At 36.7% G+C, this 69,301-nt stretch overlaps 3 protein-coding genes and 1 long non-coding RNA gene across 4 annotated transcripts; all 4 read left to right on the top strand.

The window, feature by feature from the left end:
- Window positions 1–13,465: 13,465 nt before the first annotated feature.
- On the top strand, window positions 13,466–20,248 carry LOC110455193 (collagen alpha-1(XII) chain-like). The gene is made up of 5 exons (XM_021505175.1): window positions 13,466–13,511; window positions 16,630–16,680; window positions 17,963–18,526; window positions 19,846–19,859; window positions 20,120–20,248. The coding sequence occupies exons 1-5, from the start codon at window positions 13,466–13,468 to the stop codon at window positions 20,246–20,248; spliced, it is 804 nt and encodes a 267-aa protein (XP_021360850.1).
- Window positions 20,249–22,912: 2,664 nt separating this feature from the next.
- LOC110455192 (matrilin-4-like) lies at window positions 22,913–27,022 on the top strand. The gene is made up of 3 exons (XM_021505174.1): window positions 22,913–22,991; window positions 24,742–25,305; window positions 26,904–27,022. Exons 1-3 carry the CDS (start codon window positions 22,913–22,915, stop codon window positions 27,020–27,022), a joined length of 762 nt encoding a protein of 253 aa, XP_021360849.1.
- A 23,826-nt stretch (window positions 27,023–50,848) lies between these two features.
- LOC110455189 lies at window positions 50,849–52,322 on the top strand. Its single transcript, XR_002463428.1, has 3 exons — window positions 50,849–51,017; window positions 51,686–51,795; window positions 52,242–52,322. It is a non-coding gene; the product is annotated as an uncharacterized LOC110455189 (long non-coding RNA).
- A 2,247-nt stretch (window positions 52,323–54,569) lies between these two features.
- Window positions 54,570–58,138, top strand: LOC110455190. Its single transcript, XM_021505173.1, has 3 exons — window positions 54,570–54,761; window positions 57,513–57,627; window positions 57,897–58,138. The coding sequence occupies exons 1-3, from the start codon at window positions 54,705–54,707 to the stop codon at window positions 58,136–58,138; spliced, it is 414 nt and encodes a 137-aa protein (XP_021360848.1). The 5' UTR covers window positions 54,570–54,704.
- The last annotated feature ends 11,163 nt before the right edge of the window (window positions 58,139–69,301 follow it).

The raw sequence follows: 69,301 nt of genomic DNA, 5'->3' as shown, positions 1-69,301 counted from the left end.
GTCAAGTCACATGTCAGACGTCTAGCCACATGTCAGACGTCTTGTCACATGTCAGACGTCAAGCGACATTTCAGACGTCTAGCCACATGACAAAGGTTCCATCAATAAAGGTATTTTAAATCGCAAACTATTATCAGTTATGTATATTTTAATGTCATACAGTTATTGATTTCTACTTTGGACTCAGTACTGCAAAATGAGCAAAGGCATTTATTTAATTTGGACGATTATTTGGTTTATTGGGTATCGAAGATATGCAGAGAGCTCTGACATCATGGATATTCAAAACAAAAGCATACAAATAAGTCTTCATGATGACAAATCCATAGGAATATATATAGACACATACACAGAAAATACATAGACATGGATATACATACATACATACACACATATACATAGAAAAACATACATAGGCACATAAATATACTCATTTACATATACATCAAATGCATATACATATACACATACACATACATAGACACATATATATACATATACATATAAACACATAAAGACACATATATAGACACGTATAAATAGAGACATGTATTGACATATAAATAGACACCTACAACGAAACATATTTATAAACGTATCTAAAGACAGGTACATATATACACACATATTTATGGACACGTGTACATGTTAACACATGAATTGACGTATACATTGAACACATACGTAAACTGTATATATATATATACACATAAGTAGACTCATTTAAAGATACAAACATAACATATATAGACACAAAAAGGACACATACTTAGACATATATATACATAAATACAAACACATATAAATAAACACATATACATAGACATATAGTTTACACGCAGAAACACATATACATAGAGATATATGAAGACACATATATCGACACATATCCATAGCAACACATATATAGACACGTATACATGAATAGACACACAAACGCATATAGAGAAACATGCATAGACACACATCAACATATACACATATATAGACACATACCTATACACATAAATAGACACATATATATATTCATACATAGATACATATATAGACACATACATAGACGCATACCTATACACATAAATAGACACATATATATATTCATACATAGATACATATATAGACACATACATAGACGCATACATAAACACATACATAGACACATATATAGACATATATAAACATAGACGCATACATAAACACATACATAGACCCATACCTCGACACATATCCTTAGCAATACATATATAGACACCTAAATAGACGCATACATAAACACATACATAGACACATACATAGACATTTACATAAACACATAAATAGACACATACATAGACATAAATATATAGACGCATACACAGACACATATAGACTCATACGTAGACACATACATAAACACATACATAGACACATACATAAACACATATATAGACACATACATAGACACATACATAAACACATACATAGACACATACATAGACACATACATAGCCACATATATAGACATATATAAACACAAATACATATCAAATGCATAAACACATACATAGACACACACATAAACCAATACATAGACGCATACATAGACACGTACATATACACGTACATAGACGCACATATATAGACATTGATACATATACATAGAAGCACATACGTTGATACATTCGCATTTAACCACATACATTGAAACATATATAGACACATACATACACTCACATACATAGACACATATAAAGACATACATACATATACGTAGAAGCACATACGTTGATACATTCGTATTTAAACACATACATTGAAACATATATAGACACATACATAGACTCACATACATAGACACATATCAAGACACACATAAATATACACACACAAACACATATTCATAGAGACAAAGATATACAAATATGTAAACACACACACACAGACACATATACTTAGACACATATAAAGACATTTATGTTATACCCATTGACACCTATATTTAAACATCTACTTTGACAAATATACAAAATTGGATATGTACACTGATTGTCTATGAAAAAAGAAACTTGATATACTTCATTTCGTTTTTGACACCGGGGTATAATGCTCTAGTGCGCATACACATAGTTTATAGACGCTGACTTGCTGTGAACTCTTCGACAAGGGATCGGAAAAAATACTTTCCAACTGTTTAGCAACAAGTCGCTGTTGAAGCGATGGCCTATCATCACATGTTTACTTCCAAAGATCGAAATCCTTATATAAAACGAACCCCATTACCCCACAGTGGAAACTAATGTGCGGTTATGATACCACATTTCGTAAAACTATCAGGGATCAATGACATTTTTTTAGCTGACATAAACGCCTTTGTGTGTGTTAAAAAGATTGGCCGGAATGGCGTCGAGACCTCAAAAAAAACATGCAATTGTTAGTATTATGTTTGCTAAGAAATTGCAATACGGTCGCATTAGCGCTGTGAGACTTAGCCTTCAGAAAAAAAATCAATAACAAACCACAACCTGAACAAATTGTTTCAACAGAAATGAAAGGGAAAGAGGAAATGGCAGGGAAAGAGGCCTGCGTGAGGCTATATGATATAAGAGGGATTAACTTGGGGCACCGCAACCCTGACCTCCCTCCTAAAAGATGCTGGGAGAATAAAATACAATTTGAACCTAAAACATAATAAAGTATTATCGCTTGCTGGATCAGAGTGCGTAAGACTAAAACGAAAAATAAACGGTAAAGAAGCAGTAATACCTCAATTGCATGATTAGACTTTTAAAAACAAATGAGTCCAATGCCTAAACACTTAATGAAAAATGCAAAATGAATCATTACCGAATATGAAATTTTGGCTTGATTATATTTCATTATTCACAAATTTGTGATAATATATATATATTGGCGATCTAGAAATTGTTAGATATGTTTGTGCTTTAGTTCTTCATTTGTTAACAGCTATGATCATTTAAAGACAATCTAAATCAATTTGACCAACAGAATCGCCAAATTGAAATTCCTCTAAAGAATTCGCCAGTTATACTATAAAGCAACACCTACCGGACGTCTGCCATGGTCGTACACCAACGAAATGTATCAGTGGCTAAACCTCTATTTACAACATCGGGCATAACCAAAGTATCATAGGCGAAGCCACATGTCTCTGGGATGACATAGCAACATACCTTATACATGTGATAGAGGCCATTATGTTTTCAATGCCTCCATCAGAAGTCCAACCCAGGGCAACTGGTTTACTAGTCGTACGGAGTCCAACGGAGCTAAAGAAAAAGTCTCCCTAACAGTGGCGGCAAGAAGCAGCTAGTATTCTACCAGGATGACTTATTCCCCCTCAAGGAAAAATATCGTATCGATATTTCGAGGCGGTCATAGCGATTTTTGTGAAAGTATCTCTTGTATTTTGTCAATACATCCTGGGTCTCTACATGGGCGACAATGTACATGAACTAGAGGTTATTATTTTCCAGTACCTACGCCAGGAGTCGAACCCGGGACCTCTGACTTACTAGTCATATGCTTCACCGAAGGAGCATAAGATATTTCTCCCTAGCCGAGTTGGTAGGAAGCAGCTAATATTTTACCAGGGTGACATACTCCCCCTCCAGGAAAGAAATTGTCTCGATATTTCGAGGCGGTCATAGCGATTTTTGTGAAAGTATCTCTAGTATATTGTCAATATATCCCGGTGCCTACATAGGCGCCAAGGTACATGAAATAGAGGTTATTATTTTGCAATGCCTCCGACAGATGTCGAACCCGGGACCTCTGGCTTACTAGTCGTATACTCTACTGAAGGGGCAAAAGAGAAATTCTCCCTAGCCGAGTCCGTTGGTGCAGCTAGGAATTTACCATGTTGACATGCACATATCTCACCGTTATAGCAACACAAAATTAATAACTCAACGTCACGCCGAAACACCGAAGCAGGGACAATAGCTCTGTTTAACAGCTAATGCGTTGTAATTCAACACACTTGATTTATCTTGTCACTTTGTAAATTATTCAGATTTATTCTACAATTTGTTTTAAAAAATTTAGTGAATGTTATAGGCTCTTCGGTTACTATTGTATTTAACACGAAAACGACAGGCATCGGATAAATATACCAAACTCTATACCTTGATACTCGCTCGGCACACACATATTCAATGTTAGTATTTCTCTGTAGATGCAGTAGATTTGACATTGAATAGACCACCTGTATAATTACCTGAATCGATTACATTGTATTCCAGGGGATCATTGCAATTCTTGTGAAAGTATCTCTTGTATTTTGTCAATATATCCCGGGCCCCTACATGGGCCGCCAATGTACATGTAATGAAGTTTTTTATTTTCGAATGTCTGCGTTAGGAGTCGAACCTGGGACCTCTGGCTTACTAGTCTTACGCTCTACCGAAGGGGCTAAAGAGAAATTCTCCCTAGCCAAGTCGTTTGGTAGTGGCTAGTAATTTACAATGTTCACCGTTATACCAACATAACATAAATAAGTCACGCCGAAATACCGAATGAGGGGCATAGCTCTGTGTAACAGCTAAGGCGTTGTAATTCAACACACTTGATATTTTATGTCTTCCTAAATCATTTAAAGTTTATTTTACAATTTGTTGTAAAGATTTTCAGTGAATTGGATTGGTTTCTTTTGTATTTTTAACGAATACGACAAGCATCTGATAAACATACCGAACTCTCTACCTTGCTCGCTCGGCACACAAACAATCAGTGTTTATGTTTCGCTTTAGATGCGATATATTTGACATTTGATAGACCCATTATACAATTACATGAATCTACTACATTGCATAACGCCATACCGGATTAATAACCACATATCGAAACACGAGTAATACAGTTTTAGCATAAATAATCAAATTAAATTGTATTGCCTATTGCGACCAAGTCATCATTTATATAATGAACAGTCATTACCCTCGTTACTTGAAAACAACAAATGCACATTGAACGGAAATGAACAAAACTTAGTAACCTATGATGAATGAAAATTACTACGTATACACTAGAAATCAGTATAGATTTTGATCATGACGAGAAAAGCAACATAAAAGCTGCCAGGAAATTAATACAGTTGTGTGACCACACAACGCACGAAAAATACCGTGCGCACACCGTGCATACATCGTTCACACACCGTCCGCACATCGTCCACACATGGTGCGCACAACTGGGCGATTAAACAATCGTTCGACCCGTTGTGCGCTTCTCACCGCACAACTGTGCGATTTGGTACAATGTGTTGATCAATATTACGGAATGAAAAAAATACGGAAGGATCGTATGCAATAATGTACACTGTATTTATTACTGTAATTTCTCATCACAATACTTAACAATATGTACAATTTTACAATGCATGTAACACAGTATTACAGTGACCGTTAGGTTGTCAAGAATGTATTTGGCTCTTAGCTAGGTAACAAAACAGGTAAATAACAATTTGATGAGTGACCGGAGTTTTATCTGGCCTTTGCCTGACGGGTAGAGATGATCCGTGATACTGTGTACCGTAATGAAAACACAACTGGACGTTTAATATTTGTTATTTGCATTCGTTTTAATCTAAAGCTCCCCTTCACCTGGTTTTCACACCTTGCCGCGTTACGTAAGTGTCCCGGGCGGGGGATAACTACGGTCCAGGTACAAAGTGGTTATATATATCATCTTTATTTCCTCCAAATTGGAGAGCATGATACAATGATAGTACATGAATAATACATTATTTACAAAATGACAACAATCGTGACGTTCATACAAGTTCACAAACGTATATACATATTATTAAATATCAGTGATATAATACTGGTTTATGTAGCCAGTAAAAAAAAGAAATTGAAAAAAATATAATAATATTAATAATACCAGGGATGCGTACTCCCTGATAATACCATGCCTATGTTCGATTTTTTTTTTTATTTTTTTTTTTTTACATTTTCCTTATATTAAAAAGACAAGTATTTGTAAGACATTATTGTAATAATTATTATTACGTATATAAGTCAAACATTCTTTTTATCGCATATACGGATTCTAGTCTAAATTCTTCTAAATCAATTTCATTTAAATTATAGGTCATTGGGCCTCCTAGTAAAATGTGAATAACTGAATAGTCAGGCAGTGAATGCAGATATGAACTGAGTTCAATACTTGAAATGCAGGCAATTATACACCATAAATTGTCACGAAGATTTTCTGTTACAGAACAATGCAGAATCACATGAGATACAAAATCTGTGTAGAAATAGCCACAATGATGACATAAAAGTTGTATGTTACTTACACGTATCGATACAATCAATCTTATTATATATCCGATATTGTCAAGAAAATTTGGGTGACGCAAGGCTAATATCCATAAATTATTTGGTTTTAGACAGTCATGTAGCAATAAAAATCGTGTAAAGTCTGTGACTTTAGACATTCTTTGCATCCATGTATTAGTTTTATGGTTTGTTACGGATTTATAAATCAACGACTTCCAATACATTTTATTTGGAAAAACACCATCATCTAGAAATTGTATAATGTATTCATAAAGATTATACTTCTTTAGTAATCTGACAATGTCTGGTATATAACCTTTTTGACTATAATTATTAACTGTATACATAAAATACCTCAAAATGAATACTCTGCAGATTAAATTACTTCTATTCATTCTGCTGATCCTGCCTAAAAACAAAAGCTTTTTGATATCGATATACGCCTCTATAGAAAACCATCCGATTAAAGAAGTACACATATCAGTTCTTGTTTTTTTCCGAAACCTTGGATTGACTTAACAATAAAATGTTGGGCTCCTTCTAACATCAATAACTCAGTATTTGAAAGTACCCAGAGTTCACAACCGTAAAGCGCAGACAGAAAGACTTTAATCTTTACAATTTTAGCAACAGTTAATGGGTTTAGTGCGCATTGATGTGCTTCAGAACGTAAAAGGGCCATAGTACCACTTTTTAATTTTTTACACGCTTGTTTTGTTCTTTCAATGGAATTGTGCTTAGCATTCAATAAGATACCTACATGAGTAATTTCTGAAACGACAGGCAATATATTATCATAAAGACGTACAATACAGTTAATGTTTATGATTCTTTTATTTGAAAATACGACAACTTTACTTTTTGACGCAGAATCCGAATTCAAGCAGGGCCGAACATATGTCGCTATAGTAACAATCTATATCTTGGAAGGATGGATTTCCATTAGGTACTGTGATACAATCCAGTAAACGTTTTACATAACATTTATAGTTACATATTGAACCGTCCTTCAACGCCTTTTTCCACTTTTATCTGTTACAACGTGATGTACTATCCGTAAAAGATTTGGGTATACGTACTGAACAAACAATAAGGACAGTGTTCTGAAACATTTGCATTGTCGTCCAAAACTTTACAGTATAAGGCAAGATCTGTGGACTTTGACTCAATTAGTATATGATCAATTGCAGTTGAGTTATCCGTTGCGGGGTAAAATGTGCATACAGGACCTATGCATTCAGACTGAACATTTAACGAAATCATGTTAGTTCTATCTAGAAATTGTTGGAATGACTGAGAACGATTGTTTTCTGTAAACTGATAGCGGTTGCCTCGTATTTTTACGTTCTTGAAAGACCTGAATAGGCCGTGAAGAAGCAGGCATATATACTGAGAACCAATATGTATATTCTCCACTAGGTGACTGTAATTCAAGCCCGACAATTCTAGGACTGTCTATAATGATTTCTTGTACATTAAGATGCGACTTATATAACAAACACGCACCACCTCTTATAAACATTTGTAGCGGTAGGGGTCTACTTCATGAACAGGTTTTACAATACATTTATAACCAGAATGATTAAAACTATTGAAAAACGACAATTGGTATTCTCTCACCCAATGTTCTGACAATCCACATATATCTATATCGTAAGTGTTGAGACAGTTAAGGAGATAAGGCATCCCGGCCATTACCCCTTCACAATTCCAGCACATGGCATTGACTTTTGGTCATTATGCTCATTCCAAAACACCTGTCGTGGCGTCCATGGCCTCGAGTATATACCCGGAGGCCAAAACTCAGGATTGTCAAGAACGGACGAATCTGCGTCTAGAACATTCAACTGTGCGGATGCCGTGTTCTTGTTCCGTTTCTCGAAGTAACGTAGAAATGTTATTTTAACACCGTTGTCTTCTAAGAAGTCTCTCATAGCGATTTCCGATGCTTTGTATTTATTTATTCCATGTATATAGTACCTTTTTACACGTTTTTGTTTTACAGGCTTAAAACCGACAAATTTGTCTCTCAGTTTTTGTTCCGACTTCTGAATAGGGTGACACACTGATGAGGGACAGTAAACCTTGATTTGACGAGGATTGGGGTTTGGACTTTCACTTCCAGTTTTATCTGACGTATGGTTAACCTCGCTCAGGCAAACATCAGTTGGTACTGCGATCGGATTCCGACTGAGTTGGTGAGCGGGTTGGGCGACATTTGTTATATCCGTTACCCGTTGACTTGATTCTGTATCTCGAGATACAGGTCGCTGAAGTGTACCACATCGTGTTGCGCGAGCGTCAACGCGAAACTGATTCTCCGACTCAACCTGGGACCCTAGATCATCACACCTGATCAGTGGAGAAAAGAAGTTAGACGTCTCTATTGAAATTGTGTTACTTTCTCCTTCTATAAGGTCAGATCTTTCATAGGCATTAGGTTTTTTTCCAATACTATTTGTAGGTTTGACTTTCTGTTTACTCTCTTGACCTTTTGCCAATTTAGTTATTTGTTGTTCAATGTTCTGCGAGCGATTGTTTGTTTCCTGCAATACGTCGTCCATCCTTTGTATTTCTTCCTCTAACGATTTCATCTTTTGAGTCACCAGTTTGACAGAATTTTTTACAACTTGACACACCATTCAGTTGATTGTTGTCTATTCTATTCGATATCGCTAGGAAATCCGTTATATTTTCAGCCACAGTTTTTACTTCCTTGTTGAAGTTGAACATTTTCTTTTCAGTGTTGGTTTTGAAGGTATTGTTTTTGACAATTTCTTCGTTAAGTGTGTTCATATGATACCAAAGTTGTTTTTGTCTTTTGCCTATACTTTCTGCTGTTTTTTATTTTGGTCATGCGATTCACAAAGTTCTTTCTCCAATTTTGTTTCGCGAATTTTGCATGAACTTAGTTCTTCCTGCGTTTTTATTGCATGTGTTTTCGCTTTTTCTTTTTCTTTCCCTAGTTTCTGTAGCGATGCCTTCAGTAATTTTATTTCATTTTCGTTTTCTGTGATTTCATGTTTCATTGAGTTCATTGAGTTTAATGCATGTCTATGTTCACATTTCATATCGTTAATGTCCACCTGAACTTTTACAAGTAGTTCTTTTAGAATTTTGAAACCCTCGTTAGTATCTGGTTGTCTCGATATTTCGAGGCGGTCATAGCGATTTTTGTGAAAGTATCTCTAGTATGTTGTCAATATATCCCGGTGCCTGTATAGGCGCCAATGTACATGAAATAGAGGTTATTATTTTGCAATGCCTCCGACAGATGTCGAACCCGGGACCTCTGGCTTACTAGTCTTATACTCTACTGAAGGGGCAAAAGAGAAATTCTCCCTAGCCGAGTCGGTTGGTGCAACTAGTAATTTACCATGTTGACATGCACATATCTCACCGTTATAGCAACACAAAATTAATAACTCAACGTCACGCCGAAACACTGAAGCAGGGACAATAGCTCTGTTTAACAGCTAATGCGTTGTAATTCAACACACTTGATATATCTTGTCACTTCGTAAATTATTCAGATTTATTCTACAATTTGTTTTTAAAATGTCAGTGAATGTTATAGGCTCTTCGGTTACTATTGTATTTAACACGAAAACGACAGGCATCGGATAAATATATCGAACTCTATACCTTGATACTCGCTCGGCACACACATATTCAATGTTAGTGTTTCTCTGTAGATGCAGTAGATTTGCCATTGAATAGACCACCTGTATAATTACCTGAATCGATTACATTGTATTCCAGGGGATCATTGCAATTCTTGTGAAAGTAACTCTTGTATTTTGTCAATATATCCCGGGCCCCTACATGGGCCGCCAATGTACATGAAATGAAGTTTTTTTATTTTCGAATGTGTCCGTTAGGAGTCGAACCTGGGACCTCTGGCTTACTAGTCTTACGCTCTACCGAAGGGGCTAAAGAGAAATTCTCCCTAGCCAAGTCGTTAGGTAGTAGCTAGTTATTTACAATGTTCACCGTTATACCAACATAACATAAACAACCCATGAAAGTCACGCCGAAATACCGAATGAGGGGCATAGCTCTGTGTAACAGCTAAAGCGTTGTAATTTAACACACTTGATATTTTATGTCTTCCTAAATTATTTAGAGATTTATTTTACAATTTGTTGTAAAGATTTTCAGTGAATTGGATTGGTTTCTTTTGTATTTTTAACGAATACGACAAGCATCGGATAAACATACCGAACTCTCTACCTTCATACTCGCTCGGCACACAAACAATCAGTGTTTATGTTTCTCTTTAGATGCGATATATTTGACATTTAATAGACCCATTATACAATTACATGAATCTACTACATTGCATAACGCCATACCAGATTAATAACCACATATCGAAACACGAGTAATACAGTTTTAGCATAAATAATCAAATTAAATTGTATTGCCTGTTGCAATCAAGTAATCATTTGTAAAATGAACAGTCATTACCCTCGTTACTTGCAAACAACAAATGTACATTGAACATAAATGAACAAAACTTAGTAACCTTTGATGAATGAACACTACAACGTATATACACAAGAAATCAGTAAATTTATAGATTCTGATCATGACGAGAAAAGCAATATAACAGCTGCCAGTAAATAAATACAGTTGTGTGACCACACAACGCACCATAAATACCGTGCGCACAACGTGCATACATCGTTCACACACCGTCAGCACATCGTCCACACATGGTGCGCACAACTGGGCGATTTAACAATCGTTCGCCCCGTTGTGCGCTTCTCTCCGCACAACTGTGCGATTTGGTACAATTTGTTGATCAATATTACGGAATGAAAAAAATACGGAAGGCTCGTATGCAATAATGTACACTGTATTTATTATTGTCATTTCTCATCACAATACTTAACAGTATGTACAATTTTGCAATGCATGTAACACAGTATTACAGTGACCGTTAGGTTGTCAAGAATGTATTTGGCTCTTAGCTAGGTTACAAAACAGGTAAATAACAATTTGCTGAGTGACCGGAGTTTTACCTGGCCTGTGCCTGACGGGTAGAGATGATCCGTGATACCGTGTACCGTTATGAAAACACAACTGGACGTTTAATATTTGTTATTTGCATTCGTTTTAATCTAAAGCGCCCCTTCACCTGGTTTTTACACCTTGGCGTGTTACGTAAGTGCCCCGGGCGGGGATAACTACGGTCCAGGTACAAAGTGGCTATGTTTACCTGTGTTGCCGAGACTATATTGTAATTTTACATGTGTCGATTAAGGTCGTTTAAAAAACACCGAAAACGCCATTTCTAAATTTTAGGAAAGTATAGACAGAAAGATAAGCTGGTAGATGATGCTAGAATAGGGAAACATACTAAAAAATTCAAGTATATATGTTTCAACACCAAACCGTATATATTATTAAGCCATTCCTCAATTCACACAGACCATGATTGTTATCGCACAACGTTCGTCGATCGTCCGGACAAATGTGCGCAAGCAATGATCGTCCAAGTTTTTATCGTTCGCACTTCGTGCACAAATCGTGCGCACACCGCACATCGTGTAACGTTGTGCGATCCCACAACTGTATGTTTACTGAGTGGCATATGTAATAGATTATATCATTGTTTGCGTGAATGAATATCACTTCATTTGAAATGTTTAAAATCAATTAAATAAGATATGAGACAAAATTTAAATGTGTTTATGCTAAAAAAAAAGATCACTACCGACATACGATTACGTGTTGGATGATATGGCAATGTTCAAAGTCTATATCTAATAAACATAGATTGTATCCCGACCGTAGTAGTAGTAGTGCTTAAGAAATCAGAAGGTTTATAAGAAGCTAGTGGCTGTTCTCTATAAAGGCAGGAGTGGGATGTTGCACAAGCAATGCTACTTAAAATTCATTAAACGCTACATGTAAGATACGAAAATAATAGTAAGGATGGAAAATATGTCGACATCATCTGAGGCGTCGACGTAGTTTATGAATATGTCGCCGAAACAATTCTTGATAAATTGATACATATTTGCATTTTCCGAAATAATTTTGCTGTGTAAATAGTCGGGAGTGAAATCGACTTACCATTAAGAAATCTAGAGAATATTACCGACATATGGAACCTTAATCGGTGTTCATAGTTTGTAAATCTAATTCATATTCGTTATTTCTACTCCTCGTGCTAAAAGAAATTTAGAAGACGATTTTTAGTTACTATTTTTTTCATTTCATATTAATAAGAGGCAAGTCGATGTCATTACCGAACATTTACACGAATACATAAAAACAAATAAAGATGTTGTAGTCATGAAACTATTGCAGTCATGAAACCAACCACTTTTCCCTTATCATGGGCCATGGAAAATATAGAGGATCTTACATGAGTATCCATGTCATATTGAATTAATTAAACGAGTTGAAATGGACACGAATGTTAACAGTCTGAAAAACAACCTAAATAATAACTCTGTATAGGTCAAACCAAAGTATTCCGATCATCTCGTTACTTGCAAACAAAAATGCACATTGAACAGAAATGAATAAAACTAAGTAACATATGATGAATGAACACTACAACGTATATACTAGAAATCAGTAAATTTGTAGATACTGATCATGACGAAGAAAGCGAATATAACAGCAGCCAGTAAATTAATATGTTTACAACTCAACCACTTTTCCCTTATCATCGGCCATGGAAAATGTAGAGGATCTTACATGAGTATCCATGTCATATTGAATTAATTAAACGAGTTCAATAATTGTATTGTAATGATTTAAATAAATTCAGCATGAAATTGACACGAATGTAAGATTCTATTTATCACATAACGTTAATAGTTTAAAAAAATATCTATCACAATTGTGTGTTATCAGATAACTTGTCGTTCCGCGCAGTGCAAAGTAGTTCACAGTTTTTTTTTAAAAAAATAATTATTTAATACAAGTAGTACCTGTAGAGGCGTAGGAATATGTTCGCACGGTTTTAACCAATCGCAAAACCCCTAGATTGTATCACACGTATGTAATACCATATGTATGACATGGCCGTATGATAAAGTAAAATGGGTCATATAGGTGGTAAAAATGATTTGAATGGTCGATAACAATGTATCGGGGACATATTTTAATAAAGTTTACTGTTTTTGTTTCAGATGTTTGCGTCTCGGCAAATGTCGAAGATGATGATCACAGCAGTAATCCTTTGGTTCAACGCATTTGGGACAGGTATCTTTACTGTTACCTATTTGTCTTAAATGTTCCCCGTATATCTATACTATTACCCGTAAGTCTATACTATTACCCGTATACTATTACCCCTACGTCTATATTATAACCAGGGTCATTGACGTCATTACAATTGCCATCCGGGCTTCATATGCAAATGAAAAATTTGCGGACAGTTTACAACTTCACTAGAACAGCAGCTGTTTTTACGGGTTTAAGGTATAAGCAAGAAATAGAATCCATCCCTGATGTTTTGATTTAAACATATTTTTATTTGCATCTAATATACAAAAGAGATAAGGCACAAGTTGTTAAATTTTTGTAAAGCCCTTTCCCAATAACATAATGAAATATATATATTTTGGCAATTCTTAAATTAATTAATATTTTCAATCAAGTCTAGTCTCGGGATAAAATATTGAGCAAAATACCCTCGGTAAAGCCTCAGGTCTCCTACTCAATATTTTATTCCTTGGGTTTGAAATCTTATCCATACCTTACATCATGAATGGAATATATTAGTCTATGTTATTCCCCGTATGTCCCTACTATTACCCGTATGTCTATACTATTATCCGTATGCCTATTCTATTACCTTTATGTTATTAATATTACCCGTATGTCCATACTATCAACCTTTTGTATGTATAATAGTATAGACACACGGGTAATAGCAGATTCATACGGGTAATAGTATAGACATACGGGTAATAATATAGAAATACGGGTAATAGTATTAACATACGGGTAATAGTATAGACATAAGGGTAATGGTATAGATATACGGGCAATAGTATAGACACACGGGTAATAGTATAAACATACGGGTAATAGTATATACATAAGGGTAATAGTATATACCTACGGGTAATAGTATAGACATAAAGGTAATAGTAGACACACAGGTAATAGTATAGACACACAGGTAATAGTATAGACATACTGGTAATAGTATAGAAGTATAGACATACGGGTAATAGTATAGACATACGGGTAATTATATAGAAATACGGGTAATAGTATTAACATACGGGTAATAGTATAGGCATAAGGGTAATAGTATAGAAATACGGGCAATAGTATAGACACACGGGTAATAGTATATACATAAGGGTAATAGTATATACCTACGGGTAATAGTATATACATAAGGGTAATAGTATATACCTATGGGTAATAGTATAGACATAAAGGTAATTGTAGACACACAGGTAATAGTATAGACACACAGGTAATAGTATAGACATATGGGTAATAATATAGACATAAGGGTAATAGTATATACATACGGGCAATATTATAGTCATACGGGTAATATTATAGACATACGGGTAAAAGTATAGACATACGGGTAACGGTATAAACACACGGGTAATATTATAGACAAACGGGTGATATTATGGACATACAAATGTACGGGTAATATGATAGACGTAAGGGTAATAATAAAGACATACGGGTAATAATATAGACATACGGGTAATATCATGGATATACGTATATATTCACTCGTGCGCGGAACAAGTGTGTAATCTTGCATATTTATTACATCATGTATAACTTGAGGAATGGAAATATGTTTCTAAAGCATGTCAGATATATATGTTATTGTTTGTTTATGGCATGGTGTGTGTCTACAATGGAAATATTGTCATCAATACGATACTCTATATATTAGTTAATGCACTTGTATAGATACAATTAATGTTCAGTTCGCGTTCTAGCATTTAAACATAAAAAAATACCAACCAAAGTATGTCAAACATATATTTCTCATCCGAGAAATTCTCATCAATGGGGCTAGGTTGTAAATATTGTAAAGAACCAAAAATATGTATTTTCAATTGTATCGATTTCATTAATCAGATTTTCCTTTAAAAACAACAACTTGGTTATCCTTAAATAGTTGACATAAGAAAATGACTATACCGGCAATATGCGTCCGGCAAAAATATATAATTAAAAAGTTAAAGGGGGTATTATGTCAGAGGCTGTAGGTTTGGGACATCAATATTGAAGAGCTTTAAAATAAGCTATATCATTGGAACACATTTGTTTATACATACCACGTCCAACCATATATAACAATCTTATTAAAAAAAGCTTCAATACATTTACAAGAATGTAATGTTTTGACTCATATTGCATCAAAACGTAGCTTTTTTAAGGAATCTTGTGCCACTGATAAAAACTGTTACTATGATTTGGAAAAAAAATTACCAACAGAAAAATAGTTTTGATCCTTCTTTTCAAAACATTGATACAATGTTTAACTACGAGTTGGAAACATTCATACCAGCATGGAAATACTTTAATAAATCATTTTAAAGAAATCATTTGGATCCTTAAATTGAGCAAAAACATATTCCGTTCTTTTATTACCATTAAAACTAAATCCAAGTACATCCATCTTAACAAGGCAGCTTTTTTGTAAATATATTGTATATAATTTACCTCTAAATATTCTTTAAGTCACTGGATATGAAATACTTGTCGATAGGCTTTCATAAACTGTTTTAATCAACCTTATCCTGCATGCAAAGAGCACGAATTTAATATAATCAATCTACAAAGTCTGAATCTGCTTAAAAACATTGAGGGTGTAACCAAATGTTCCAGATTCAATAACACTGAAATGCTCAAAAAGCTAGGCATGAATCTCATTTAAAAAGCGATGAATTTTAAATCGTCGACAAATAATGTCACTGTAAAAATCAAAACTGTCATGGTGTGGAATTTTTCATGATTGCTGCAGTAACCCCTGTACCGGATAGATATTTTGTGACAATATCTTTGACAATATACTTTAGAAGCATACATTAATAATAAAATAACAAGCACCAAAAGGACATTCTTTTGACAATAGCATGTTAATCAAGAATTGCATTCTTTGTATTTAGATATGATAAATTTGATTTTTTTTTAATAAAAAAAAAAAAAACTGTGTCATTAAAAAAAACATTACATGTTGGTTCACATCAATGCCTCCCAATTTGTATTTTGAGATTCGCTGTGATATATAATTTTGCTACAGTGTGTGAACATTCCATATAAACAAAAGGGTCATACATTCATAATTTTAATTATCACAAATAAGATATTTTTCCTGACTTTGCAGTACCAGAACAGACACCTGCAGGATTCCGGGACAGTTCCTATCCCCCACCACGTACGTACAAGCCGTTCTTCTGTTTCTGAATGAGTAAACATACTATCATAGTAACTAATCACTTCAGACACATTGAGCTTTATTTATTGAAAATTGTAAGTTCGTTGTGGAGTTCATGGTTAATGTGGAGTTCTCTGTTAGTATGTGCTGCGATTGTAGACTGGTATATAAAGTATGCAACTAAGTAGACATATATGTAATATTAATCAGTTTACCCGTTTACAAGGATAACGGTTGTCTGCTTCCTATATGATCCCGTGCCTGTTACACATACTGTAGATGTCTATTAAACAAACAAAAAATAAACAATAACTTATCATAAAATTACATTTAAAAAGCAATCACCTGTGTTAATTATTGTTTTATTTTAGACAAAAAACATAGTGGGAAGTCTTAATTCAAACTTAGAATTGATAACACGTTTAAACAAAGGAAATAATTGCATGGGGACCCTGTGAAAAATAAAAAGGATAATATGAGAATATGCTCTGAAAGGGAAAGCATTTTCTGTTTCGTCGACGTCACCTACCATGTAACTCGTGGCTTAAGTCCCAGTAATGCCATGTTGTCGAAGCGAGAACCACGGCTGTGACAACGAGACTACGTGGCACACTTATGTGTATAATCAAAAGCATCGACCTTCGTTGTTTTTCAGGTTGTTTGTTAGACATTGTTAAAAGTATTGAAATATGAATTAAAAAAAGAAATATGACTGATTAAATATGAATTAAAAACCGTTGATCAGAATCATATCCATATTGATGACAAAAAGACCTTGTATTTATTGTATGGTATGAGCACTATATGTAAGACTACCATTGTAGCTAATAGCCTCGTTGCACGTTAAGTCATACAAGTAATGCGTAATATCAATCTTGCTTGAACTAGTTAATTTCATTTCAAATCAATTTTATCTGTAAGTTTGGCACAGGCATTGCCTATTGAAGCCGATTCAAGATGGGAGGAAATGCATTTCAGAAATTAATATATACAGTATGTACACAGTATGTATACAGCAGATGTAATATATGTTCAGGTATATAGCTTAAAATAAAATTCAGTTAACTAAGATATTGATATAGATTAAACACAGATTAAACATTTGATTGTCTTAACGGTGTTTGGTGATCTAGAAAAAAAAAGGTCAATTAGTCTGTTATACTGTTTTCTTGACTTCAAATGTTTTTCTATTGTGTACATATTTTTTAATCATAAGTTTCAGATTACTAATACAGTGTAGCGCACTGGTTAGTTATAAACAAAAACTTGATGCTATTTTCAGATTGTGCCTTGTCAAAGGTTGATCTCATCATCATCCTAGACGCCTCCGGCAGTGTAGGAAAAGAAAACTACGATAAAATGCTGGCTTTCTGTAAAGATTTCTTGAGGAACGCCGAAATTGATTCCGGTAACGTACGCGTGGGTGCCTTGATCTATAGTTCCAGGGTAGAAGTTCAGTTCAATCTTAGTTCATATTCAACTAGAACGGAAGTGAACCAGGCTATCGATGAGATCCCCTACATTTCCGGGAGTACCAATACGGCTGACGCACTGATGACGATGAGGAACATGTTCAACCCCAACGACGGGGATCGTGATGGTGTTCCGAACATCTGTATCATCTTAACAGACGGTGAATCCAGCATCAATTCCCAGAGAACCGTCCCGGAAGCCGACAAGGCAAGAGATGAAGAGATCCACATCTACGCTATAGGTATCGGTCTGAGGGATACCAAAGAGTTAGACGGAATCGCCAACAAACCAGCATCGGATAACAGCTTCAACGTGCAGACCTTTGAAGAGCTCAATGCTCTCAGTGACCAGGTCTTCTCATCTCTCTGTCCAGGTAAGTAACGAAAGGAATGACTAGAATTTCATAAAAATAGAACAATTTATCCACAAGTAAATATGTCCAGGTAACTGAACTATTTATTTCAAAAGATTTAATATTTTTATATAGATATGCAAAAGAAATATTTATGCCAGTGAACAGAATTTGTTATTGCTGTTGCTAACCTGTCAAACAATTTGAGAAGCCTACATCAAATATGTATTTTGTCTATTTATTAATAATATATATACTTTTAAATTATGCTTAAAAAAGTAATTTTACGTTAATTAATTTAGCACACTGTGTCTCTGTGAGTCGTTTGAAGTTGTTTGGCAAGTATTACTAGGGTTAGGGTAAGCTGATCTTATATAGCTTATCTATCAAATAATTACTCATACTGATAATTGAGCAAAGTCTTAATTGTACAACGTTCCTCTGACTAATTATCAGTTCTGATAGATCTATAAATTGTATGGGATGTAATTGCCTACAATTTGTATCTTTAACAAAACATATTTGCCACAATCAGAGACTTCTGCACACATATTTTATTATGAATACCAAGTCCAAATAAGATAGTAAGCTGACAGGATTACACTATCGATGTTTCATGGGTGGACTGGCTGGATTATCAACACTATAGTCAATCTTTTTAGTTTTCTTCTGTTGAGTTGTATCATTGCATCTACAAAACCAGGGTAGCACACTGAACATCATAAAGTAATGTTCGTTCGGCACTTCGTATGCGTATTCACCGTCTTTGTGTAGTCATGACGATTGTTGGGTGTTTACGACTGTTGTTTTTGTTGTATGACCGCTGTGTTTGTATGTACGACCGTTATTTGTGGATTTTCAATCATTTTGAGTATTTACGACCGTTGTCTATGTATAGACGATGTATTTACGATCATCGTTGGTACATTAATGACGGAATGTTTTGCAACCGTTGTTTTTATTTATTGGGATATTTTTTATGAACTTGATAATTCATCAATTCAAATCAAAATTAACTACACTTTAATAAATCAACAACAAAAAACTAAGTTCCATCACAACAACTTCCTTGGCAAACTGTAAAAAATTAACAACCGTGATTACAATAGGTTGCCGGTATTAATGTACAAAAACAGTACACTCGGTTTACATAGTAACCTATGTTACAGCCCGATATATGTACCAAGTAATAACCGTCTACAACAATACACACACGTAATACACAAGTTCCCGTTTCCACCATACAGCTCACTTGACTAGTCTTGAGTAATTCTAAAGTTCCAGTTTTAACCTTAAGTTCATGTTTCAATAATAACTGCATACACTGTGTTAATTAACAGTAAACTGTGTAATGGTAAAGGTTATTCCTTCAGTTCCCTCGAGGTGATAATGCAAACATACAAAGTTCAGGGCCATACATATATGTCCTGATGAAGAATTTAGGCCACACAGTAATTTCACGTATGATAATACAGGATACTAGTGAAATAGCTCAGAGTTCCAAGATATCATAATAGCCTTAGTATAAAGATGTAGAATTTACAACACAATCTAGAGTTCCAAGTTCATGACTTTACTGGTTTAACACAGTCATCTGAAGCACTGACATTATAGAGTTGCACAGGGGGTACAACGACAACATATGCTGCCATGGGCGGTTGTGTGAAGTTCCGTGTGTCTAACTGGGACGAGTACCGGTGTACTGCTGAACAGCCTGACGAAGGTCAAGGTCATCTACCGTGATGTAGTTATATCCACCCCATCCCTAATGCCTGTCTCTCTCAGCTACAGTACATCTTCATCCATTAACATCCTGGTCAGCCTCTCTCTGTACGCTGTCGGTACGACAAATTGCTAATGTAAACTGCCGTTATCCACACACTCCCGGTATAGCATTCCATTCGTACCACAAAACTGGTTTCCTCTCCATTTTTAGACACTTTAGTGGTTCCCTCCTTCACCATGTCACATATTGCCTTAACGGTTTCATCATTAGGTTTCTCCTCTATCATTTCTGTTTTCCCCCCCAGGTCCTTAAGGGGTATAGGTACCTTCAGAGGTTTGGTGTGCTCTTTCTCTCGCAATGCCTTAGCTCGCGTCTGTACTGCTGTGATAACAAACTCATTTTCCTTACCCTCAATTAACAATGGACTTCCGGGTTCTCTGGCTCCCTTTATGTTACCTATAATAATGTCATAAATTGGAGTCTCCATCAGCCACGCTGTACATGTTCCAGTAAAATATGGCGACTCTAAATATATCTCTGCCTGTGGTACTGTTATCTCGGACCCGTCCGCCAATCTACAACTCAATACTTTCTAGCCAGTTTTCTTTATCCAGCAAGCTCCGTCGTACCACTACTCCACTGCACCCAGGGTCCCTGAGTATAGTGACTAACTGACTACCTATGTGTCCCTTCACTGTTGGCATGGTAATTTCCACTTCCGCTACGTCCACAGAGTCCTGTTAATCCACACTGCCAACCTTAGACTGCTTTTTAGGTTTTGGACATTTAGCTGCAATGTGTCCGTTCTCATTACAATTAAAACACTTGCGAGTGTCAAACTGAAAATTCCCACTTCGCTCGGTACCTGTAGTGTTACCACGATTCCGATCATTGTGGTTCCCCGATCTATTGCTGCCCTGTTGTCCTGGTTTTGTGGCCCCTGTGTTGTGTTTCTGCATAAACGACTTTGCCAGCTGTCCTCTAGCCTCAACAAACTGATCACCAAACTTCGCCATTTCCCCCATAGTCGTTGGCTTCCTTTCTCTCAGAAATATGGCTAATTCCGGGTTACAGACCGTCATTACCTGTTCCCGTACCACCAAGTCTTTTAGTCCCTGAAAAGTTTGTGGACACTTCGCCATTTCTGTCCAACGTTGAAAGTAGTTCTCCAGTCGTGTCGTGAACTGTGAGAATATCTCCTGTCCTTCGACTTTCCCATTCCGAAATCTGTTCCGGAAACCATCCTCTGTATGATCAAACCTCTGGAGTAATGACTTCTTAAGCTTACCATAATCTAATGCGTCTTCAGATTTAAGACGTGAAAACACCCCCAAGGCTTTTCCTTTGATCATCGTGCTAAGTGCTACGGACCATCTGTCCTCTGACCAGCCTTGTAGCCTAGCAAAAGTTTCGAAACGTCTGAGGTACGCACCCAGGTCATCTTTTCCCTCTTTAAAGGGAGGTAATTTGGGGTTATACTTCCCAAGTCCCATTCTGGATCTTCCTCCTTCAGGATCCTCATGACCCTCTGTCTGACCCTGTTCCTGCTGAAGCTTCAATAGTTCCACTGCTCTGGCATGAGCCTCCTGAGCTTCCTTATTACGTGCATGTAATAATTCTACCTCAAGCTGTTTCATCTTATGTTCCTGTGCGAGCTGTCTCTCCTCACGTTCAATTGCCCTTTCTTCGCGAGCCCTGTCCTGCTGGTCTTTGATGAACCACCAGAGTTCTTCCCCTTCCATACCTAGCTTCGCTCCTGCAGCCATCAACTTCTCAATTGGGTCCATAGCTTTTGATTACTGCTAATATTTTCAAAATCATATACATAATGGACCTTTCTCCTGATCAGGATATTATAGATGTACAAACATATTTACTTATTCCTATGCTGATCATATAAATTGAATTTATTATGCAATAAAAATTAAAAAAAATCAACATCACACATCACAGTCATCCATTAAGTACTTAAATGATGATTACCTGAATCCTTTCTTTACCGATACATTCGACATTGGCATCCCACCGCTGCCACCAAGTTGTCACGATGCCTTCACGGTCTTGTGTATGGAAAAACTCCAAATCAGGATAACTCATCAATTCAAATTAAAATAAACTACACTTTCATAAATCAACAAAAAAAAACAAAAAAAAAACATCCAAACAACTGCCTTGACAAACCGGAAAAAAACAACCGTGATTACAATAGGTTGCCGGTATTAAGGTACAAAAACAGTACACTCGGTTTACATAGTAACCTATGTTACAGCCCGATATATGTACCAAGTAATAACCGTCTACAACAATACACACACGTAATACACAAGTTCCCGTTTCCACCATACAGCTCACTTGACTAGTCTTCAATAATTCTAAAGTTCCAGTTCTAGCCCAAAATTCATGTTTCAATAATAACTGCATTCACTGTAATAATTAACAGTAATCACTGTGTAATGGTAAAATTCCAAATTTAGGCCACACAGTAATTTTACGTATGATAATACAGGATACTAGTGAAATAGTTTGGAGTTCCAAGATATCATCATAGCCTTAGTATAAACATGTAGAATTTACAACACAGTCTAGGATTTCAAGTCCCTGACTTTACTGATTTAACACAGTCATCTGAAGCACTGACATTATAGAGTTGCACAGGAGGTACAACGACAACATATGCTGCCATGGGCGGTTGTGTGAAGTTCCGTGTGTCTAACTGGGACGAGTACCGGTGTACTGCTGAACAGCCTGACGAAGGTCAAGGTCCTCTACCGTGATGTAGTTATATCCACCCCATCCCTAATGCATGTCTCTATCAGCTACAGTCCATCTTTATCCATTAACATCCTGGTCAGGCGTCCCACCAGAGGCCTAGCCCATGACCGATGGTGCCCTTACGTTGCACATTAGCTCGAATTTTCCCCACAATCTCACGAACACCACCTCCCTGGCTAATGTCGCCTCAGTTCTCCGTGCGGTTGACAGTTACGTCACGAGAACCCGTATGTTAGGTAATAACCGCGGGAAAACACAGCGCGGTAAAGTAAAACGCTCTTATTTCTGTTTCACACAAAACTATCTTATAAATCTTGTCATACCTTGACAATGTATGTCTTTGTGTGTTGTGGACTTACGTCAGGGTTTGTCCGCCCAGAAGAACCGAGAACTGTTACTCAAACAACTACAAAGGGAGGTAAACGATAATGTGTTTATGTATGCATTTTAATAAAAAAAAATCATTCTAAGACAAACGTGATGTATTGCGAAATTGTTTAAACTGAATTTGAAAAAAAAAAAATTAAAAACATATTCAATGTAAGAAGTACTGTTCCCCGGAATGTCCAGTAGAAAGGATATTTGGTTGTTATGTGATTTAGCAAAATTTCACGTTTTACCAAGCAGTCACCTGTGTTTAATATTGTTTTATTTTTTATACAGCTACTACTTCAATTCCAATAACAGTACCTCCGCCATCAGGTAAGAACAATTATATGATTAAGCGATAGACAAAAACATAGTGTCAAGTCTTAATTCAAACTTAGAATTGATAAAACGTTTAAACAAAGGAAAGAAATACATGGGGACCATGTGAAAAATAACAAGGATAATATGAGAATATGCTCTGAAAGGGAAAGCATTTTCTGTTAATTCGACGTCACCTACCATGTAACTCGTGGCTTAAGTCCCAGTAATGCCATGTTGTCGAAGCCAGAACCACGGCTGTGACAACGAGACTACAGGGTCGACAATTTAAGTGTTTGTTATTTTATCGACAAAAAACATAGCAGAGTATAACCTGTGTGTGCTGTTGGGTTTAATGCAGACCAAACACGATAATATAATCAAAAGCATCGACCTTCGTTGTTTTTCAGTTTGTATGTTAGACATTGTTAAAAGTATTGAAATATGAATTAAAAAAAGAAATATGACTAATTAAATATGAATTAAAAACCGTTGATCAGAATCATATCCATATTGATTACAAAAAGACCTTGTATTTATTGTATGGTATGAGCACTATATGTAAGACTACCATTGTAGCTAATAGCCTCGTTGCACGTTAAGTCATACAAGTAATGCGTAATATCAATCTTGCTTGAACTAGTTAATTTCATTTCAAATCAATTTTATCTGTAAGTTTGGCACAGGCATTGCCTATTCAAGCCGATTCAAGATGGGAGGAAATGCATTTCAGATATTCATATATACAGTATGTACACAGTATGTATACAGCAGATGTAATATATGTTCAGGTATATAGCTTAAAATAAAATTCAGTTAACTAGGATATTAATATAGATTAAACACAGATTAAACATTTGATTCTCTTAACGGTGTTTGGTGATCTAAAAGAAAACAAATAAGAATAAAAAGGTCAAGTAATCAGTTATACTGTTTTCTTGACTTCAAATGTTTTTCTATTGTGTACATATTTTTTAATCATAAGTTTCAGATTACTGATACAGTGTAGCGCACTGGTTAGTTATAAACAAAAACTTGATGCTATTTTCAGATTGTGCCTTGTCAAAGGTTGATCTCATCATCATCTTAGACGCCTCCGGCAGTGTAGGAAAAGAAAACTACGATAAAATGCTGGCTTTCTGTAAGGATTTCTTGAGGAACGCCGAAATTGATTCCGGTAACGTACGCGTGGGTGCCTTGATCTATAGTGACAGGGCAGAAGTTCAGTTCAATCTTAATTCATATTCAACTAGAACGGAAGTGAACCAGGCTATCGATGAGATCCCCTACATTTCCGGGGGTACCAACACGGCTGACGCACTGATGACGATGAGGAACATGTTCAACCCCAACGACGGGGATCGTGATGGTGTTCCGAACATCTGTATCATCTTAACAGACGGTGAATCCAGCATCAATTCCCAGAGAACCGTCCCGGAAGCCGACAAGGCAAGAGATGAAGAGATCCACATCTACGCTATAGGTATCGGTCTGAGGGATACCAAAGAGTTAGACGGAATCGCCAACAAACCAGCATCGGATAACAGCTTCAACGTGCAGACCTTTGAAGAGCTCAATGCTCTCAGTGACCAGGTCTTCTCATCTCTCTGTCCAGGTAAGTAACGAAAAGAATGACTAGAATTTCATAAAAATAGAACAATTTATCCACAAGTAAATATGTCCAGGTAACTAAACTATTTATTTCAAAAGATTTAATATTTTTATATAGATATGCAAAAGAAATATTTATGCCAGTGAACAGAATTTGTTATTGCTGTTGCTAACCTGTCAAACAATTTGAGAAGCCTACATCAAATATGTATTTTGTCTATTTATTAATAATATATATACTTTTAAATTATGCTTAAAAAAGTAATTTTACGTTAATTAATTTAGCACACTGTGTCTCTGTGAGTCGTTTGAAGTTGTTTGGCAAGTATTACTAGGGTTAGGGTAAGCTGATCTTATATAGCTTATCTTTCAAATAATTACTCATACTGATAATTGAGCAAAGTCTTAATTGTACAATGTTCCTCTGGCTAATTATCAGTTCTGATAGATCTATAAATTGTATGGGATGTTATTGCCTACAATTTGTATCTTTAACAAAACATATTTGCCACAATCAGAGACTTCTGCACACATATTTTATTATGAATACCAAGTCCAAATAAGATAGTAAGCTGACAGGATTACACTATCGATGTTTCATGGGTGGACTGGCTGGATTATCAACACTATAGTCAATCTTTTTAGTTTTCTTCTGTTGAGTTGTATCATTGCATCTACAAAACCAGGGTAGCACACTGAACATTATAAAGTAATGTTCGTTCGGCACTTCGTATGCGTATTCACCGTCTTTGTGTAGTCATGACGATTGTTGGGTGTTTACGACTGTTGATTTTGTTGTATGACCGCTGTGTTTGTATGTCCGACCGTTATTTGTGGATTTTCAATCATTTTGAGTATTTACGACCGTTGTCTATGTATAGACGATGTATTTACGATCATTGTTGGTACATTAATGACGGAATGTTTTGCAACCGTTGTTTTTATTTATTGGGATATTTTTATGAACTTGATAATTCATCAATTCAAATCAAAATTAACTACACTTTAATAAATCAACAACAAAAAACTAAGTTCCATCACAACAACTGCCTTGGCAAACTGGAAAAAATTAACAGCCGTGATTACAATAGGTTGCCGGTATTAAGGTACAAAAACAGTACACTCGGTTTACATAGTAACCTATGCTACAGCCCGATATATGTACCAAGTAATAACCGTCTACAACAATACACACACGTAATACACAAGTTCCCGTTTCCACCATACAGCTCACTTGACTAGTCTTGAGTAATTCTAAAGTTCCAGTTTTAACCTTAAGTTCATGTTTCAATAATAACTGCATACACTGTATTAATTAACAGTAAACTGTGTAATGGTGTTATTCCTTCAGTTCCCTCGAGATGATAATGCAAACATACAAAGTTCAGGGCCATACATATATGTCCTGGTGAAGAATTTAGGCCACACAGTAATTTCACGTATGATAATACAGGATACTAGTGAAATAGTTCAGAGTTCCAAGATATCATCATAGCCTTAGTATAAACATGTAGAATTTACAACACAGTCGAGAGTTCCAAGTCCATGACTTTACTGGTTTAACACAGTCATCTGAAGCACTGACATTATAGAGTTGCACAGGAGGTACAACGACAACATATGCTGCCATGGGCGGTTGTGTGAAGTTCCGTGTGTCTAACTGGGACGAGTACCGGTGTACTGCTGAACAGCCTGACGAAGGTCAAGGTCCTCTACCGTGATGTAGTTATATCCACCCCATCCCTAATGCCTGTCTCTCTCAGCTACAGTACATCTTCATCCATTAACATCCTGGTCAGCCTCTCTCTGTACGCTGTCGGTACGACAAATTGCTAATGTAAACTGCCGTTATCCACACACTCCCGGTATAGCATTCCATTCGTACCACAAAACTGGTTTCCTCTCCATTTTTAGACACTTTAGTGGTTCCCTCCTTCACCATGTCACATATTGCCTTAACGGTTTCATCATTAGGTTTCTCCTCTATCATTTCTGTTTTCCCCCCCAGGTCCTTAAGGGGTATAGGTACCTTCAGAGGTTTGGTGTGCTCTTTCTCTCGCAATGCCTTAGCTCGCGTCTGTACTGCTGTGATAACAAACTCATTTTCCTTACCCTCAATTAACAATGGACTTCCGGGTTCTCTGGCTCCCTTTATGTTACCTATAATAATGTCATAAATTGGAGTCTCCATCAGCCACGCTGTACATGTTCCAGTAAAATATGGCGACTCTAAATATATCTCTGCCTGTGGTACTGTTATCTCGGACCCGTCCGCCAATCTACAACTCGATACTTTCTAGCCAGTTTTCTTTATCCAGCAAGCTCCGTCGTACCACTACTCCACTGCACCCAGGGTCCCTGAGTATAGTGACTAACTGACTACCTATGTGTCCCTTCACTGTTGGCATGGTAATTTCCACTTCCGCTACGTCCACAGAGTCCTGTTAATCCACACTGCCAACCTTAGACTGCTTTTTAGGTTTTGGACATTTAGCTGCAATGTGTCCGTTCTCATTACAAATAAAACACTTGCGAGTGTCAAACTGAAAATTCCCACTTCGCTCGGTACCTGTAGTGTTACCACGATTCCGATCATTGTGGTTCCCCGATCTATTTCTGCCCGGTTGTCCTGGTTTTGTGGCCCCTGTGTTGTGTTTCTGCATAAACGACTTTGCCAGCTGTCCTCTAGTCTCAACAAACTGATCACCAAACTTCGCCATTTCCCCCATAGTCGTTGGCTTCCTTTCTCTCAGAAATATGGCTAATTCCGGGTTACAGACCGTCATTACCTGTTCCCTTACCACCAAGTCTTTTAGTCCCTGAAAAGTTTGTGGACACTTCGCCATTTCTGTCCAACGTTGAAAGTAGTTCTCCAGTCGTGTCGTGAACTGTGAGAATATATCCTGTCCTTCGACTTTCCCATTCCGAAATCTGTTCCGGAAACCATCCTCTGTATGATCAAACCTCTGGAGTAATGCCTTCTTAAGCTTACCATAATCTAATGCGTCTTCAGATTTAAGACGTGAAAACACCCCCAAGGCTTTTCCTTTGATCATCGTGCTAAGTGCTACGGACCATTTGTCCTCTGTCCAGCCTTGTAGCCTAGCAAAAGTTTCGAAACGTCTGAGGTACGCACCCAGGTCATCTTTTCCCTCTTCAAAGGGAGGTAATTTGGGGTTATACTTCCCAAGTCCCATTCTGGATCTTCCTCCTTCAGGATCCTCATGACCCTCTGTCTGACCCTGTTCCTGCTGAAGCTTCAATAGTTCCACTGCTCTGGCATGAGCCTCCTGAGCTTCCTTATTACGTGCATGCAATAATTCTACCTCAAGCTGTTTCATCTTATGTTCCTGTGCGAGCTGTCTCTCCTCACGTTCATTTGCCCTTTCTTCGCGAGCCCTGTCCTGCTGGTCTTTGATGAACCACCAGAGTTCTTCCCCTTCCATACCTAGCTTCGCTCCTGCAGCCATCAACTTCTCAATTGGGTCCATAGCTTTTGATTACTGCTAATATTTTCAAAATCATATACATAATGGACCTTTCTCCTGATCAGGATATTATAGATGTACAAACATATTTACTTAGCCCTATGCTGATCATATAAATTGAATTTATTATGCAATAAAAAAATTAAAAAATCAACATCACACATCACAGTCATCCATTAAGTACTTAAATGATGATTACCTGAATCCTTTCTTTACCGATACACTCGACACTGGCATCCCACCGCTGCCACCAAGTTGTCACGATGCCTTCACGGTCTTGTGTATGGAAAAACTCCGAATCAGGATAACTCATCAATTCAAATTAAAATTAACTACACTTTCATAAATCAACAACAACAACAAAAAAACATCCAAACAACTGCCTTGACAAACCGGAAAAAAACAACCGTGATTACAATAGGTTGACGGTATTAAGGTACAAAAACAGTACACTCGGTTTACATAGTAACCGTATGTTACAGCCCGATATCTGTACCAAAAAATAACCGTCTACAACAATAAACACACGTAATACACAAGTTCCCGTTTCCACCATACAGCTCACTTGACTAGTCTTCAATAATTCTAAAGTTCCAGTTCTAGCCCAAAGTTCATGTTTCAATAATAACTGCATTCACTGTATTAATTAACAGTAATCACTGTGTAATGGTAAAATTCCAAATTTAGGCCACACAGTAATTTTACGTATGATAATACAGGATACTAGTGAAATAGTTTGGAGTTCCAAGATATCATCATAGCCTTAGTATAAACATGAAGAATTTACAACACAGTCTAGGATTTCAAGTCCCTGACTTTACTGATTTAACACAGTCATCTGAAGCACTGACATTATAGAGTTGCACAGGAGGTACAACGACAACATATGCTGCCATGGGCGGTTGTGTGAAGTTCCGTGTGTCTAACTGGGACGAGTACCGGTGTACTGCTGAACAGCCTGACGAAGGTCAAGGTCCTCTATCGTGATGTAGTTATATCCACCCCATCCCTAATGCCTGTCTCTCTCAGCTACAGTACATCTTCATCCATTAACATCCTGGTCAGGCGTCCCACCAGAGGCCTAGCCCATGACCGATGGTGCCCTTACGTTGCACATTAACTCGAATTTCCCCCACAATCTCACGAACACCACCTCCCTGGCTAATGTCGCCTCAGTTCTCCGTGCGGTTGACAGTTACGTCACGAGAACCCGTATGTTAGGTAATAACCGCGGGAAAGTAAAACGCTCTTATTTCTGTTTCACACAAAACTATCTTATAAATCTTGTCATACCTTGACAATGTATGTCTTTGTGTGTTGTGGATTTACGTCAGGGTTTGTCCGCCAAGAAGAACCGAGAACTGTTATTCAAACAACTACAAAGGGAGGTAAACGATAATGTGTTTATGTATGCATTTTAATAATAAAGAAAAAATTATTCTAAAACAAACGTGATTTATTTCGAAATCGTTAAAACTGAATTTGAAAATAAACAAATTAAAAACATATTCAATGTAAGAATTACTGTTCCCCGGAATGTCCAGTAGAAACGATATTTGGTTGTTATGTGACTTAGCAAAATTTCACGTTTTACCAAGCAGTCACCTGTGTTTAATATTGTTTTATTTTTTATACAGCTACTACTTCAATTCCAATAACAGTCCCTCCGCCATCAGGTAAGAACAATTATATGATTAAGCGATAGACAAAAACATAGTGTCAAGTCTTAATTCAAACTTAGAATTGATAAAACGTTTAAACAAAGGAAAGAAATACATGGGGACCATGTGAAAAATAACAAGGATAATATGAGAATATGCTCTGAAAGGGAAAGCATTTTCTGTTAATTCGACGTCACCTACCATGTAACTCGTGGCTTAAGTCCCAGTAATGCCATGTTGTCGAAGCCAGAACCACGGCTGTGACAACGAGATTACAGGGTCGACAATTTAAGTGTTTGTTATTTTATCGACAAAAAACATAGCAGAGTATAACCTGTGTGTGCTGTTGGGTTTAATGCAGACCAAACACGATAATATAATCAAAAGCATCGACCTTCGTTGTTTTTCAGTTTGTATGTTAGACATTGTTAAAAGTATTGAAATATGAATTAAAAAAAGAAATATGACTAATTAAATATGAATTAAAAACCGTTGATCAGAATCATATCCATGTTGATGACAAAAAGACCTTGTATTTATTGTATGGTATGAGCACTATATGTAAGACTACCATTGTAGCTAATAGCCTCGTTGCACGTTAAGTCATACAAGTAATGCGTAATATCAATCTTGCTTGAACTATTTAATTTCATTTCAAATCAATTTTATCTGTGAGTTTGGCACAGGCATTGCCTATTGAAGCCGATTCAAGATGGGAGGAAATGCATTTCAGATATTCATACATACAGTATGTACACAGTATGTATACAGCAGATGTAATATATGTTCAGGTATATAGCTTAAAATAAAATTCAGTTAACTAGGATATTAATATAGATTAAACACAGATTAAACATTTGATTCTCTTAACGGTGTTTGGTGATCTAAAAGAAAACAAATAAGAATAAAAAGGTCAATTAATCTGTTATACTGTTTTCTTGACTTCAAATGTTTTTCTATTGTGTACATATTTTTTAATGATAAGTTTCAGATTACTGATACAGTGTAGCGCACTGGTTAGTTATAAACAAAAACTTGATGATATTTTCAGATTGTGCCTTGTCAAAGGTTGATCTCATCATCATCCTAGACGCCTCCGGCAGTGTAGGAAAAGAAAACTACGATAAAATGCTGGCTTTCTGTAAGGATTTCTTGAGGAACGCCGAAATTGATTCCGGTAACGTACGCGTGGGTGCCTTGATCTATAGTTCCAGGGTAGAAGTTCAGTTCAATCTTAGTTCATATTCAACTAGAACGGAAGTGAACCAGGCTATCGATGACATCCCCTACATTTCCGGGGGTACCAACACGGCTGACGCACTGATGACGATGAGGAACATGTTCAACCCCAACGACGGGGATCGTGATGGTGTTCCGAACATTTGTATCATCTTAACAGACGGTGCATCCGAAATCAATTCCCAGAGAACCGTCCTGGAAGCCGACAAGGCAAGAGATGAAGACATCCACATCTACGCTATAGGTATCGGTCTGAGGGATACCAAAGAGTTAGACGGAATCGCCAACAAACCAACATCGGAGAACAGCTTCAACGTGCAGACCTTTGAAGAGCTCAATGCTCTCAGTGACCAGGTCTTCTCATCTCTCTGTCCAGGTAAGTAACGAAAAGAATGACTTAGAATTTCACAAAAATAGAACAATTTATCTACAAGTAAATATGTCCAGGTAACCGAACTATATATTTCTATACTATTACCCTTTATGTCTATACTATTACCCATGGGTCTATACTATTACCCGTATGTCTATACTATTACCCGTATGTCAATACTATCACCCAAGTGTCTATATTATTATCAGTATGTCTATAATATTACCAGTATGTCCATAGTATTACCCTTTTGTCTATACACTTATCCATATGTCTATCCTGCCCCGCGTATATTTATACCGTTCCCTGTATGAATATAGCCCGTATGTCTACAATAAAGCCCGTATGTCTTAACTATAACCCATATGTATATATTATATAACCCGTTTATCTATACTTTTACCCGTATGTCTATAGTATTACCCGTATATCCATACTATCATCCGTTTGTCTATAATTTTACCCGTATGACTATAATATTGCCCGTATGCCTTTACTATTTCCCGTATGTATATACTATAACCGATGTGTCTATAGTGTTACCCGTATGTCAATACTATAACCGGTGTGTATGTAGTATTATCCGTATGTCCACACTATTACCAGTATGACCATACTTCAACCGGTGTGTCTGTAACATTTCCCTTATGTTTATACTGGTCCCGTTTCTCTATACTGTTCCCCGTACGTCTTTACTGTTACCATTTCGCTATAAAATTACCTCTATGTCTATGCTGTCCCTCGTATATCTATACCGTTCCTTGTATGACTATAATATAACCCGTATGTCTATACAAAAACAGGTATCTCTAAACTATAACCCGTATGTCTATACAAAAACCGGTATCTCTAAACTATAACCCGTATGTCTATACTTTAACCCGTATGTCTATACTATAACCCGTATGTCTACACTATTACAAGTGTATATATAATATAACCCGCATGTTTATACTGTTCCCCGTATGTCTAGACTATTACCCGTATGACTATACTATTACCCGTATGTCTTTACTGTTCACCGTATATCTATATCGTTCCCTGTATGACTATAACCCTTGTTTTTTTACTATTACCCTATGTTTATAATATTACCCTTCTGTCTATACTATTACCCATACGTTTATACTGTTCCTCGTATGTCTATACTAGTACCCGTATGTCTTTTCTATTACCCGTTTGTCTATAATATTACCCTTGTGTCTATACTATTCCCTGTATGTCTATACTATTACTCGTATGTCCATACTATTACCCATTTGTCTACACTATTACCCGTATGTCTCTAATATTACCCATATATCTATACTATTACCCGTATGTCTATACTGTTCTCCGTATATCTATACCGTTCCCTGTATGACTATACTATAGTACGTATGTCTATACTACTACCCATATATCCGGAACTATTCATTCCTTCCCCGAACCGTGGATATATGGAACGGCCTGTCATCGAAGGTCGTAATGTCACGAACAGTCCGAGCATTTGAACATAGCCTTGACCGTCATTGGAAGAACCAACCACTTGTGTATACCACAGGGAAGCCATCGAAGTCACACAAACTAATGGTCATTGATTGAACTTTAACGAAAATATCACATTTGAACATTTAAAAATTGCGATATACAAGAGACACCCATATACGTACCAACATTTTTATTTTTGAACCACACTCATTCAATTCACAATGTTACTGTAATACAATTGAACATCTGTTATCTATGGAACTGTGCAGCTATCTGTAATGGACTCAGAAATCATGTTATCAATATGTTTAACCAACTATATGTCCTGTTGTAACTTTCATAATTGAGCTGACAGCAGAGGAAATTGTACAATTTCCTACAGTCAGATTAAATCTGTGTATCTGTGTGTGTATGTATGTCTATACAATTATCCAAAGGTCTGTAATATTACCCGTATGTCTATACTGCTTCCCATATATTTATACTGTTACCCGTATATCTATACTATTACCCGTATGTCCATGATATTACCCATATGTCTATATCATTACCCGTATTCATTATATTTTTGCCAGTGAAATATCTGATTCTATCAACTTGATAAAACTGATATCTTTCACACTGTGACAAATATCTAAAGTGATATTTTCACAGCGTGAAAATATCACTTTTTGGTATTGACCAATCATAACGGTATCTTCTATTCGCTGCATTTAAAGGCAACAATTTTTTGTTCAGATTCAAATGAAGCGACGGTAGAATAAGTTGTTGTTGTGGTAAATGCTTGGTACACACACTTAAGTATTTACATAAATATACAATTAATAACATTTTTATAAGCAATCATACCAGAAATAGCAGAAAACGTCGGAATCGCGTTGAGTATCCCATTCAAAATGGTGTGCAGTCTTGTTGTCAAGCGTGACGTCATTATAATATGGCGCAAATTATTACGCTTTTGATTCCCGCCCTTTTAAATGCATTACATTTTTAGCTCACCTGCCCGAAGGGCAAGTGAGCTTATGTTATGGTGCGGCGTCCGTCGTCCGTCCGTCCGTCCGTCCGTCCGTCCGTCCGTCCGTCCGTCCGTCTGTCCGGCGTCAATTTTTTACTTTAAACAACTTCTTCACAATAACCAAAAGGCCCAGGGTACTGATATTAGGCCTGTAGCATGTTGGGATTAAGGGCTACAAAGTTTGTTCAAATAAATGACATTGACCCACTTTCAAGGTCACTGGGGTCAAATATGTTGCAATCTTCAAACAACTTCTTCTCAATAACCGAAAGGCCAAGGGTACTGATATTTGGTCTGTAGCATGCTGGGATGAAGGGCTACCAAGTTTGTTCAAATAAATTACATTGACCCACTTTCAAGGCCACTGGGGTCAAATATGTTGCAATCTTCAAACAACTTCTTCTCAATAAATAACCAAAAGGCCCAGGGTACTTATATTGGGCATGTAGCATGTTGGGATAAAGGGCTACCAAGTGTGTTCAAATAAATGACCTTGACCCACTTTCAAGGCCACTGGGGTCAAATATGTTAAAATCTTCAAACAACTTCTTCCCAATAACCGAAAGGCCAAGGGTACTGATATTAGGCCTGTCGCATGTTGGGATTAAGGGCTACAAAGTTTGTTCAAATGAATTACCTTGACCCACTTTCAAGGTCACTGGGGTCAAATATGTTAAAATCTTCAAACAACTTCTTCCCAATAACCGAAAGGCCAAGGGAACTGATATTAGGTCTGTAGCATGCTGGGATGAAGGGCTACCAAGATTGTTCAAATGAATGACCTTGACCCACTTTCAAGGCCACTGGGGTCAAATATGTTAAAATCTTCAAACAACTTCTTCTCAATAACTAAAAAGCCCAGGGTACTGATACATGTATTGGGCCTGTAGCATGCTGGGATGAAGGGCTACCAAGTTTGTTCAAATGAATTACCTTGACCCACTTTCAAGGCCACTGGGGTCAAATATGTTGCAATCTTCAAACCACTTCTTCTCAATAACCAAAAGGCCCAGGGAACTGATATTAGGCCTGTCGCATGTTGGGATTAAGGGCTACAAACTTTGTTCAAATAAATGACCTTGACCAACTTTCAAGGTCACTGGGGTCACATATGTTGCAATCTTCAAACCACTTCTTCTCAATAACCGACAGGCCAAGGGTACTGATATTAGGTCTGTAGCATGCTGGGATGAAGGGCTACCAAGTTTGTTCAAATGAATGACCTTGCCCCACTTTCAAGGTCACTGAGGTCAAATATGTTGCAATCTTCAAACCACTTCTTCTCAATAACCAAAAGGCCCAGGGTACTGATACATGTATATCAGCTCTGTGTGTCAGGAACTGGTCAGGTAAAACTCCGGACACTCTTAAAATTGTAATTTACCTGTTCTGTTAATTTGGAGCCAAACCCATTCTTGACAGCCAAACGGTCGCTGTAATACTGTGTAACATGCATTGTGAAATTGTATAATCTTGATTATTGTGATGAGAAATTACAGATATAAACACAGTGTACATTATTGCATACAAGCCTTCCGTATTTTTGTCATTCCGTAATTTTGATCTACAAATGATACCAAATCGAACAGTTGTGAGGAGAGAAGCGCACACCGGGGCGAACGATTGCTACATCGCACAGTTGTGCGCACCATGTGTGGACGATGTGCGAACGGTGTGTGAACGATGTATGCACTGTGTGCGCACGCTATTTTTGGTGCGTTGTGCGGTACCACAACTGTACTTATATTGGGCCTGTATCATGCTGGGATGAAGGGCTACAAAGTTTGTTCAAATAAATGACATTGACCCACTTTCAAGGTCACTGGAGTCAGATGTCTTAAAATCTTCAAAAGCCTTCTTCTCAATAACCAAAAGGCCTATGTTACTGATATTAAACATGCAGCATGCTGGGATGCAGGGCTACACAAAGGGTGTTAAAATGAACGATTTTGACCAACTTTCAAGGTCACTGGGGTCCGATGTCTTAAAATCTTCAAACGCCTTCTTCTCAATAAACAAAACGCCCAGGGTACTGATATTGGGAGGAGGGAAGCGCACACCGGGGCGAACGATTGCTAAATCGCACAGTTGTGCGCACCATGTGTGGACGATGTGCGAACGGTGTGTGAACGATGTATGCACGGTGTGCGCACCCTATTTTTGGTGCGTTGTGCGGTACCACAACTGTACTTATATTGGTCCTGTATCATGCTGGGATGAAAGGCTACCAAGTTTGTTCAAATAAATGACCTTGACCATCTTTGAAGGCCAAAGGGGTCAAAAGCCTTAAAATCTTCAAACAACTTTTTCCCAATAACTAAAAGGCCCAGGGTACTGATATTGGGCCTGTTGCATGCTGGGATGAAGGGCTACAAAGTTTGTTCAAATAAATGACCTTGACCATCTTTCAAGGTCACAGGGGTCAAATGTCTTAAAATCTTCAACCAACTTCTTCTCAATAACTAAAAGGCCCAGGGTACTGATACATGTATTGGGCCTGTAGCATGCTGGAATGAAGGGCTACCAAGTTTGTTAAAATGAACGATTTTGACCAACTTTCAAGGTCAAAGGGGGCAAATGTCTTAAAATCTTCAACCAACTTCTTCTCAATAACTAAAAGGCCCAGGGTACTGATATCGGGCCTGTAGTATGCTGGGAGTAAGGGCTACCAAGTTTGTTCAAAAGAATGACCTTGACCCACTTTCAGGGTCACTGGAGTCAGATGTCTTAAAATCTTCAAAAGCCTTCTTCTCAATAACCAAAACGCCCAGGGTACTGATATTGGGCCTGTTGCATGCTGGGATGAAGGGCTACCAAGTTTCTTTAAATGTATGACCTTGACCCACTTTCAAGGTCACCGGGGTCAGATGTCTTAAAATCTTCAAACGCCTTCTTCTCAATAAACAAAACGCCCAGGGTACTGATATTGGGCCTGTTGCATGCTGGGATGAAGGGCTACAAAGTTTGTTCAAATAAATGACCTTGACCAACTTTCAAGGTCACTGGGGTCCGATGTCTTAAAATCTTCAAACGCCTTCTTCTCAATAACCAAAAGGGCCATGTTACTGATATTAAACATGTAGCATGCTGGGATGCAGGGCTACCAAGTTTGTTAAAAAAAATGACCTTGACCAACTTTCAAGATCACTGGGGTCAGATGTCTTAACATCTTCAAACGCCTTCTTCTCAATAACCAAAAGGCCCAGGGTACTTATATTGGGCCTGTAGCATGCTGGAATGAAGGGCTACCAAGTTTGTTTAAATGTATGACCTTGACCCACTTTCAAGGTCACTGGGGTCAGATGTCTTAACATCTTCAAACGCCTTCTTCTCAATAACCAAAAGGCCTATGTTACTGATATTAAACATGTAGCATGCTGGGATGCAGGGCTACACAAAGGTTGTTAAAATGAACGATTTTGACCAACTTTCAAGGTCAAAGGGGTCAAATGTCTTAAAATCTTCAAACAACTTTTTCTCAATAACTAAAAGGCCCAGGGTACTGATATCGGGCCTGTAGTATGCTGGGAGTAAGGGCTACCAAGTTTGTTCAAATGAATGACCTTGACCCACTTTCAAGGTCACTGGGGTCAGATGTCTTAAAATCTTCAAACGACTTCTTCTCAATAACCAAAAGGCCCAGGGTACTTACATTGGGCCTGTAGCATGCTGGAATGAAGGGCTACAAAGTTTGTTCAAATAAATGACCTTGACCATCTTTCAAGGTCAAAGGGGTCAAATGTCTTAAAATCTTCAAACAACTTCTTCTCAATAACTAAAAGGCCCAGGGTACTGATACATGTATTGGGCCTGTAGCATGCTGGGATGAAGGGCTACCAACCTTGTTCAAATGTTTGACCTTGACCAACTTTCAAGATTACTGGGGTCAGATGTCTTAAAATCTTCAAACGCCTTCTTCTCAATAACCAAAACGCCCAGGGTACTGATATTGGGCCTGTAGCATGCTGGGATGACGGGCTACCAAGTTTGTTCAAATGAATGACCTTGACTAGCTTCCAAGGTCACAGGGGTCAAATGTTTTAAAATCCTCAAACAACTTCTCAATAACCAAAAGGCCCAGGGTACTGAAATTAGGCCTGTAGCATGCTGGGATGGAAGACTACCAAGTTTAATCAAATGCATGACCTTGATCCACTTTCAACCTGATGTCCTTGTTCGACATTGAAGGTCACAGGCGTCATATGTTTAAATCTTTTAATAGGTTCTTATGAATCAAACACTGATATTCTGCCTGTAGCTGTATTTAAGTCCACTTTTAAGATTACAAGTATGAGATTAATACCAGGTGAGCGATGCAGGCCAATTGGGCCTCTTGTTCATGTTTTATGCTTAAAAATGTTATAAATAGAAAATTGAATGTTGTTTTCAGTAATAACAAATGTATTTCACTCGTGTGGCTAATATTTTGATATGCTAAATATACTCGTGCCATTGCCATTGATAATGTGTGCTCCTGCAACAAGACGGAACATCAGTGTAGCATTTAGAAGTGACACTGGCCTAACATACACACTTGACTCATCGAGAATTTGAAAATTTACTAAAATTTACCAGAACGACTATAATTTTTGAAATTCATATTATTAACATGTTTGCGCACTACCTTTTTTGCATTAACAGTTGTGAAATAAATCTTTAGTCTTTTGGCCCCTTACATCACTGATCAACTGGAATTCCACAGTTATGCCGATCATAAAGACAAATTCAAGGTCATAAAGGAGGCTGGTCAACCTATAAGAAATAACAACTCCTTGTGGAAGTCCACAATAGTTGGTTTTGAAAGAAGAAACGGAGGTGTCTTGGGCGATACGGACATCCTCAGATTTTCGTTATTGTGTGAAGAGATGAAACATCTCCTTTTGCTTTACTAGGAGATTAATATAAATGGTTTTCATACAATGTTTTTATATTTTTAGTGACTTTACTCTTACCATGTTTTTTCCTCTAACATGATTAAATATTAATATTGTCTTTCACCATTTTGAAAACAGTAATGATATCAATAATCCTATTATTTGAGAAGTTACTGTTTTCTAGTGCAGACATTTGAATTCATTGTACCGAAACTGTGATATTTCACATGTCATTTAGTTTTAGGAGCTGCATTGCAGAACCTTTCTGACAATGTTAAGCATATGGAACCAACTAATATGAGGCACCTGACAACGTTCTGCAAGCAACTACTTGATTACGTTTTGAACCACCCCGACTATAAGTGCTCAGATCTCGTAAGACTTTATATTCTGTTTTGAAATATTGTAAGGTAAAACTCTGACGATTTTTCACAAGGATTATGAGCCGTTTTAACTTTCAAAAATTCACCCTGTGTTCATTCTTTACTGTAATACTTTCTCATCTTAGATAAATTTTAATATAACTATAAGATGCATGCTAATTGACACCGCGATGAGAGTCCTACTGATATGTTCCAGAATGAAAAAAGCAAAAATTATATGAGGTTATAAATATCCCGTTTTATAGCTTTGTATACAAAATTGCAGAAGAGTACATTACATTTTATAGTATTTTACAATATTCTATTTGACCTTGATATATAAAACACTATTGCATGTAACAGTGTTGGAGTGTGTATGTTATTGTATTTTCATTCATATTTAGATAATGCATTAGTAATAATAGTTGGCCGAGAGGCGATGTGGTAAGCTCGCGCGCCTTTCACCAAAATGGCCGGAATTCGATATCCCGATCGGAGGTGAACAGGTATGTGGTAATTTGCCCGACCACGTGGGTTTTTTCTCCGGGGAACTCCGGTTTCTCTATCATCATTACACACCCCGCGCAAACATCCGGGCCGACTTATAGTTCATAGCTGTATACAGTAGAAGTTATTGAGAGCTTTGTTTAAACCAGTAAAAATTCCAAAATGCAGAGTTCGCTTATAAACAGGCTGATATTTTGTTTGTGTTGGTATCAAACTGTAATGATATTGTTTTAAGTAACATAGTTTGTGTTGTATCCTCGTGAACAATATATGTTTCATTAATGATACTTGCACTAACCCAGAGAAGAAAGTACCATACCATGTCAAGGTAATGTCTCTAATTCTTCATTTCATCAGTACATTTGACAAATGTTTTTGTCGATCATAATTGCAAACATGCTTGTTAAGTATGATAAAAAAAAACAGACAACCCATGGATGATATTTACCAAATTTAAGAACAAAATATCAATTTAACAAAAAAAAGCACGCCACAAGCATGTCTTTAACAAGATTGTTGGAATTATATTGCAAATCGTACGTCTAACTGCACTAAACAAACTGTTTGAAAAAGCTATTTTAGATTTCACGTCTGACTTTGATATCGGGATTACAGTTAAGCAAATAAAGTGATATTGTAAACAAACATTAGTGTGACTTCATATTTTTTTCGCTGTCTTAACAGAACAGTTTGCAGTGATATTAAATATAATTATGATTCTGACGTTAGCTGTTAATAGGACGTTAAACAAAATTAAACCAAACCAAAACTAGATTAAAAACATTATAATTTATTTGATTCTGAAATTAGGCATGTTCTATTTTATCGAATTTATTAATGCGTTCACGTACTTTCGTAAAAGGATGACTTTTGAATTATTTAAAAGATTCGTGCTCCATTCATTTTCAATGTCTCTATAATAACCATGATAGAAAACAAACTCTGTTTTAAAGAGGTTGTTTACAGAAGTGAGCACAATGCCTCCAACACAAATGTTACAAGATCCTTTATTTGGCACAGACTACGAATTTGTCCAATACACTATGCTAGATTCCAAAGTAAATTACATTTTTATCTACTATTACTACTAAGAAATGTTTTGAAATCGATACTGTAACGATATCCCTCAAACATAGCAAACATCATTGTAGCGTTTTAGAAATGAAATACATGTACACTGTTCGTTCTCCCCGCTTGGAAATGTCAATGATAGAATACATATAATCTTTATTCATTTTACAACAATTATGAACAAAGTGATTTTATTTTCTATTTATCACTTTTGCTTGCCCGGATGTTAGAGTGGAAGAGTCTTAAAGTAGGAGGAAACCAGAGTACCTGGAAAAACCAACGTGGTCAGACAGATGACCCCATACCATTTCACGTCCGATCAGGTAATTGAACCCCGTTCGTTTTGGCAAAAGGTAATTTCGCGCGCTATTCATTGCGCCACCCGACCACCTTTAAGAATAGAATCTTCATTTTTAAACATAGAGAGGGATATTAGAGGTCGAAAATCAAATAACAACAGAGATGGAGTCATTACCAGCAGGTGATCTCGATATGAACACAACGGTTTTCTGTAAGTATGGTGGTAACTTATGAAATTATTGCATGGATGCAGTACACGTTTTTTTTAATTGTAAAGATGGAAGCTATGCACATATTTGTTGTGTTCATTGATATTGGGGCTTAGTGAATGTTTTTCAGCGGTTTGGACTCGAGACAAGGGTCATTTGCACATTTTGTTTGAGGAAGGAAGCAGACGTTTTCGAAAAATAAGTTTCAGTAAATGTTTATGTTCAAAACAAAATGCACTATTTATTTTGGGGTACCTTTGAGGTAGAGCAAGTATTTAGTGATAGTATGACGAAGTACTTGTATTGATTGTAGAAAAAGGACATACACAGTGTTGATTGTATATATGGGGACATAAAAATTGTCGTTTTTAAACTTATGGAAAAAGGGACATATGTCAAATATCTGGATAACGTATACTGAAACTAAGACCATGTTTGGAAAGATCAGACAAAAGCATTGTATGGTAAAAGAATACCTCAAATCGAACGATTCATGAAACACCTTCACGGCAAGTTTGTACAACAGTTATTATGTTCTTGGGTTGGTGTAATTTGCCTATGGCAAGATAGCCAGTCAGTCAAACGACGTTTTGACGCGTTTTGAAATGTAACGTCATAATTTCATCATCTGAGTGTGACGTCATAAAAACCCAGGTCACTGAGTGCACCCAAGTGGTATAACCCAATCATGGGTGTTCCACATGAGACACACATACGCAGCGGTGGAATTTGTTGCTCTTTCTAACTGAGGGTTATACATTTTTTAGTATTTTGTACCCATCTTTAAAGCATCATAAAGTTCATCGTGAGTTTGATTTGGAGCCAGTACCTAAAAAGCATTGCGGAAAGGTAGTTTGTGGTTTCGATTTTCGTACATAAATTAATTGATGCAATGTTTGCTTCATTGGTTCGTAAAATGAATAAACATGTTTTTTTTCCTGATTTGCTCTTTTCAGTGTACTTTTCCATCTTGAACCACGTGTATTTTTTCCGAAAGAACATTGACTGTCGACAAAATAACCAAACGGTAGGCATTAAGATGCAATTAAAATATATATTAAACGACAAATGGATTAGCATCCTATTGCCACGAAGTTATGGTGTGGACAACGATATACACCAGTGCGTTACGCGCAGGGGTAGATGTATACTTTCCCGAAAAACATGTATCGTATGTGCAACGATGGATACTACACATATTATGACATGATGTTATTTAAACATTAAATTTCGCCTTTTCACATTTGATAATTAAGTGTATTATGTAGTTTACTAATTTTCACTGGAATGATAAATTAGCCCTCGTTAGGGAGGGCGAAAAGGGAGAAAATTAAACTGCAACGAAAATTGCCAGGTACACAGTACTTATTTAACACACTTAAAATGTTGTCAGTTTTAGAAAGGCATGGTATACTATTTACAAACAAAGGAGTATATGTTAATTGATTTGGTGTTAAATATAGTGAAACCTCGATATAATGTCCCTCGTTTTTTATTTGCCATCTCGTTTACCGCCAAAATTTGTAATGTCCCTTTTCTTGTTTTCTTATTAATTCCTTCATACATTTTCGTTAATCTATTGCCAAACCCGTTTAAAACACCATCATATCTCTTGGTAATTGAAGTAATTGAATGTTCCCTTTAATGAAGTAAGACATTTTGTTTTAAATTGATCAAACCACAAAATGACAATACTTTTTCTTTGAATGTGTTAATTATTTGATGAAGCTTGAGTAAAAATACATATTCATCGTAACGCATTTTAATTAAACGGGTATAATGGCATAAATATACAATAAGCGTTGATTGACTGGCAATGATGATATCACATTATCTTTAAATGAAATCAATATGTAATAAAACAATTATGGTGTTACACAGCTATCATACTTTGTCTCCGGCACACATACACAAGTGCACGTATACACAACATACTTGGAGGCACGTTCTTGCATGCCCTAAGTTGTTAGTAGGAGGCTAAACCCTATAAGTAAAATTTCAAAACAATATCATACTACTGTACATAGTTTACACATACGATGCGGAAAATATATAAAATGTTGATTTCATTAACGAGACACCTAAATGACATTTTGTTACTGTAGAGACACTTAAAGATATATATTGTAATAATTAGAATATATATATATATATTTGTTTTAGCCCCAGTTACTGGAACTTCAGGATAATCTTATCAGATTGTCAAAACTTAATCTGAAACTACAGAATATCAGCAAAACGTTTGAACTCAACATGACATCCCTGTCAATAACGGTAGGAGACGGAGGAGCGTTACAAGAAGAGTATACAACAGCATATGGCAGGGTCATACTAGAAAACATCGAGATCTTGAGACAGAACCTTGCCAGCCAGAAACTGATGATTATGGTAGGTAACAATGGAGAATTGATGCAGAGGCAGATTTGAAATTGATTATTGTATTTATTTTTCTTTGTCAGTGCAATGAAAACCTGAAACAGGAATATATCACATATATATATCGTTTATACGAGTACTTACAAGTAATTAGAATAGAAAGACAACGTATTTTAACATTCTGTGGCTAATTTCGAAAATAGTATTTGACATATACTTATGTAATGCTTTCCAAAATTGAATACTACAAAACTGCATTGGTTAACATGATTTAGGTTCATCTATACTTTTAAGTTTTTAAGAATTGTTTTTCTAATGCTAATCGTGGAAGCATGACTATGGCAAACATTTAACATGTTTAGGACGGTTACATAAGAAGTTGTCCTTGTAAAGGATGGTGACAAGCGTTCCAGGCAGACTATAAGGACAATATGTACACTTTCTAGCCGACTAATTTTTTTTTTTTTTTATTTAATACAGTAAATTTGACTGGTTACGAAGGCTTCGCATATTGTTTTTATTTCACTTTCAAGTAAATCGACAACAGGAAAATGCGGGTTTACGGTCCTCTTTGTGATGCCATTTCTCATAAACCAATTGTCTAATGAAATTGAAATTTCATAATTGTGTACTTCATTTACTCCAAGTTACGAATATATCAACTAATTTTATGTCCCAGATGGGGCCGGAAATGACCCTTAACGCCCATAGTCCATTATATACCACACCGATCCTTTATACCCACTTAATCCTGGAATCATGACACTACAGACCGTTCTTCATCAGCCGCTTCCCTCAAATATTGTTAACAATATGACCGACAAAGGAAGCCTCACTACTTTTTCGTTACATATTATGCAGTGTGCCCATGATGAAAACCTGGGCATTAAACGCTTACACACAACTGTGCAATAGTTACCCAAAGTTGTGGTTGTGTAGGTATCGCAGTTGATATATAATTAGGAATAGCACATGGAAAAATATTACTTAAATGTATTTTTTTTGTTAACCTATGTTTATATGATAAACACTTTATAAAGCGGGAATAAACATGCATATTTCCAACATTGATTTCAAACTACCTTAAACTCTATGTGCGTGCATGACTTTCATCAGTTCGGTACCTGTACACAGAGACCAATACAGTGTAAACAAAGCAACTCTACATGTTACTATTTTACAGTCATTGTGAAATCATTTTAATTATGTTTAACCTATATTGAACAATTCGTCGAAATGCAGAGCATTTTGTTCGGAAACCAAATACGTTCGTTGTACTATACTAAACAAAAAAAAGAAACGCACAATCAAATTATGCAATCAATAGCCTATGATATTTTGGGAAAATTTGTACATATATCAAAATGAAGGGACAAGTCTACTCTTTACAATACTGTAGAAGAAAAGTTTGTGTGACGTCGACCGTGTCATCAGTGGTTACTCAAATTGGGATACCCGCGAAAAACAAAATGACACTTCAGTACCTGGTGTTGGCACCTTTTGCACGAATCCCTGCACGGATTATCCTATGCAATGAATTCATGAGAACATGTATTCGCCTTAAGGGAATGTTGTTCCATTCTTGTGTTAATGCTGCGATCAACTGGGCGCGGTTAGTTAGGGGGAGGAGGGGGGGTGACGTTTCCTAATACGCCTGTCCAGCTCATCCCACAGATGCTCAATGGGAGACATGTCGGGGGTATATGGGGGCCATTCCAGAGGATGTACGTTGTTTGCCGTGGGAAAATCACGACAGACTCTGGCAACATGCGGTCGAGCATTGTCTTGATGGAAAATTAGGTTATTACGTCGGAGAAGTTGAAGGGCATGTGGTTGGAGGATCTGGTTTCTGTATCGAACGGCATTGAGGTTTTGATCCAGGACCACTAAGGGGGATTTTACTCCATGGGAGATGCCTCCCCAAACCATTACAGAAGCCCCACCGAATCTATCGCGTTCAACCACGCATGCGTCGGCGAAACGCTCACCGCGTGCGATATACCCTTTTTATTCCGTCTGGGCGATACAGACAGAATCTAGACTCGTCGGTGAACATCACACGCCTTCGTCGACGCATCCCTAACCTATTCGGGCCATGTCTGTGCATCCAGTCAAGACGCACTTGTCGCCTCCGTGGTGTCAGAGGTGGCCCGACATAAGGTCGGCGCGCAATTATTCTCCCGGCACGCAAGCGGTTCCTGGCAGTTTGAGGACTAATGATTCTGCCATGAGTACCTAAGGTATGCGACGCACTCTCTACAGCAGTCTTGAATCTGTTGCACAAGTGCGACAATCGAATCACACTGTCTTGTCGTGCGGTCGTTACACGCGGACGACCGCTCCTGGGACGATCGGAAACTAACCCAGTAGCACGGAAACGTGTACAGAGACGGTTAATTGTACACGGGCCAGCAGCAAACTGCCGTGCGACAGCAGATTGGCTATGACCATCCATCAACATCGCAATTGCTCTACCCCTTTGAATTTTCGTTAAGCGTGGCATCTCAGACCGCTCCTGGGACGATCGGAAACTAACCCAGTAGCACGGAAACGTGTACAGAGACGGTTAATTGTATACGGGTCAACATTAAACTGCCGTGCGACAACAGTTTGGCTATGACCATCCATCAACATCGCAATTGCTCTACCCCTCTGAATTTTCGTTAAGCGTGGCATCTCAGACAATGGCGAAATCAAAATGCCAACGTAGAAAATTAATTTGGCTGAACTTAGAGTATTCGTTGAGATTACTTGTTTGAAAAACCCCGACTTGGCCTGACCACGCCGCGTAATTTGGACTAAAGAAGCTCACAAAGTCACACAATGACATCGTCACGCTTGGCTGATTTTAGGGTAGATTGTTGAGAAGGGAGATCGTTCTTGATGTAATACAAAATATTCCATTATTTCCTTACAGCTAAGGTGTACTACAGGTGGAGGACTTTGCGCGTTTCTTTTTTTGTTCAGTATATATTCCACATGAGCCTTCGAGATATTTTCATTCCGTAATACTGATCAAACCATCTTCCCAAATCGCACATACGTGGGTTTCATTTTCCCATTGTAAGCACGATGTGATCACGAAGTGCCTACTGTTTTGGTACATTGCGGTCACATAACTGTAACATCCATACCTCCACAACCCTGGCTTCGAATATCACGACTTGCGTGATAGATGTTGACTGCTGACAGAAAAAATTGCTATGAAGTTGAAGGTTGATAATGACCCAACCAAGTTTTGTGGCCGCTATCATGACTTAATAGGCGTTTCACCAAGTCGTGAAAAGACCTATTTCTTTCGGTTTTCTTATTATTCCTCTGCTCTGAGTTTGTGCCACCTTGCAGCAGATGTGTTTACAGTCTTTGAAGTATGATGTAGATAATAGACAGACGGGGGTCTTCTCGTTTCCCTGAAAAAAAAGATAGAGGAAGAAAGAGGTAAACCAATTATAGTCTGTTCCACACTAACTCAACAGGTCACACAGGTATGATCACTTACCTGTGTGATATGAAGTTTTTTGATCAAGGTTACATATCAAAATGTAACGTTATTTGTTGGTAAATATATCAAATTATGATTTAATGTTTGGGTTTAAAATTATATAACAATTCATAGACAATCAATCGACTTTGCATTCATGTAAAAAATTGGACATCATTTAATAAAATAGAACAATTAGAAGCATCTCTCAAAGTTAAGAATTAATCAATGCATTCACACATGGTGCATTCATTACTAAATTGTATTTACATATATTTTGTCATAATATTTCAATACAAATAGAGAGCCATCGCTTCATATAAGTGCACGTCTAGAAGTCAAATATTGCAATATATTGCATATGCATAGCAAATTCATAACATAGATGTATCTTTGGCACCCTTCTGATTCCATGCCTCTGCTGCTGTAAAGGTCCTAGTTTGTACAGTCAAGCGACTTTGTCAGATTTTGCCTTTAGCTCTGTTTCTCCAAAAGTATAAGTGCCGTACCAATTGAATACAAATTGCTTCAGATGCAGAATATGACTATAATTTCTTGGTTCTGTATCTTTTTCTTTTATGTGATATCTTACTAAATATCAGCTTTCAGATGCCAACCCTTACTTAACCTTACTTAAAGAGTTGACCACAGGTGAAAACAAAGGTGCATTACAGGTTAATAATGTCAATACTATTTATAAAAAAGCAAAAATGGCTAATACAAATTATCACTGTCGGGTCAAAGGTCACTAATGTTACTACTATTTTTGCTTTTTAATGATTTGAAGGATTATTTCACAAGTCGAAAGGGATTTTATCACAATTAATATAATGTCATTAATATCCCCTATAATGAATAATTTTCTTTTATCGTTTTGAAAAGCCAACAATAAATTACCAATCGCTTCATACTGATGTTATGTTAAGCACATTTCATCCATTATAGGTATTTATGTTTTCCTGAACTGCCTACCAATGTTTTGATAACTGTTGACTTGATCCTAAATCCAATAAAGCTACCATGTCCTCATTTTGAATTTTTCTTACTTGCAATTATTCATTAACGAATGATGCCATCAGTTTTACCTTTATATTGATCAGCAATCAAAAAGTTTTTCTCAGGACACAATTTCGTTTCAAAGGAAAAAAATCGGTTTTTGGTAAAGGGTCAAAGTTCAATTCGCTGATTTTGGTAACATTATTTGAAAAGCTTGTTTTTGAAATTTGTCGAACTATAGAGTATTAATATTTGATCTGCAGGATATTAAGATGGTTTGCTTTCAGGTTTCAGATTCACCTTGATTCACTTTCAAGGTCAGAAAGGTCAAATGTGTAAAAATTTTAAACCTGAATAATTTGGAAAATGAGTAAAGGCATTGACAAGTTAAAGGTCACATAATTGATAAAAGAACTGTATCTCAAGTTATACTAGGTCTATAATCTTGATATTTGTTCAGTAATACGTTCATGTGATTGGCTATCAAGTTTTAAGATATAATTGAACTTGATCAATTTCAAAGGTCTCAATTGTCAAACATGTCAAAACATTTTAACGACCTCTCCTAAAAAAGGCAGAGGCCTACGTCAATGCTATTTGGTAAGGAACATTATGAAACAAAGGGTTTAGTATGGTTTGAATAAATGACCTTGATCTACATCGAATATGACTATAATTGTGACTGCTAAATCGATCTTTAATCTTTTACAGATATGGCATTGTGTCATTACCTTCATTACTGTAATTTGTATTAAACAAATCATTCCAAGCTACTTCCAGTTCTATGGTTAAGATTATCCCTTTTTTCTCTCATATAGGTAAAGACCATCAGGATAAAAAAAATGTTGTGATCAAAGACCAAATTAGTCGTAATTGTTAGTTCTTTGTGTGATTAGAAAGTGGAGGTTTTTTATAGTCCCCCACCGGTTCCCGGGAGGTATAGGTTTGCACTCCGTCTGTCCATCCTTCCTTCCGTCCTTCCGTCCGAGAAGTTTGTCCGGGATATATCGTCTATTTTATTTCACCTGGAGTAACCAGATTTGGTGCACAAGGACATCTTAGGATGGCAGAGGGCAGAGTGCAAGAAGCAGGTCAATGTGACCTCAATTTGACCTATGCTTTGACCTTAACTTTTGAAAATGTTTGTCAGGAGCATATTATCTGTACTATTTCACCTGGAGTAACCAAATTTGGTATACAACGACATCTTGAGATGGCGGAGTGCAGTGTGCAAGATATAGGTAACTTTGACCTATGACTTGACCTTTGACCTTTACTTTTGAAAAGTTTGTCCGGGGCATATCTTCTATACTATTACACATCAAGTATCCAGATTTTGTGTACAAGGACATCTTTGGATGGCAAAGTGAAGAGTGCAAGAATTATGAGGTTCCTGTAACCTATGACTTGACCTTTTACCTTTACTTTTGAAAAAAGAATTGTCCTGGCTATACCTTCTATTCTATTTCACCTGGAGTAACTAGATTTGGTGTACAAGAACATCTTTGGAAGGCGGAGTGCAAGAAGTATGTTTGCTGTTTGTTTGATTTAAAAATCATTACCGGTGGCGGACTATGGATTGCCTTGCAATAGTTTGCCTTGTTTAATATGCTGTGACGGGTGCCCTCGGCATGGTATTTTAGTGAGATAGCACTATAAAGTCGGCATCAGATCCGCAATATCACAAGAAGGCAATCACAACAACATACCCTGTCTCCGGCGTACACATATACTTGGAGGCACGTCCTTAAATGACCTTAACTGTTGATATTACGTTAAAGCTGTACAAAAAACAAACAAATCTTGATTAACTTATACATATAATTTATTACAGGTTATATCGTACAAAGAGAATCCGTTCTACTGCTCACAAACACCTGATCACATCAATATCCCCGTCATAACAACAGTTGCTTACGACGATGACGGAAGAAATCTGTCAGATCCTAACTTCTTAATGGGGTTTCCTGTTTCATCTAATCTCGACGCTGCCGACAGCTCTTTAGACATGACATTCAACGGGACACACTTTATGGCAGCTTTCCCCGGAGGGTTTTTCAACAATGATTCTGCTTTGGTATCTGCTGACATCTCGATGATGAAATCCTGTCAGATTTATGGCAAATATGGAACTACGTCACCGACTTATAAAGACTTTGATTTCTATCTTCAAACGAATGGATTGATTTCAGTTACAAAATATCGGCCATACAACTTCTTGTTCTCATTTATAGAAGGAATTGTACAGTTGCCAATAACCCAAACACCAGTCATTATCATAGCCAAATGTCAAGGTAGGTGACACATTTGCGTCAGAAACTGGTCCTCATAATAGTCATCACCACTAAATGACTATCTTCGGAGAAGATCGCATAACGTCATACATATTTTGAACAAGGATATAACACCATTTTCACAATTATCACGATTTAAGGGTGGTAACGTTTCACCTAATTTTAGAATGCTAACACCGAAGCAAAATGGCTATACAACGTAAACAGTACTCTTCAATAAGTCATTTCGTCCGATTTAAACTCGTCACTTGTTCAGGATAAGGTAATATTGAGCCCTTGCTTTACCCTTTTTGAGTTTGAATAATGATTTTCTGAAACAAATAATCAACGATACCCGCCCTATAAATCAAGGTAGATAACTTCCCATTAGCAAACATTTCGTTTTCCCTCATAAGGAATGTCAATAGCAATGTCAAGTGCATTGAAATGTCACAATATCGATGATGATATCTGCTAATTGTTAAGAGATACTTATCATAACACAATATTATGTTCTTCAGGGTTTATTGTGATAAAAATAACCCTGAAAAACATAGTGTGATAAAATATCAATGGTCTACATGTATGTACTACTATCATATTTATAAAGGTTCTGATATCACCCGTTTGCAAACAAAATATTTTACTATAACGAGCATATGTTCATCTTCATTTATTTTGTTTTATAGCGGGGGAAAATACAAAACAAGGAGGCGTTCCAAATATGCAAATTCGCAAAGTTTTATCTCAAGTAATGGACAGACAGGCGAGTTGTTGGAAATCAAGCAAGAACCTTCAGGTATATAACAAACCGTTAATCAATTGTTCTTGAATGCATTGTGTAATACACGTGATGTGTTATCATACTAGATTTTGGGTATGTACAAATTCTGCCTGAAGAATTTACGTAGTTGATATCCTTCACTTTTAATCGGAATTAAGTTTTGGTATCCAATGCATGATCTCAAGAGGCGACAAAAGACTCCCTGCAATATACTCCCTTTGAGTCATTAATTATATCATAAATTCTATAAATAACAACCGCCTGTCTTTTGTCTCCTGTTACCGATTGGTTTGATCTGCACGTGTTCCTTTTTTAGTCTAAGAGAGTGTTAGAAAACAATCTATGACTGTCAAATGCTTCCGGTATAATCCGACCTTAACTAGGAAAAATTGAAACAATAACCAAATCAAACCAAACGTAATGTGCAGTATTATCACAGGAGAGCCTGTTGTTTGTTGCAGCTGGCTGTGGGGAGCAAATCCGAGATTACTTTAAAGTCATCCTTCTTCGGTACATTCTCAGCGAGCATAAAGTTGATACAACCAGATGTGATAGATTTCCAGGCGGTCTTTCTGAATTTCTCCGAAAAGCTGAAAGACACACCGTATGTCTTGGCAACAATATATGCAGTGCTTATCGTCCTTGTCATCGCAACCCCAATACTGCGTAAACAGGATTGCAACGACTATGTTCTGGTACATAATTATATGTTTAATAGTTATTGTCAATATAATGGTATAATTTTTGTCGCATCTATGAGTGACGATTCTTTTCATAAAACTAGGAAAGGATGCTGGATTTATGCACTTTTTTAAAACGTAATGCTATGTGTTTGTTCACAGTGGTCATATGAGCGATTGATTGAAAACAAACCCGATTCGACCTTCGATTATTATATCTGTGTATTCACTGGAGTCAGGTCAAAGAGGCAAATGGAGGCATTGGTTTATATCAATATCATCGGAACCAGAGGCGAGACCGGGGCACGGCTATTGGCTGGAAACAACAGAAAGGTATTGAATATGCGGTTGATTCTAGGAAAACGACTGTTTGCTCAAGAATAATAAAACCGTTGTCCTCGTTCCCCTTAAGGCCTCATATTTAAAAGTGTATAGAATTAGGATTCTATACATTCTTCAATGTAATATTTTTGTATTACATGTAGTAAAATAGTTTGTCTTTGGTCTCAATTGAGCTAAGGACGGTGATAATCAAATTTTTAAATATCTTTTGTCATTCAAATTATTGATTGCTCCGTTAGTTGACCCGTTTGATGACTAATGAAAAAGATCTGGGGAGTCCTTTTATTTTTGTTCTCTGACAAAAGTTTATTTTGACAACTTCACGTTGTGAAGGAGTGTTAGATATCGGTTTTTCATTTGGAAACTTTTTACAATGGTATGTCCTTTTTGATGAAAGCATGTCCATATTAAACTGAACAAATTACTCTTGAACAATTTTAATCTCCTCCTCGCGAAATGAAGATAACATTGAACTTGTTTTCTTGTTTACTGCCTTCTTCTTCCAGTCATTGTCAAGATGTAAGAGTAGGGAGATTAGAAATATATGCCCTCAAAGGTGAAGCATTCGAAATGACACATGAAAAAAATGTTAGGTCTTTAAAATAGTGATGTAGAAAATGTAAAATGAATTCCTTCGATTCACAGATAAATGCAGTTAACATTTCGGGGATTGCAACTAACGAAGCACTATGCAATTTTGATTTTTTTTTTAATGAAACCTGCGATTAAGATATTGGTTTTGCTTTGCCTGAAAACACAACGGTAGTGATCTTTCTTATATCACGACGTAGTACTGCACACTATAAAATGACGTTTTTCGTATAATTTCAGAATTTTAGCAACGGAACCTTGTGTAATTTCTTTTTGAAATCTGATATTTCCCTTGGAAATATTAAAACCGTCAAGATTTGGCTTGGAGGAAATATCAAATCGCAATCATGGTACTTGAGCAGAATTATCATAATCGACGGAGAGACGAGAAATGCGTAAGTATAATGAACTGGCAGTTGTAAGTTTGGTATCATCAGTTACAATTGTAACGGTAGCATACCCCCTTCTTCTAAATGACTCAACTTTTTAATAATATAAACAAGGTACAAAACTGTAATGCTATTAATTACAAAGCAGAAGGCTCTCATTAATTATTGTGATTATTTCCTTCAAAAATAAATTCATTGTTAATGACTGGCGAGATGACACCAAACGTCTGAGCTTGTCCGATTGTACATAGCACTTGTCTGAATTAAATGGAGGTATGCGTAAGAGATTACTGAAATTCTTATTTCCTTAGGTACATGTTGTATCATTTATCAATACATTCTACTTAGGATTCAGCTGAAATGCAACAAATGGCTGTCACTTGAAAAAGGCACAGGTCGGTCCTGGCGAACATTACGAGCCGGAAAGAAAACTGACAACGCGAGCAGCCTTTCAGAACTCAGTACACGGAATTTATTTGACGATCATCTGTGGTTTTCACTGCTATTCCGTCCAAGGTACAGCATATTTACCAGAGTACAGAGGCTGTGGAGCCTAGTATCACTATTGTTCCTTTCAATGGTGGCCTCAGCAATGTTTTATGATACACCAGACGATACTATTCCTTTTTTAAACGCGGGAAACTTCGAACTTGGGTATAAGGAAATATACACTGGGTTGATGTCCAGTATCATAACGGTTGTCCCATCTTTGATTATAACCTTCGCGTTCAGCAGAAGAAAAGTTCTTGGGGAGAAACGTTTGAACATCTATAATAATGGTGACACTGTTGGTTCCTCTGGAAGTCTACCCTGGTGGTCAATATTCATAGCATACACATTACTGTTGCTATGCATCATTTCTGGTTCATTTTTCACACTTTTGTACTCGTTGGAATGGGGACCTTCTCTCACTGTCAAATGGATGTCTTCGTTTTTTCTTGGATCAACACAAAGTGCCATCATAATCGACCCTGCAAAGGTAAGGGGATTTATGTTTAGATTTTGCAACAAAATGTTTACAACAAATCGCTTCATTTTAAGATTATTTATTCTTGAAAATGTATTTTTGAACTAATACTTTTTCAGTAGAACCTGAACTATCGAAATGCGCAACAGGGGAATATGTGATTTGAATTTGCAAGCGCGATTCTTAAACAAATTATATATGTTAATTGTAGTATGTAATGCTGATTATTATGCCCCTCAAACGAAGTGGGAGTACAGTTGTGTGACGGCACAACGCACCAACAATACCGTGCGCACACCGTGCATACATCGTTCACACACCGTCCGCACATCGTCCACACATGGTGCGCACAACTGTGCGATTTAACAATCGTTCGCCCCGTTGTGCGCTTTTCTCCGCACAACTGTGCGATTTGGTGCAATTTGTTGATCAATATTACGGAATGCAAAATATACGGAAGGATCGTATGCAATAATGTACACTGTATATATTACTGTAATTTCTCATCAAAATGATTAAGGTTATGTACAATTTTACAATGCGTGTTACACAGTGTTAAAGTGACCGTTAGACTGTCAAGAATGGGTTTAGCTTCTAGGTAACAGAACAGGTAAATAACAATTTGATGAGCGACCGGAGTTTTACCTGGCCTGTCCCTGACACATAGAGCTAATGTGTGATACTATACGACCGTTATGAAAACACAACTGGACGTTAGTATATGTTATTTGCATTCGTTTTGGTCTAAAGCCCCTTTTCACCTAGTTTTCACACCTTGGCGAGCTACGTAAGTGCCCCGGGCGGGGGATAACTACGGTCTCGGTACAGGTACAAAGTGACCATGTTTGTATTGCCGAGACTGTGTTGTAATTTTACATGGGTCGATTTAGGTTGTTTAAAAAACACCGAAAACACAATTTCTAAATTTAAGAAAATATAGATAAGCTTATAGATGTAGCTAGAATATAAAAACATATATAAAATCAAGTTTATATGTTTAAACACGAAACCGTATATATTTTTAAGGCATTCCTCAATTTACACCAACCAAGATTATTATCGCACAACATTCGCCCATCGTCCGCACAAATGTGCGCAAGCAACGATCGTCCAGTTTTGTATCGTTCGCACGTCGTGCACACATCGTTCACACACCGTGGACACATCGTGCGCACACCGCACAACGTGTTACGTTGTGCGATCCCACAACTGTACAATTTTGTTTACTCCGTTTCTTATTATTATCTAATCCCCCAAACGACTTGGGGGACATATTGTGTTTACTCCGTTTCTTATTATTATCAAATGCCCAAAACGACATGGGGGACTGATTGGTTTTATTCCGTTGTTTCTTCTTCTTCTTCTTCTTCTTCTTCTTCTTCTTCTTCTTCATCTTCTTCTTCTTCTTCTTCTTCTTCTACTACTACTTCTTCTTCTGCTTTTACTTCATCTTCTCCATCTTCTTCCTCTCCTTCTTATTCTTCTTCTCCTTCTCCTTCTTCTGACGCCGTAAAAGTTTCCGACACAATCCCCAAAACTATTGGCCAGAACTTTATGAAACCTAGAAATTTAGATATTGTTTTATTTTTATGAAAATCGATATATAGGGGTATAAGGGGGCTGAAAATTCAACCGCATAGTTTACGTTGTTATATCAACCACACAGAGGATTGTGATTGGTCGCGATTTAGAAATTGTTTTATGCTCAAATTTAGTATGTACATTGTTGGTGTATAATATGGTACTGCAATCCTTTTCTTTTGCTTTTCTTTTTGGCAGTTTTGGGGAGTTCTGTAATGGTCCCCCATTACCATTACTACTTGATTTTAATGTTTTACTTTTTTATTTATACGCGGAAATTAGCCTTTAGTGTAGTGATACTGTAAACCCGCGCTTTGTAAGTTTGAATAAAAGAGAGTGTTGTGTACGAGGCACGTGATATGTTTTAAACCTGTTTTCCTTGGTCAAATGTCTTGTCTATTTTTACTGTTGTCATTGTCCAAGTTAATTTTTGGTGCGTTGTGGTTAGTTTCGAACAGCGCAGTCAAAGGCTAGACGTGTTTCGAGCAACAGTTTGAGAAATTGGTATTGAAAAATCTGGATTTCAAATGAAATAGAATACTGTTCAGATACATACATGTAATGCCTCTATGTTATTTGTATGAAAATGCGATTGTGTGAAACCCCTTTTCATGTAGAAGAGGGTATATTAATTATTCGGCTATTCCGATAATATTCTCATTAAACGTACCATTGGAGATGTAGGAAATTTATATTAATAACCAAGCCGGATATACTATACTTCCCCTGCTACGTCAAAGCTGGATTTGCCAATTCCTCCACAAATCGACAAACCAATCAATATGTTGTGATGTAAAACTCGAACGGATCTGTTGTTATAAGCAAATCACTATATTAAAAAATTGGAAGCGAAATACCGTCAAATTCAGATATTTATCAAAGTATATTTCTTTAACCAAATTTCAGTGTTGCTGATTGACCATGTGTCCAAATAGCAGCATCTATCTGGTTTCTAGTTAGTCGACATGATATTAAAATTCATTATCAAAACACTTTTCGAGCTCAATGATAATATCATAAAAATTAGTTTTATTTTTATCTTCTTATATACGTTAGTCCATAAATGGTAAACGAAGGTAATTTCGTTTACATTTCACCATCAGAGTTGATAAGTTTTTAACACAATAAAAAACAGACATATAGCTAACTGTTCTGGCTATTCATTTCGTCGTACTATTTCAGGCAATCATACTCGCAGTCCTTCTAGTTTGTCTCTGTTCAGAGAAGAACAAGCGAAGTGATTTTTACCTTCCACCTACCTCTGTAGTAGACAAACAACAAGAGTTCGCCGGTCAAGGTAAGTAAAAACATATTTTATGGCGATGTATAAATAAACGCGATTCAACATTTTCATTTCTCGGGAAAATATTTCTTTATCATTTAAGCAAAGATATCAACGACACTGTTCTGTTATCGTAAATAGTAGATGTGTACCTCGTCAACACGACTGAACGTCCGGAACGATATAAAGTTTTGACTTGAGCAAATGTTTATGCATATCACTAATCAATTGAATATAGAAATGTTTTGTGATTCATAGCGTTCTGAAACAAATATGTTTTAAAGGACACTGTAACAGACGAGTAGCAGACTGTCCGTGTGATGAACCAGAAACCAGAGCCCAGAAAAAGCGTCGTTACACACTACACATGGATCGGAAACTAAACAGATTACTGAGGAGATTCGTGTTTGGGGTTTTATATGCTTGCATGGTTTTGCTCATTGGTACACAGCAGAAGGTTTCCGAAGTGTATGGGCAAAACAAGCACTTTAAAAACGTTTTGAAACCTACACAAGAGGTACACTAACTGTATCCACATCTATTATATTTTTTTGTAATATTTTATGTTTTGATCTCAAAATTAATTTGAATATTTTAGTATCCAATGAGTTAAAACTTGAAATACTAATTACAAAATACAGGTTAAAAAGATACAATTAATTTATGAAGAAATATGATAAAGTTTAAAACAAGTACTTTTAATCACAACAATAATAAGTGGTCTCAAAAAACTCCCACATATTTACATATTGTACTTTCTTCAACATTGTGACAATAGCTAAGCATTTATCTATGATTTCTGATGCAGGTGGAAAAAATGGAAGATGTCTGGCAATACCTGAACAAAGTAGTATTGCAACGTTTGTACCCTTCGGAGTTTTACAATGGTGAAATAAAATCATTGAATGAGCTGAGATTTATTGGAGACTACTATAAAATGGGGCCCATACGCCTTCGCCAAGTTCGAGTAACGGGTAGGGATGACAACAACAAAATATAAGTTAATATGGAGAAAAAACATTTTTATCTTAAACACGTGTCACGTGACGTAGATAAGTACAAATGTTAGGAAACAAACAGCATATTTATTGTGGTGAAATACAACGTATATAAACACGGGTGACAGGTAACGTAAACATCCATGGGTGACAGGTAACGTAAAAAATACAGATGACAGGTAACGTAGAAAGACACGGTTGTAGGGTAACGTAGATGAACACGAGTGAAAGGTAAAGTAGATATAATCGCGTGTTAGGAAATGTTAATAAACACGGCTGTCTGGGTAAAGTAGATACCTACATATGACAAGTAGCCTAGACCACACGGATGTCAGGTAATGTAGATAAACACGGATGGAAGGTAACGTAGATAAACACGAACGCCAGCTGACGTAAAGAAACACAGTGGTCAGATAACGAAGATAACACTGGTGTCAGGTAACGAAGATATAATCTGTTGACAGGTTATATAGACCACACGGGTGCCAAGTAATGTAAATCAACACCAATGACAGGTAATGTAAATCAACACCAATGACAGGTAACGAAGATTAACATGAATTACAGGTAACGAAGATAAACAGGAACGTCAGAAACTCAAATGTTTGTATTGGCTCGCCCATTATCATTTAACCTTTGATAGGACCCAACGCCACTCGACCTCTGTTCTGACTCAATGGCACTCGACCTCTATTCTGACTCAACGCCACTCGACCTCTATTCTGACTCAATGGCACTCGACCTCTATTCTGACCCAACGCCACTCGACCTCTATTCTGACTCAATGGCACTTGATCTTCATTCAGATTTAATGACACTCGACCGCTTTTGAAGCTACGTTGCACTCGACCCCTGTTTGAATTCAATGTCACTCGATTCTTATTCTGACTTACTCATTATATTGACTCCTAAATGATATCCGATCTTTTAAACACAATCATTAATAATGACACTATTTTGGACTTTGTCAATAACACAGAACACATAATTCATTTATATTTTGACACATGGCCACTGTTCTGACTCAACGCTTAAATTGATTTGCTCATTAACAGTTGCCCTTGTTCTGACTCTGTTCCTTGACGCTTTGATTGACTTGCTCATTGAAACCCTCTTTTCTTTTTACTTGGTCACTGACACACGACGCTTCGTTTGACTCACTAAATAATACCCGACACTTCATTTGACTCTCTTATTGATACTCAACACTTTGTTTTATTCCCTCAATGATAATCGACGCTTCATTTGACTCATTAATTTATACTCGACACTTCGTTTGACTCTCTTAATGAAACTCTAAGCTTTGTTTGACTCATTTGATGATACTCGACGCTTTGTTTGATTCACTTGATGATACTCGACACTTTGTTTGACTCACTTGATGATACTGGACAGCTCTTCAGGTTCAGTGCTGTCATAGTCAAAACTCTATCATTTCTAAACAAAGATTTTTTTAACGACACATATTACTTTTTCAAATTGAAGGCACTTGTACCACTCCATCATTGATTAGGAAACACGGCATAGCTTGTATTCCTGACTACGATACGGATACCGAAGATACTAATGACTACTCCGAAGGTGTGGAAATAAAAATAAAAATGTATTTCACTATATACCTTATGTTGTCTGTGCTGTTTCGCAAAGATGTTTTTTTTTCGCGTTGGTTCTTCAAAATAAAGGACAAGTATTAATGCACTTTTTCAGCATTGTTTTACCTGAATAACGCAAAACTAACAGCAACATATGTTTCAAAATTGTATACTGTGGCTTCACATGACACTGTTATTACATGCCTCTTTAAAAGCCAATTGGCCTAGTGAATTTACATTGCGGCCATGACGTCGCGTTTGTACCCTTACAACCGCACGGCAACATCGATGGCGGCATCATAACTGTTTAGTTCTATCAAATTTACACAAATGGTAGGATTTTATAATAATTAATCTTAGACTCCTATTCCTTGATCAAAATTAAGTTCCAAGTTAGTTGGTTGGTTAATGGTTGTTCCTCACTGTCCATCGCTGTCCTCACTGTCCATCGCCATTGAAAAGTATTTGAATGTGCCGTTCTTGGATTAATATCTGTCGTTTCGTACAGGTGATTGTGCTATCACTCCTTTATCTATTATATAATATTACGCAATTGAGTATTTCCAATTTGTAATAATGACATTAATTTTGTATTCAATTATTGTAATTGTTTACCTTATTGATTTTAGAACTTGATACGTTCCCGATATTCGAGACGAATTTTAAAGTTATATTTTGTGGGAATGCAAATCTAAGGATTATTTTGTTGTAGGATTTGTTGTTGACGATGTCTTAAAGACAAAGTTGAGTTCTAATGAATGATTGTACAGTTTCATATCATAAATAGTGGGATCAAATGTTATAAATATCTCGATGACATTGCTAATTGTACTTTATTCATAATTACAAATATGTTGCTGCAGGTTGGATCACAGCGAATATGTCTGCTTCATTGAATGACTACACATCGTCGTATCGATACCATCACAACCTCAAAGAAACGCCCACTTACACTGGACATTTCGGAACATATGGTGTCGGTGGCTATCTCGTTGATTTGGATGTTTTGCCCATTAAGACCATACATATTGTTAATAGATTGCGAAGGAATGTTTGGCTTGATGAACAAACACGTGCCTTTTTCATTGAAGCATGCCTCGTTAACAGAAACAACATGATTTTTACTCATATTCAAGTCGTATTCGAATTCCCAAGCACAGGGGGAATATTCACAGACACAACCGTTGTTTCATCCAATCTCTATCCGTACACAAACACGTTTGACTACATCATTCTGTTCCTTCAGATATTGTTTTCATTGATCATCTTGGTGCGGTTCGTGTTGGTGGTTGCAAAGATTATAAAAACACAAGGTCACTCCCTTTTAACAGTGAGTCAAGCAATCGAAATTGTTCATCTAGGAGTCTCCGTGGCTGCTGTTGTTTGCCTTGTCCTCAGATTCACCAGCACAATAGCCTTTCTTAACACTCTCAGACAGGAAATGGGTAAGTGATACTATAATTGTCATCTTTGAAGATATCTGTAACAAGAAGTATACGTCTGGTATGTTTGAATCTATGTAGATATATAAATATAGCTTCTTATAACTGTAATAGAAATAAAATAAAAAAAACAGATATGTAATGACGTAACATTTGGATATTTCTTGCATTAAGGACAGATCAATATTATTGAATATCCATATTCGAAGTGTTTTGAAATAAATGTAGAAAACAGTAGAAGAGGAATAGTGCCTATAACGTCATTTATAACGTTACATATTGACAACTTTAAGCCGCGAAAGACCAAAACAGATAAATCTTTTCTTCAAATGTCATTTCATGTGAAGCGTTTTGGATTAGTTTCAGCTATAAAGATATATATCTTTTGAAATAACCTCTCACTAGGATACGAAGTATAAGTCCTTTCAATTATCTTTGACAGGTTTCTACACATCCTTTGGGTATGTCTTTCAATGGGATGGATATTTCTCTTTATCTTTGGGTATGGTTACGTTCCTTGCTATCCTGGACCTGCTGAAACATCTGCAATTTAATTACCAGATCTTCTTGACGTACAAGACGATCACAGCGTTTCGCAGAGAGCTTTTTCATTTTTCAATAGCCCTATCAGTTCTTATTGTTGGTTTCGCATCTTTGATTAATCTGATATATGGTTCCACGGAAAGGGGTTTCAGAAGCATTATATCCGCAATACTGACTCTGTTTCGTATGACAATCGGAATGATCAAATTCCGCAATGACATAGATGTGCCAGCACTAGATATATTTGTCATGTTTGCAATATACGCGTTAGTCGCTACGCTTGTATTTGTTAATTTTTTAACAAGTTCGCTGAATTATCACATCACACACATTAAGCAGTTGATTAGAGACGGGAAGACACCGTTTGACTGGTATCTTAGTCGACACTTCTGGAATCGTCTGACAGGTTTATTCACCGTATGTGGTGTTGCAAGACCACGCAATAGCAGAAAGAAAGGTTTGTTGAGCTTTCGAGCATATTTAGCTTCATGATTTAAGTTTCATTTATGATCTCGTTAATATGTAATTATAATTTTTAGTATCTTGATTTGTCTGTTCTCAGTTGGAAATGTATTATTGATATTCACAGCTTATAAGAAGTATAAGATCTATAAAGTTCTTTGCGATAACAAATTGTTACCGTCTTGTTGAGTTATTGATATCACAAAGAATCCCTTCTACCAGTTATAATGATACACTATTTATTTATTTTCAATTCAGATCATCTACACGATATTGACCTACACCAGGTAATAGAAAGCTGCCTTTTTCGTTTTCTTTTTTTCGCCTTTTTTGTACACGTGTTCAATAATCCTTTGCCGTAATAAATTTATACCTGGAGAAAAACCTCCGAACTGTCGCCAGTAACAGACGATGTTATTGATATTTTTAAGATTTGAATTGAAAACCTCAGTAGAATGTATATACTTTGATTAATAGCTTATTCACTCAAGTGATAGTATATAACAGCGATAACAAAAAAGGTATTGATATTATATTATAGGTAAAGCTTAAACGATCCTAAAAGCTGCAGGATAAAGTGTGAATAGTTAACAAAGAATACATTTTCTTCTTTCATAATTTGGTACATTATTTTAGAATGTAAATTAATAATTATGTGCAAATATTTCTTTCATATTTGCTCTGTATTAAATGTTGTGTGTATACCAATTACATCATAACCGATGTTTTGTCGTCTCCACTTTCGCCATTATTGTCGTTGGGCATCGATTTTGGGCCGTTTTTTTCTGTTGTACGTTTGCGTTATATGCTTATTGTTTTTATTTTAAATGGAAGAGCGAGAATAAGTTCGACCAATTCCTGTCAACCGTAATGCTAATGTTCCGAGACGACGACAATGAAAGGAGGGAAAAAGAAAACCTATGTCTTATATTGGTAAACCTGAGACGTGGATGTCGACGTAGGGCTACACCAAATGGAATCCAATACAGGTATAAGCTGTTCACTAACAATCAAGAAATGTTGTTTATTCTTATTTCTACAACTTCATAAGAGAGCTGATGAAACTAAATATGAATATATATATAAAAAAAAAAATCCGAGACGTATAAATATTTTTTTCCGAGAAATTTTCGCTGCAGGTAAATTTTCGACCATTTTAGCCCTCCGTAATGAGGGCAAATACATTACTACAGCAAGATATTTTGTAAATAGCATAATGCATATAGCAATTCAATGTGAAGAGCGAATTTACCACTAAGTGAATATTTATTTCATAGGTGAAGGGGGAAGGTTTGACTGGGCGAAACTTTCCTGGTATACAGTACTTTCTGTAAGGTATAAGAGTCATAGCAAACTCGTCTAATTTATCAATTATATACATAAATATATATTATATAAAAACTACGTGCATAAGAGTGTGACAGTTCCCAGGGTCACCCCTCGGATATCACTGTCACCCAGGGCGAAGCCGAGTGTGACAGTGATAACCTCGGGGTGACTCTAGGCACTGTCACACTCTAATGCATGTAGTATTTATTTTATTATACAGAAAGTCAATAAGCTGTGGATAATTCTCACATCAAATCACCACGAAAAACCCTATGGTCCTCTGCTTTTGAAATAAAGATACGTTAGACTTACTGCACAATTTACGCAATTCCGAGAATGCCTGTGTTTATCTAGCAGACGGCATGTTACAAATTTACCAAATCAAAGAAGCGCTTGAAAAACTCTCTCATGTTAGTGTTAAAACGTCGTATTGATCACCGGCGAGTAATACACAGTAGCGACATGGAATGCATGTGGGCCTAAAGGCGCTGTGAATCGCAATGACAAAAATGGATATAATACGAACGAGAACAGTTATGCTTCATTTATTGAAGTGGTTGAAAAAAAAGGCAAAGCTATAACAGATTATGCCCGTTTGTTAAGTCAGTGCCTCTATAAAATGAGCATGTTTCTCTTTCCCGAACATCTTATTTTACAGATATTCTAACGACTGGGCTGAGGCAGATGACATGTTAGTCGTTGAGTTCCTAGTTGAAGTGGTGAGCTGTAGAATTGATGTGGACTGCTACACGATATCTGAGGCCGATAATCAGGGATTGATTCCATACGGAAATTATACTGACCCACTCAGTATGTTCTTCAGCATCAACTTTCCTAACAGACAACATGCACGAGCATTGTCTCCGGTAAGCACACAATCATCATATCTTCAGCTGATATAGTAAAATTTGAGGAAACATTAAACGTTTACTAACACAAAACTTGAGAAAAGAGTCAATACTGTATACCAGATTTTTTTTGCAAAGTCAAACTTTCATTCTTTGCCGGTAACCCTTCAAAATAATCTCTATATCTAACATGTTGTTTACAATGTACTTATGTTCGCTGTGATGATTAACCCGCCTTCATCAAAGTGGACGAAAAAGGCGAAAATTTAACTGCAGCGAAAATTTCCCCAGTATACAATAATAATTTGTGCGACTCTTTAAACGATTAACGTGTATCGAACAAACATAGCGAAAACGTCAAGTTTTGCTTTTCCTGGTTAAAGTCATAATTTGCACGAAGTTGACTAGCTTTAAATAGATAATTCGCTACCTCTGCTTTATTTCCCGACAACTATTGTTAAACTTTCAATAAATACTTGTTATTGTTTGATTTTCCGTGACCTTTTTCTTTAGGTACTTAACCTAGCGTTTAGCAAAATAACTTCATATTAACCGTTATGACTTAGAAAGGAAATTGAATTTTCAAGAAAAATGCAAGAAAATAGAATTAATGTTGTGAGAGGAGTCCGTCACGTGAACACGTATATTGATCGATTGTCTGATAACAACATGAGGTTTCTCTTGGAGCTTCGCTTACTTGTTCATTGAATCAGCTTCCATCAGGGCTTAATCGTTATAAATATAGGCTGAAAATAACTGGTTAAGTGATTATATATGGTGTTTCATTAAATGCTGAAATGACCTTGTTTTTGATTTTTCAATTTTTAGCTTTTACACGTACTTAAATGTTTGTGTATGCGATGATATATTGGTTTTATATCTAATCTGAAAGCAACGTAGGTCATTGTTGTGAACGAAGAATTGGATGAAAGTGATATGACGGTATCCTTTAGTTCTCTGAAAACGTTATTAGCTCACCTTGGTCCTTCGGACCAAGGTGAGCTTATGCCATACCGTGGCGTCGGTCGTCCGTCAGTTCGTCAACAATTTCTTTAAACGACTTCTTCTTCGTAACCATTGATTGGAATTTAATTAAAATTTGACTGGAAGCATCTCTAGGTGGTGATGATTCAAAAATATGCAAATGGTGGGGCTGACCCCCCAGGAGACTGAGGGGCGGGGCCAAAAGGGAGTAATTTGGCTATATTGCTTTAAGCGACTTCTTCTCTGGAACTAAGAGATGGATATCAGCCATATTTGACTGGAAGCATCCCTAGGTGGTGGTGATTCAAAATTGTACAAATGGCGGGCTGACCCCCCAGGGGGCTGAGGGTGTGGCCAAAAGGGGGCAAATCGGCTATATTGCTATAATGACTTCTTCTGTAGAACCATGCCATGGATATCGATCATATTTGGTCGGAAGCATTCATGGTAGGCAGGTTTTAAAAATTGTACAAATGGTCGTGCTGACCCCCCGGGCTAAGGGGTGGGGCAAAAGAAAATGTATTTCTTGGAAATGGTTGAGGTCCCCACCGTATAACCATATATACAATTGCTGAGCATAAAGAGAAGATTGCACATTTGCTTCCAGGATGGTTCTAGGGTCTGGACCCACCTTTGTAGTCATAGTTCCTGGGTCATAACTTTGAAACGGTTGAGATCCCCACCCCAGAACTATATATACAAATGCTGGGCATAAAGAGACGAATGAAGTCATGATCTTAGAATAGACCCTTGGGTCTGACCGAACCCCTAGAAACCTAGTTTCTTAGTCACAGCTTGGAAACAGTTGAGATCCCCAACCTATAACCATATATCCAATTGCTGAGTATAAAGAGATGAATGCGCATATGTTTCCAGCATGGCCTTGGGGTCTGTCTCACCCTTGGAGACTTAACCCCTGGGTCATAACTTTGAAATGGTTAAGATCCCCACCCCAAAACTATATATACAATTGTTGGGCATAAATAGACGAATGTAGTCATGTATTAGAATTGAGTCTAGGGTCTGCCCCACCCTTGCAGACTTAACCTCTAGGTCATAACTTTGAAACAGTTGAGATCCCCACCCAAAAACTTTAAATCCAAATACTGGGCAAAAAGAGACGAATGCAGTTATGATATTATAATTGATACTGCGGTCTGGCAACAACCCTAGGGACCCAGTTTCTGAGTCACAGCTTGGAAACAGTTGAGTCCCCACCCCATAACCATATATAAAATTGCTAGGCATGAAAAATCTAATACAGATATGCTACAAGGATTAAATTGGCATTGGGGTCTGGCATATTCCCTTGGATCTCATTTGGAGAATATTTTGTCATGATTGCTAAGATATCCAGGTGAGCGATACAGGCCCTCTGGGCCTCTTGTATATTTTCATTTATTTTTATATCTTTTATGATGCATAAGACAGACCAATCGATAAAAATGTTTCTACAGGACAATATTTATGTTTATATTTTTCAAGTGCTATGTAACTATCAAAGTGCCATCCAGCCACCTGTTTCGCCGACCGACATTTCTCATCACACATAGTGGTAACTCTGGTGATTGGCGACAACATACCGCCCAACAGGCCATGGCATGGGAAGGGGAGGTAACTACAATAAAATGAAGACAGTATCTATAATCACCATACAACCGTTTATAAAACTGATACAATATAGTTTCCTTAGTTACAAGTTGCTTTACCAGAGATATTTTACTCAATTATAGACAAAACAACAACAAAACCAAGAAAAAATAAACAAAACTATAAATAATCTGCAACACTCAGTTATCATCTTTAATTTAATTTTATAGTTCTAGTTAAACTGCTCCAACGGGTTCCGTCAACTTTTATTGTTTCCGTGTATGGTACATAAAAAAATGATAATACAGAATCAATTGACTTGTGAGCTTTCCATCTCAGCTTCTATTTTCTTCTTTTCAATGAAAAATAATGCAAACGTCCTTACATTTGAGTCCCTAATACTTCTAAAACATTTATGTATGTTAACACATTTAGATGGTAATGCTTTGTTCCAGGTATATCTATCCGCTTCCATTCCTTATTGTCCACGGTACATTCTGGCTGTAGCATCCGACCTTTGGCCTGGTATTGCACCTGCCATCCAACAAAACAATGCTTTTGAACATGTTCTTTCTAAAACCGAAGATGTATTTTATCTCCCAGGATTGCACAAGAAAATAGTACTCATGTTTCCGGAGGAGTCTGTCTCAGTGAACACCGTCATCCAGATATTGGTAATGTAACGTTAATTGCATATGATTGCATTAATGAACATTGATAAAACTCATATAGTCATATATATTTTGAAAACGATTTTGCTAGGCTTTATTTACAGTTTTCATAAAAATTGTAATTTTGTTTTGTTATTAAAGCAATCAAATTACTTAAATGAACATTTTGTTAAAGAACTTATTTCTTATCTGACCTTTCAATCATTGCAATAATTAAAATTTGTGTGGACCTTTTTACACCTTAAGATTAAACGTCATCATGAAATCTATGGGAATTAATCACTTGAGAAGAAATTGTGAAAGCGTATTGTATATTTCTAAACATTTTCTTTAGGTTGGTAAGTATGGATTATGAATGATTCTTTTTACACAACTAATAAGAGTTTCTATGTGACGTTTGCATGACTAGTACGGTATGTACACTGACACCTTCTTCAGACAAATGGCCAGTGAAGCGTATAAAATGTGNATTTCGATTCGGCTACGCTGTAAGCGTATGTACAATAGTTGTTATATATGCACCGAAATTACTCGATTCAGATACGCATTGTTTAATACGTATTGTATTGTATCTGTTATATTGAAAAGAACATAAACTTATGCAAACCTAAGTGAATAGTTGCTACTCTTTTCGTTAAAAGTTTTGCATCAGCACTGAAATGATCGTTTTTTTAAATCATAAAGAGTAACTGAAAATGCATACTGGCATACAAGTTGTGCCGTCGATATACCTCTACTGGCTCTTCCGTATTAGAATGAAAAAACTAATAATACAAGAAGTAAAGATTTAGCTCTTGTTTCCTCCATATAAAGATCCCCCGCTTGCAAGCATGCGGATCAACAAGAGTAATTAATATAAGTTAAAATAACTTGTTTTACAATTCCTGTAAAATATAAATGTTTATACTTAAAGTACTGTTTTTAGGACAGGTTTTGTAACTTCATTTCGCTGTAATCCGTTTCTTTTGACGCATAGTTATTGCTCTTCCACATACGAAAACAACGTTGACTTCAATTGCGATACATTTAGTAAAACCCATTTTGATGAGTGATGTTTTGATGGAAATTATAATCGTGTTGGTGCCAGGATTCCCGAATATCTCCCTGATCAGAATAGCATGTCCATCCGTTAAATAATCCACGGTGTTATATACTGTTCTTGCTGTAGATTAGTTCACTTGCACCCTCAAAACGGAATAAATGTATACAGAGACATTATAAAGGTAATAT

Source organism: Mizuhopecten yessoensis, unplaced genomic scaffold (assembly GCF_002113885.1).
Source record: "Mizuhopecten yessoensis strain PY_sf001 unplaced genomic scaffold, ASM211388v2 scaffold8151, whole genome shotgun sequence".
NCBI lineage: Eukaryota > Metazoa > Mollusca > Bivalvia > Pectinida > Pectinidae > Mizuhopecten > Mizuhopecten yessoensis.
The sequence above is the reverse complement of the archived record's forward strand: the minus strand, read 5'-3'. Positions and strand labels throughout refer to the sequence as shown.

Bases quoted from the DNA above. Each gene is read 5' to 3' on its own strand.
- LOC110455193 (XM_021505175.1), top strand. From the start codon at position 13,466: ATGATGATCACAGCAGTAATCCTTTGGTTCAACGCATTTGGGACAG. The intron at 13,512-16,629 runs GTATCTTTACTG...CTGACTTTGCAG, and splicing joins GTTCAACGCATTTGGGACAG to TACCAGAACAGACACCTGCA. The intron at 16,681-17,962 runs GTACGTACAAGC...TGCTATTTTCAG, and splicing joins CAGTTCCTATCCCCCACCAC to ATTGTGCCTTGTCAAAGGTT.
- LOC110455192 (XM_021505174.1), top strand. From the start codon at position 22,913: ATGGGCGGTTGTGTGAAGTTCCGTGTGTCTAACTGGGACGAGTACCGG. The intron at 22,992-24,741 runs GTCCTCTACCGT...TGCTATTTTCAG, and splicing joins ACAGCCTGACGAAGGTCAAG to ATTGTGCCTTGTCAAAGGTT. The intron at 25,306-26,903 runs GTAAGTAACGAA...AGAGTTGCACAG, and splicing joins CTTCTCATCTCTCTGTCCAG to GAGGTACAACGACAACATAT.
- LOC110455190 (XM_021505173.1), top strand. From the start codon at position 54,705: ATGTCTTCGTTTTTTCTTGGATCAACACAAAGTGCCATCATAATCGAC. The intron at 54,762-57,512 runs GTAAGGGGATTT...GTACTATTTCAG, and splicing joins TCATAATCGACCCTGCAAAG to GCAATCATACTCGCAGTCCT. The intron at 57,628-57,896 runs GTAAGTAAAAAC...TATGTTTTAAAG, and splicing joins ACAAGAGTTCGCCGGTCAAG to GACACTGTAACAGACGAGTA.